Source organism: Cyprinodon tularosa, unplaced genomic scaffold (assembly GCF_016077235.1).
Source record: "Cyprinodon tularosa strain WSP-4 unplaced genomic scaffold, ASM1607723v1 ctg1384, whole genome shotgun sequence".
Lineage (NCBI taxonomy): Eukaryota > Metazoa > Chordata > Actinopteri > Cyprinodontiformes > Cyprinodontidae > Cyprinodon > Cyprinodon tularosa.
Window position 1 is genome coordinate 24,155 of NW_024038204.1, and position 72,089 is coordinate 96,243.

A 72,089-nucleotide genomic window follows, 5' to 3' on the forward strand; every position below is an offset into this window, starting at 1 on the left:
AATGGAAGCAGCTCCACCTTTCACGTACACTGTAATGGATTGCTTCGGCCCAATCGGCATTAAAGAAGGAAGAAAGGATCTCAAAAGATATGGACTCATACTTACCTGTCTATGTTCAAGATCCATTCACATAGAAGTAATCGACGATATGACAACCGACGCATTCATCAATGCACTCAGATCATTCATTGCCATCAGAGGAAACGTTCGCCAACTGAGATGTGACCAAAGGACTAATTTCGTTGGTGCAAGGAGAGAGTTGGCAGGACTCATGAAAGAAATGAATGAAGAGAGACTGAAGGCTCTAGGATGTGAGTTCCTCATGAATACTCCTGCGGCAAGTCACGTGGGCGGCATATGGGAGAGGCAGATAAGAACCATAAGGAGCATCTTGACTGCAGTTCTGGACCAGTCTAAACAAAGGCTCGACAGCACCTCTCTCTGGACTTACCTGTATGAAGTCATGTCCATCATCAACAGCCGGCCACTTACCGCTGAACATCTGAACGACCCATCTGGACCTGAACCACTAACCCCGAACCACATTCTGACTATGAAATCAACAATCATTCTTCCCCCACCTGGACAATTTGTCAAGCAAGATCTCTATCTACAAAAGAGGTGGCGCCGAGTCCAGTATTTGGCCAATGAGTTTTGGAACAGATGGAGGAAAGAATATCTTCTCAACCTGCAACCAAGACAGAAGTGGTGTAAAACCAGAAGGAACTCAAAGGTCAATGACATCGTCCTTCTCCATGACGAACAGACACCACGCAACAAATGGAAACTAGCAAGAGTCACTGAAGTCTACCTAGGGAAAGATGGTAGGGTCAGAAAGCTGAAGCTGCTAGTTAGCCACACCACATACGATAGCAAAGGGAAAGCTACAACGAGTAAGGTGTATTTAGAGAGACCTATAAACAAAGTTGTTACTTTGATAGAAGCAGATTAGATGCAATACGTGAGTTTATTTAGCTTACCTTTGAGAAATATCCTTTGATGATATGTTATGGTACCTGCTATAACTCTAAGAAATCCCAAAAACTGTTAGTTTGTGTAATTTAGTGGGAGTGTAAATGTATCCATGATTATGCAGACAGTTTATTGATATAATTCATTGATATTGATATATGTATATATAGTTATTTACATTTCATATTAATTATTGTAAATATGATTGTATCTTTATATTGTTTTACTGAGTGACACATGGTTTGATTTATTTATGATTATTCTCATAATTATATCTACAAGCTTGTTCTTGAGCTGTTTTGAGAAGATGTTATTTCACCAACGTCCGTCTTGGGTTACCATGGAAACAAACACCAACGCCCATCTTTCATGGAAATCAACGGAGGTTTTTCACATTACTCACAAACATTATAAGCTGAAGTTTGTTGAGTAAAAATCAAGGACAGCATCAAGGACAATCACCTTTTAATTCACGGATAATTCCCTCATTGTGGCATGCAGCCAACGAGGTACCGTATTTTCACGACCATAAGGCGCACCGTACTAAAAGGCGCAGTCTCAGTTATGTGTGCCATTTCTGTATTTAACACACACATAAGGCGCACCGGACTATAGGGCGCGTTTTTTATATACAGGTACATGTCCTCTACTACCTTTAAATAGCTCTACTGCGTATTTAAAAATACAGCGGGCCCAAAACTGAGTATGATTGTGCTTTATTCATGTATTTATTACAAAATATTAATCAAACCTGCGAGCTGGCCGTGAGACAGACACATCGCAGATGACACAGCGCTGTGGTCACTCCTAAATTAACTTAAAATCCTGAAACCTGCCGACGGAATATGTTCGCTTTTATTGCCGGTATCCTGGTGCCTGTTTAAATTATTTAGATGAAAAACACCTGCCAGCTGCCGCGGTGATGCTGCTGTTGAAAGGATTTCTACTGTCGGTGCACCGCTGGTATGTGGGGGTCTGAGCGCCTCCGACAGAAATAGATCATCTGGATGAACTGACTGCAATTAAGTTTTCAGGTGGCCTTTCTCACTTAAAAACATATTAAAACTACTTTATTCCCACTGATCACAGCAAATATAGCTGCAAGATTTAGATTATTTAGATGAAAAAACACCTGCCAGCCGCCGCGGTGAAGAGGAGGAGACCCGGCCCAGAGGCTGCTGTTGAATTAAGTTTTCAGGTAGAAAAATAGAGCGGGAGCAAAACTGAGTATGATTGTGCTTTATTCATGTATTTATTACAAAGTATTAATCAAACCCATCGAAGTCATCATCCTCTGTTTCTGAATTAAACAGCTGCGCTAAATCAGACATGCCAATTTCCCCTTCTTCGCTGTCAGAGTCACTTTCGGTGCAGCGCGGCTCCTCAGAAATAATGCCTGCTTTTGCGAAAGCTTGAACAACAGAGCCAGCAGACACGTTAGTCCAAGCATCTACAATCCATCCTCAAACTGTGGTGTAACTTGCCCGGCGCTGCCTTCCACTTATCCTGAAACTGTGGTCTCCGTCTGTCATCCATCGCTCCCACGCCGCTCGCAGCCTTACTTTGAACGGCCGCTTCACACCGATGTCGAGCGGTTGAAATTCCTTTGTCAGACCCCCCGGGATAACGGCGAGCACAGCGTTCATTTGATTCACCTTTTTTTTTTCACATCGGCTGTGAGATGGGCACGCAGCGATGGTGATGCGTGGAAAAAAGCACCTGGTCTCCTCACATACACCTGCCTTTCATCATCTCCTCATCCATCCAGCCTTTTTCATTTGCGTTAATGTCATCAGAGCGCTGTGTCTGTCTCGCTGTCAGCTCCCAGATCAGCTTCTCTGATTGGTTGATGAGGCGTGTCCAGCAGCAAAACTTCAATTTTTCCATCTCGAGCAGCAGCAGCGCGTTGGCGGTGCGTCAGATGCTTAAACGCTCCCGACGCAGCGCCTGCTGCTCAAAACGCGCTGCGGGACCTTTTGCTGCACCTATACGCGCGTCAACCATTGACTTTGCATGTAAACTCGCTGCTTCTGCTGCACCTGCTGGGTCCGGTTCACACCGATGTCGAGCGGTTGATCAGCGAGCACAGCGTTAATTTGTTTCCCCATGTTTTTCACATCAGCTGTGAGATGGGCACGCATGGAGTTACATATTAACAGCGATGGTGATGAGTGGAAAATAAAACACCTGGTCTCCTTACATTCAGCCACTCTTTCATCATCTCCTCAATGAGGTGGTCTCAAAAGTCGCAGTTACAACACACATAAGGCGCACCGCACCAAAGGGCGCACCGCACATTTTGAGGGGAAAAAAAAGACGTTTAAGTGCGCCTTATAGTCGTGAAAATACGGTATTTTATTATTTGTATATAACGTTACATTGTTTCATTCTGTTGTAAGCCAGCTACAATGTACACTGTGTGGTTTGATGGTAGCTAATTAGTTAATTGTATCAACTGTATTGTTCTGTACAGTTTTCACGGTGCTATTGAAGATTTGGAGGCTTCATTAAATCAGTTCAAGAAATCCATTTGTGCTCGTCGTGCCTGAGGGGATCTACAACTTGGATCAATCTGACACAAACTTTACATTCCCTTTATGATCTTTTCTATACTCTTCCCTGAACCCATCCTTTTTAATTATTTTACTCCCCTGACTCACTTTAGTTCTATTATTTTATCATTTAGTTCTTCTTATTTTATCTTGGAATAGAGGCGTCCCTCAAACCCATATTTTTTCCAAACTATATATTTAAGTGATTATTATTATTATTTTTTGTTAGATCCTGCACTTCTACAACTTCTAATCGTAGATTCTAAATTATCTCTAATTTATTTTGACCTTTTCCCATTTTAAAGAATTTAGTCCAGTACAAACACCTAGGGTATTCTATGCACTGGATGTTTATTTCAGCAGGACAGCACCCAAACACTGTTGTGGTAATTTCTGCTTCGACCTTTTCAGGTGAGAAATTCTTGCCTCTGCATCCACAAGAGTTGTACTGTATTAACCCCTGCTGTTTTAATATGAAACAACAGAACCTGAAAGGTTCGATTGTTTCCTGACACACTCCCACACAGTCACACACACCTATTCTAAGGCCTAAGATATTTTTTTTTATTTTAACCAACATAGACAAAAAAAAAACGTTTATCGTGTACACTTTGGAGTGTCCAACTCCAGGCCCTCGCACACACCGGATACCCAGATGCCGTATGTGCTATCCCTGCTGCGGCAGCTGCAAACCTTACGTAGCTGTGTTCTTATCTTAAAAGAACACAGAGGGTCCCAGACCCATACGCACAGAATACCGATCCCAGATCTATCACAACAAAACCCTGTTTGTCAAATATTCTTGCGACTACAACCAGTTATAGCTTGAACACGTGTACACTTTGGAGTCTCCAACTCCAGGCCTTCGCACTGCTGCGGCAGCTGCAAACCTTACTTAGCTGTGTTCTTATCTTAAAGGAACACAGAGGGTCCCAGACCCAAACATACAGAATACCGATCCCAGATCTCTCACAACAAACCCTGTTTGTCAAATATTCTAGCGACTACAACTAGTTATAGCTTTCACACAAAGGGTCCCAGACCCAAACGCACAGAATACCGATCCCAGATCTCTCACAACAAACCCTGTTTGTCAAATATTCTAGCGACTACAACTAGTTATAGCTTTCACATGGTCCCAGACCAACTTTTGATCAAAAGCTTTAGGCGTACCCTTTCTGTGCAGATCAGTCCTCAGCTTGAGTCGTCACCAGCATGTCCAGGGCAGGGCTGGACCAACCTATTGGCTCCGTCCGGCAAAGGGTGGACGGCTGTCGACAGTTTCTTGGCCTGTGTCCAGCACGGTCCTGGACAATTGGATCTTGACTCCCGGAGTTTCAGCACCAAACATGTTGGGTTTTAATCCAGAAAAATGTGAGTTTAAAAGATTAAAAGGAAATGATCAACACAGAGACAGGGTTTTGTGATGTCAGCCTCTGCAGAAGCGGAGAGAAGGCGTCGGCTCAGAAACCAGCACCTTCTCACACAGATCCCTTCATAGCAAAGCCTTTTATTAACAGTTTATGACATCAAACAGGCGGGCCTAAAACAGAAGAGCCAGTAATGATTGTCTGGGAGGATGCAGGTAACAAGATAGTGTGAATTGACCATCTGGCTGGATGGAAGTCACACAGCCGTGTGATTCTGACTGGAGGTCATAAAAGTTTATGACCCTTCTGGTTGATTCACAGCATAGAAATGTAGCATCCTCTTTCTTTCAATGTTTCATATGTCCACACAATAATTTTATAATTATCACTCTAACAGTTATCTAATTGAGATTTTAAAGTTGAAGCTGCTCCTCAGATGATAGAATTGATTTCCTACATAATTGTTGAAATAAATCAGTCGTGTTTTTTTTTTTTTTTTTTTTGCCTCAATTTTATAAACAAGTTTACTAATCCTGACTGCAACTTTCTTAGCACTGAATTTGAGCTATTCCTATTACCTCAAAGGTGAAAGTTCCATCAATGAAATATTCTTAATGAGGTTACTAATTTCTGTGCAGAAATCCCTATTATGCCAGAGGTTAGTTCAATTACCAAATAAAGGATGATGGTGATTTACATTTAGTCAAAGAGAGAATAAAAGTAACAGCAATGATCAGTTAAAGGGGATGGTGATATTTTACCACACTATATTATAAATCATGGAAGGAATCAACCAATAGTCTACTTGAGGAATTTAATCAGGTGTTTTGTCTCTGATTCCTTGATCTCCAACAATCAGATTAAAACTGGAGAATAAAAATATCCTCAATGAGAGGATGCTACCATTCAGTGGGAAAACGATCAGTGAGTCCATCTGGAGCTACAATAATCTCCCCTCCAATGATAACCTGTTCAGTTAAGTATTTAAGCTTCCACTGCTCTATTTCCTTTAGGTTGAATTTGTTATTTGTTAAACACAGTCCCTCGAAATATTAATAGGCTACAATATAATGATTATTTTTGAAATCTTACTCTTTATTTTATAAAATCCTTGTACATTTAAGATACTATAAAACAACAAAAAAACATAATTACCTATAAAAAAATCCCTGCTATATAGATCCTTTCTATAACAACCGTTATGCTTTATTAAGACTTAGACAAACATTAATGTCATTTTCTATGCAGAGTTTATACAAAATAAATTTGGGAAGTCCAGGCTCTGTATCACAGGTGGTTTGTGCGGTAAATGTGCTTGAACTCAAGCGGAGTTCATTCTTTACACCGCTCATTCTGGGCTATCATGGAAAAGTTTCACAAGTCTTATGATATCTATGAGAAAAACAGAACACATAACTGTTATGTTGTTCCTGCTTTTTACTTACTGTGATTGGGGTAAAAAAGTTGGATTTCTAACCCTGAATCAGAAGCATAGAAGTGGCTGCAGTACAGGGCCGTGCAGAGACCACTAAAGGGGCAGGTGCTCAAAAAAAAAAAAAGGGCACATTTTATCGCATTTTAGGACAGAATATTAACAAAGTCACATAGCTTTCAGAGTTTAATGAACAATGATAAATTACAAAATTGTGAGACATACAATCAAAGCTAAGGGAAATCTCTACATAGAACATAGAACTATGCATATGTACAATATTTTATTAGTAATTTCCTTCTGCAGGTCTATTTTCTTATAGGAAAGTATTACAATATTCAAACCTGCAATTTAGCCAAAGATGTAAATCAGAGCTGGACCACCAGACATATTTTGTCTTTACAGAATTAAACTGTTAAAAATGCATACAAGGGCACAATGCAACCTTTTAGTGTACTGTAATCTATAAAAAAGAATGTCTGCCTGGTTTGCTGTACTGACAGTGGAGATGGAGACGGTCCATTCAGAAAAGCAGAGCTGCTGCATCAAACTTTAACGTGGAACTGCAGAAAAAAACAAAAGCAAACATTTTATTAATGCATGTCACCATGAGAAAAGCCTACTCTGTTTGTGTCTTAGTGTATTTTGTAAGTACCTATATACATTTTCTTCAATCTTTCCTCTTCGTTTTTTCTTGTCAGTTTCTCTTTTCTTTTTTTTCTCATTGTCTCATCTTTTCTGTGTTGAGTGAAGGTCAATGCCTTATTTATTTCAGTCTCTTGCCTTTCTTTTTCCCCCAAACTAAATCCAAGATTATGATCCAAAAATTTATTTTCCGTCATGGTGATTGTACTCTTTAAAAACAAATTTCCAACTTTTAAGCATTTTTGCTATTTTTGTTCTCTTTTGTTCACAGCAGCAGTTTTCTGTTAGCCATGTCTTTAAAAATGTTAATAACCTCACTGTGAATGATTGGCACATCCTTCTCGATTGCCAACAAAAGAAGGTCTGACAACCGATCCTCCTTGCATAAGCTGCTCAGTTTTGTTTTCACCAGCTTCATACATTATATCTATCATATATCTATCATAGTAGTTCTGGATGAGTTCTCCTTCAAGATACATTTACCTAACGCTAGAATAAATGAAATGTACATCATGCAGCAAAGGAAATTAGAAAATCAGACATATATCCATTATGGAGATGATAAGTTTTTGACGGGCGATGTGTCCCTACTGCATAAGTAATACTGAAGAATGTCCTATTATCATTAACGACACAGGGAAGCTTTTTAGTTATCTTGCTTTGCTAGCAAAGTCATTAGCTAGCAGCTAGCTCATAACACAAGAACAACAGCCTAATGTCTGTATGATAAAAATACTGAATCGATAGATAAGAACAGCTTTTCCTCACCTGGCTGTCTCCTCCCGCTCAGTAGTTCTTCAGAGAAAGGCGCGCCGCGTCCTATACTTTCCTCCGTTTAAACCGCTACTCTTTGCTAAAGTAGAGAAATTATACAACGTTCAAAGTTTTCCATTGTCTGACAAGTAGCAAGCCTACTCCAGTATTTTCACCAAAAATTATGTTTTTTTAATTCACAAAAAAAACTGTTCTGTAATCATTACAGAACAGTTTTTTGTGAATGAAAAAACATAATTTTCAATGTAAAAGACTAGAAGCAAAGAGTAAACAGTGTTTTAGAACAAACAATACTGCATCATCCATTGGGCTCATTTGGTTTCACTTACATGTCTATTCAGGTTGACATTGGAGAGGCGGTGCAGACTGAAGACATAGCCATCCGTCCGATCATGGTTGATCTTGCTTAGGGCCAAATGAGCAGCGGCCACAGTGTAATGTGGAATATTCGCTACCTTTAGCTCCGCAGTTAGCCGCCTTATCTGACTGTGCGAGAGGCAAGTGCATCATCACCGGCAAAAGGTCAAAGGTAACAATGTGACCGGAGGGCTTATTGTATTGTTTTTCTTGCCAAAAAAAAGATAATAATAATAATTTCAGTAAATGTGTCAAATAAAAAAGAAAAAAAAAGGGCACATTGGGATCATGGAGCAAAAGGGGCAGGTGCTCAAGCCCCCTTAGCCCCCCCCCCCCCCCCCCCCCCCCCCCCCCTCTGCACGTGCCTGCTGCAGTACCCTGAGGCAATGCTCCCACTATAAAACCCCCTTAACTCTCCTCGCCTTCCTCGTCCCCAGAAACCTGCACCGGATGAAACGGTGGCGATACTCAGCTCTAAACTCTGAAAATAATTTTCCCCAGTCAAGAACACCTACAATTTCAATAGGTTTTAATGTATGTATATGATCCAAATCCTACCTCTCCTGAATAATCTGTATAAGCTTTGATACAGCTCTATAAGCTTTATCAAAAAGGAAAGTTTTAAGCCTAGCCTTAAAAGTAGACAGGGTGTCTGCCTCACGGACTAAAACTGGTAGTTGGTTCCACAGAAGAGGAGCCTGATAACTAAAAGATCTGCCTCCCATTCTATTTTTAGAAATTCTAGAAACCACTAGTAAACCTGCAGATTGAGAGCAAAGTGTTCTGTTAGGAACATAAGGAACAATCAGATCTCTGATATCAGATGGAGCTTGGCCATTTAAGGCTTTATATGTGAGAAGGAGGATTTTAAGTTCTATTCTGGATTTAACAGGAAGCCAATGAAGAGAAGCCAGGATAGGAGAGATATGATCTCTCTTTTTAATTTTCATCAGAACTTTGACTGCAGCATTTTTGATCAGCTGAAGGCTTTTAACTACAGTTTGTGGACTTCCTGATAGTAAAGAATTACAATAGTCCAGCCATGAAGTAACACATGCATGGACTAGTTTCTCAGCATCACCCCTGGACAGGAGATTTCTAATTTTTGCAATATTCCTCAGATGAAAGAAGGAAATGCTAGAAACCTCTTTGATATGGGATTTAAATGACAGGTCCTGTTCGAAAATAACACCAAGATTTTTTACTTTATTATCTGAAATCAGTTAAATACCATCCAAATGAAGTGACTGAATAATCAGCTTATTTTTCAAAGACTCTGGTCCAAAGACTATAACTTCTGTTTTGTCTGCATTCAGAAGGAGAAAGTTAAGAGTCATCCAGGTTTTTATGTCTTCAAGACATGCCTGTAATTTATGTAATGGGTTAGCTTCATCTGGATTTATAGACAGATATAGCTGGGTATCATCAGCATAACAGTGAAAATTAATCCCATGCTGTCTAATAACTCTACCAATTGGGAGCATGTATAAAGTAAAGAGAATTGGTCCTAGCACCGATCCCTGTGGTACTCCGCAGGTAACCTTTGAGCATGTTGAATTCGATCAGATAGATAAGATTTAAACCAGTCTAGTGCTGTTCCTTTAATTCCAACAAAATATTCAAGTCTTTCTAAAAGAAAATTATGGTCAACTGTATCAAATGCAGCACTGAGATCCAACAGGACGAGCACAGATACAAGTCCATTATCTGAGGCCATGAAAATATCATTGGTAACTTTCACCAGAGCTGTTTCAGTGCTATGATGAGCTCTAAAGCCAGACTGAAACTCTTCAAAAAGTTCATTATGGTATAAGTGATCGCAAACTTGTTTAGCAACTACTTTCTCAAGAATTTTAGATAAGGAAGGAAGATTGGATATAGGTCTATAATTGACCAAGTCATCTGGGTCAAGAGACGGTTTCTTAAGCAGAGGATTAATCACAGCAACCTTAAAAGCTTTAGGTACATATCCCGGTAACAGAGATAGATTAATCACATCTAAAATAGAGGAGGAGATCAAAGGGAATACCTCCTTAAATAACCTGGTTGGAACTGGATCTAACATACAAGTTGAAGGCTTAGATGAAGACAATAATTTTGCTAATTCAGAAAGTTCAATTGGATCAAAGCAGTCTAAACCCGGTTTAGATTCCATGACTACCTCAGGTACAATCGCGGATAGAGGAGTGCTTATGATCTTATTTTTAATAAGATCAATCTTATTTATAAAGAATCCCATAAAATCATTGCTGCTAAGAGCAGGTGGAATGGACGGTTCAACATGCCAGCTGTCATGGTTTTATATAAAGCTCGGACCCACATGCAGAGAAACCAATTCAGAGAGACCAGGGGAAAAGGTTTAACAGTTTTTATTGAAGAGATAAAGCATGGTGCAGTGTTGCTCTGAACTCTGCTCAGCCGGAACTGGAAGGTGAGAGGAAGACACAGTGATTAGTTCAGGCTCAGTGGGAAATTTCATTTGTGGATTTGGAGAAGAGGATCTGGTTGTTGACTCACATTTCCAGAGAAGTTGTAGAATCTTGACTCCAATCTCTGTGCCGAGAAGCAAAGACAAAAAAACAAAGTTTAAACTCAGGTTGACAAGAACTCAATCTTACTCAGCAAAAACTCAGCTTGTCTAGAGTACCCAAAACTGTGAGGAGGCGGACCAGAACCAGGCGCCTCCTGTTGGAGGAAGGGAGACAAGCACAAAAAAACAGACACACAGACTGGAGCCCTGCCACACTCAATCGGCATGCTGGCCAAGTCATTGCCTCTGATTCTATTTGCAGATGCAGACTGCCACCTACTGTGGCCGTAAGGTATTACATGGAGTTGCACACACACACATACACCCACACAGATACACACACATATTCATTCTGCCATCATAGTGATAGTGACCATATGTTGACTCCAATTGACTTTCATTGATTTTTAGTAATTTTCAACCCTTTCTATGCCATAACCCTAAAACTAACCATTACGAATGCATACATCACGTTAACCCTGACCAACTGACACCTTAGCCCTAAACCTAACCATTAGCAAAATAGCATGTGAGGACCGGCAAAATGTCCTCACTTTGCAACAATTGGGCCTCAATTTGATGGTGAAATTGTAAAAATCGTCCTCACTCTTAGGGCTAGACAGGTAAACACACACACACACACACAGATGCGTCCTCCTGTATGTGAGGATCATGTGTTGACTTCCATTGATTTTCCATTTTCAACCCTTTCTATGCCCTAACCCTAAAACTAAATGTAACCATTACTAATTCATACCTCACCCTAACCCTAACCAACTGACACCTTAGCCCTAAGCCTAACCATTGGCAAAATAGCATGTGAGGACCAGCAAAATGTCCTCACTTTGCAACAACTGGTCCTCACTCTGAGGGATTCTCTCCAAACCCACGGTTTGAGCCTTGATTCTGATGCTATTTAAACACTTGACAAGCATTGTGGAAACACCCAGTTTATTCGAGTTTTCCCAGCAGCTCAAAACAAGGTATGACGTAATGAACCCTTGTCACGTGAAGGGGGTAAGATTGGAACATTTCCAGAAAAACCTCTGCCTCAAAAAGATTAAAGCCTTTTCTAGCTGACCGGAACGAGCCTAACATCACTACTGTCATCTCATCAAGTGAGTCCAGTCCTAACATGATGACTTGATGAGATGAATGGAGTCTGGAGCCACACAACCCTTTCTGGAACCAGTTTGACACCCTTGGTGTAAACAGATTAAAGTGCCCACACTGTCATAAAAACGAGATCACACATAAAGTTGTAGTATTTCTCAGAAACCTCCAATACAACATATTTCTTTTAGCAATTGTAACGTCAGGAAAATGTGATTAGGATCAATCAGGGAGTATGAAAACATTTTAAAGCCACTGTTACTTCTTGGAGCATTTTAAATGGTGTGTTTGTGTAGATGTGCCTTTAAAGTAAAAAAAATATGTGAAAACATAGCAATATTTAATTACATTTTAAGATTTTCCTAAATGTTGTGTATTTAGCAACAAATAGTTATTTTAAAAACCAGAGGTTAAAACATTTAAGCAAACATAGTGTCCAACCAACAGAGCTCTGCTTTGTTCTGGAATGATTGGTGAGATGCAATGTCACGGAAATGCTTGCATGTGAGGGATGCTTTCCAAATGCTGTGACTCCTTCACCAAACACAACATGTAGCATTTTGGATACCTTAGGTTCTGATCAAATCTGATGAAAGATATTTTTTTTTAATGTTTTTAATGTTTGGGAATTAATTATTGTAAATCTTAAAATAAGAAGAAGGAGAGAGGAACTGAGAAGGGGGAGACGTTTTAGGAGATTGGCTCTTCTTTTCTTGGCCAGACATCGGGCAGTAAGTGTGTTAACCATCTGCTGGGTAAAGTTAAAACTTTTTTAAACTTATTTGATATTACCTAAATTATTTGACCTAAATCAAAAATATCACACAACTACATCCAAGTTTTTCGAGCTTCCTTTACCAATAATTTATTACCTCTTTTATTTCATGTTGGTAAAGCTTTATAGAATTTTTTCCATAAACCTTTTTGAATCACTGGCTTAAACACTGAGAGAATACAATAAAACAATTTAACAAAAATGTATTGAACATACAAAAAAAACTGTAATTATTAACAAAATAAGCACTTACACAGACTTTACACCTTTTTTTTTTTAGATGAACCACATCTTCTTTCTCCTATCGTGTTGTTTCCAGATCCTTTGATATTCCACCATCCACCATCTGCTACATTGTCCACAGGGTGGCAGAGGGAATTCTAGGCCTGAAAAACAGTGTGATCCTCTTCCCCCATGGAAACCAGCTGGCTGAGGTAGCAGCTGGCTTCCAGCAACTTTCTGGATCCACTGCCTGCAAAAATGTGGTGGGCAGCATGGATGGCATCCAGATCAAGCCGCCTAAAGAAAACACAGAATGTTATTTTAACCTCAAATTATGGCATTCAATTCAAATCCAAGCCATATGTGACCACACTACTAGATTTCTTGATATTCTTATTGGGTATCCATGATTCCACTGTTCTAAAAAATAGTCCTGTTTACACCCACTCCCTCTACCCACCAAACCAGTATGTGATGCTTGGCGATGGTGGTTATCCATGCCTGGAACAGCCAATCACGCTCCTCACACCATATAAGGAGAACCTGTGAGGAATCCAGTTGAAGCTCCATTTAACTGCCATCACTCTCCTGCAAGAGCTGTCATAGAAAGCTCCTTCAGAATCATGAAGGCAGGTGGAGAGCAATATTTCTAAAAGCACTGGAGGTAAAACCTACCTTTGCTGTAACTTCTGCCTCAGTCAGGGGGACATTATGGAGGTGCTGGAGGAGGAACCAGAGGCAGCAGAGGAAACCTTCCAAGGAGACGACCAGGAGCAGCAGAGTGGAGAGCCCCTGAGAGCAGGACTGGAGGCTGCAGTGTCAGCTCCAAGGATCAGAGCCCAGGCTCTGCAGGAGCAGGATTACATTTAGAAAGCTTTAAAACATTTCAATCTCAATAAATACATTGCTTTTTGTTCATGTAAATATTTCTTAAATGATTGAAAATATTGAAATTATGTAATTATTTCCTGTTTTTGTTCAATTATTAAATGTGTTTGAAGCAAGGGCGTAGGTTTGATTTGAACTTTGGTGGGGACACTATATGCGTGCCCTTTTTTATGCTCGATGTGAGCGTCCGTACTGATAAGACGTATTCATTGTTAAAAGAGAAAAGCAACATTTTGCTACATTAATAAAAATGTTATAAGCACTACACTCATTAGATGCTGTTTATCAATGTTTGAAGTATCACCGGCTCTGATCAATGTGGAATTAGGACTATTTTCCACTTTGAAAAGGGTTTCATTTGCATGACTAATAGAGAAGGTAAATACAGTATTTTCTTTTGAAGATATAGAATTGTGCAGAGGTAAACCCCACTCTTATATTTTACCCACTATGCTCTCTCTGTATCAAGCAAAATAATACATTCATTAAAATATTAACTTCACTATAAAAGTTGAACATCTGGGCTGTAGTTACTCTGTATAGCCCATTTCATCTATTTCATCTAGGGCTGAAAAAATTAATCGTATTAATTGATTATTTCAATAATCGCAACTGATTTAGTATGTGAATAATCATTAACCGGAGAATGGAGACTATAAAACATAATATAAATGTAAAATGTCCCTTTCCCCTACAGAGCAATCCACTTAGATCAGTAATTATACCAAAATTGTAAAATACAATATATATATATATATATATATATATATATATATATATATATATATATATATATATAATATATAAGATTAAAAAAAAATTTTTTGTCTGTCAATATTCTCCATCCATGTGGAAATATTTTAGTTTCACCTGGTTTATTTAGACATCACCTGAAGCACTGAAGGGCAGCTGCTTCACCTACAAGCTGCCCTGCATCATTATTACTGGATATCTGTGTTTCCTATAATCATATAATGTATAACTGTGTTTTTAATAGTAAAGGATTAAATGTAACACAACCTTTTATCATTGTCCTATATTGCTTACTGTCTGACTGTTTAAATAGCTCCTTACTGTATTTTCTTTTTTAGTGGCATCATCGACAAACACAACACTAAGAATGAGCCTAAGTGTATTCAAATATAAAATAATTTTTAACAATTATAAAAGACAATGTAACACTATCTTATCTGTAATTTAACATTATCCAAAATAAACAGCCAGATTCAAGCATTTTTACCAGACATTAATGTTTGTACTAATTTACTTATAGACTGTGTGGAAATCTATGTAAGATAAAATCAATGTTTATATTCTTCCTTTGTTTGTTCTTGTCTTTATCCTATTTCTAGAAGTATAAATAGTCAATAAAATAGAACTATTATTATGTGGAACCCTAATTATGCTTTTTAAACGAAAAACAGCAGATGTTTAGGCTCAATTTCTTGTTGTTGTACTCTATAAGAGAAATAACACCTGCTAATAATTATACCTGAACTCTCTTAAAGAGTCATCAAAAAATGAAAACAGTAATAGCAACTAAATATTGGTAAAAAGGAAACACTCACTTTTTCTTTTTTAGTTGGCTGTGGATAAGAATCAGAAATGTTGATGGCTTACAGCCTTTATTTGCCCATTTTGTGTCTTCAGAACTCCTGGCTGACTCAGAATATTTTGCTTTATAAAATAAAAAAAAGGTTTTTGTTTTTTAATGTACATGATATTCATTTTTTTTTAATTGGGACTAGTTTTGTAGCCTAATATTTATTGTAGTAACCGCAGCATTCTAGTGTGAATCAATTTTCAATTTTGTGCTCCAAGCACGGACGGACTAGAAAACAGCCAATCAGAGAGAGAGAAGGCGGAACCTAAGGCAGAACAACCAATGAGAGTGGAGTTAAACAACGCAGCACAGTTCCATGCGCTGCTGCGTGAAAGGGAGAGGAGAGACCAGGCAGAGGAGCTGCGAGAGGAAAAGAAGCCACTGCTGCAATAACTACTGCTGGAAATTATAAACATGTTGCTCACATCCAATTATTGGTAGGGACAATTAGGTCGGTTCAAAATTTTGGTAGGGACATGTCCCTATGGTCCCTATGCAAACCTACGCCCATGGTTTGAAGTTGTTGTCACATGTATATAGTTGTATATTGAATGTTTAATGTCTCTAAAATATTTCTTAACAGTTTAACTGGTTTTGATGAATGTTTAATGAATCTCTCCATCTTCTCTACAATCATTTTCATTCTCCTCCTCTTTCCTGGCCATCTCCAAAGTCTGGAAACGTTTCATGCTGCAGACCACAGCTCCTCCTCAGTCCTGAAGTTAGATTAATATTAGAATATCTGAAGCAGCTCCCGATGCTCCCCACAGGCAGGGAAACAGTTCCACTGTCAGTGGGGAGCATCCTGAGCTGCTTTAAATATTCAAAAAATGACTAAACTAAAGATGCTCACAAACCTTGAAGGTCTTTTTGAAATCTTCCCACTGTTTAGCTGCCCATGCTGGGCTGACCAACCTGGCAGCACTGCCTCCTTTAAGACTGTTCTACAAAAACACATCAAAAGAAGGAACAGATGTTGGTATTCTAATGAAATATTATACATCAAACCATAGAATGATTAATAAAAAAATGAAACTAATGTCTTTTTGGGGTTGGGGCTTAGTTGGGTCTATTTTACTCTCCTGCTTCTTCTTGTGTTTTGTGGCGGTTGGCAAACAACTTTCAGTTCATCGCCGCCACCAACTGAAATGCAGTGTGGATCAGGATTGAACTAATACAATGTCCTACTATTATTACTACAAAAGAAAACTAAAATCTAAATCCTCTTCATCAAATTAGTCGTTTGAAGATATCTCAATAATAAAGAATTGTTGGGAGCTGGAGAAATTCCACCTTTCTCAAGCAGAGTCCACCGTGGATCCTTCTGAGTGAGCCTCCTGCACAGCTGCAGCCCATCAAGATCATCAGAGGATCCACTATATAAGCTGTCTTCAGACCTTGCCTCAACGCCGCAGTGTTGATCCAGTTGGTCAGCACCTAAGCCTAGACTCTCAGTGTAACTTTTTGACTTTGAATCCAGCCTGGATTCTAACCGTTGTCTCTGTATTCCAGGAAACCAGTGGCTCCTCTGTGAAGCTCTTGAGGAGCTAACCTGCCGAGCCGACCCTCAGACCCAAACCCGAAGAACTATAGAGAACTTCCATGCAGCTCAGGACTAAGCGCTGGAAAACCCAAAGCCAAGGTCTGTTCATTATTAGACGTGAGACGCTGAAGCACCAAGCGGACTCTGCTGATCAACTCCTCTCCAGATCCAACAGTGACTCTCCCAAAGCTAACCTCAAGAACCCTCAAGGTACAATCAGTAATCATCAGAAACCAAGTCCCACCTTGCTAAGCTAACTGAACTGTCTCTCACGCAGACTCCGGTGAACCAGTGATCCAGGCCCGAACCAGAACCAGTATATTCTGTGTGCTTGTAGTAAAATAAACTTGTTAAACTTTTATTCCTGTGTCCGTCAGTGGTGTTCTGCATACTTGGGTCGCTCTTTGAGAACCCATCATGACAGAACACTGCGGCCAAACTCAAGGCCCAGCAGATCACCTCATCCGTCGATTGGAGGAACAGGCGGCCCAGATCCATGGACACGGCCTGGCGCTATGTGAGTTAAACACCCACATTGAAAGACAAAATCAAGCTATCCAAAGCTTTGCTAACTACATGAACAGCGCAAATGCTGCACCGAATCCTCAACCATTTTCGGGTCCTGTTCCACCTCCGAGGTCACCAGCGGTGACGTCATCCGAGTTCCGTCCAAGCCTCCCAGAAAGATTTTCTGGTAACATGAAAGATTGCAAGGGATTTTTATTTCAGTGTCGTTTGATTTTTCAAAACTCTCCAGGCAGCTTTTCCACGGATAATAAAAAGATAACCTTCATCCTTTCTCAGCTAACAGGAAGAGCCTTGGAGTGGGCTCAGGCCAGATTTGCCACAGACGATAGCCTTAATTGCCATTACTCTGACTTCATCTCCGAGTTTACCCAAGTATTCAATCAAGAAACTGATCAAACAATTGACTCTCGAGCTCTTTTCAATTTAAAGCAGGGAAATTCTTCTGTGGCCGAATTTTCCATCAATTTCCGGGTCAAAGCGGCAGCTTCCGGATGGAACCAAAGCGCTCTGAAGGGAGCTTATTTCATGGCTTTAAATGAGCATATTAAGGATGAGCTCGCAACTCTCGACGAACCAGCTACCCTCGAAGACTTAATTCGTCTTACGATCAAATTGGATAATCGAATCCGAGCCAGAAACAGTTCTAAAAAGCAGGGGACACTTTCTTCTGCCTCTCATAACGTGACTGTTTCTTCTTCCCCCACAGAGCAGCTGCCCATACAGAGACCTAAGGCTCAGTCTCTCCCTCTGCCTATTCAGGCCTCTTATTCGGGTGAAAGAGATGTCAAACCCATGCAGGTGGGACACACAAGGCTCACCCCAGAGGAGAGACAAAGACGTTTTCTAAGCAAATTATGCATTTACTGTGGTGAGAGTGGACACTTCATCGCTTCCTGCCCGGCTATATCAAAAGCCTGGGCCCGCCAGAGGATCTGAGGAGTCTGGCGGGCCAAGTTAACACTAAGAAATCTCCTCGATTGTTGCTTCCTGCCACGTTGTTTTGCTCTAATCAAAGCCTTTCCTTTTCTGCATTCATCGACTCAGGCTGTGAACGGAACTTAATCGATTCAAACCTCGTCCAACAACTCCAAATTGAAACCATTCCTCTGACTCAACCTCTTAGTGTTTCTGCTATTGACGGAAGAAGACTTCACCAAGTTACTCATCAAACCCAGCCCCTCAAGCTACTTCTGTCAGGTAACCACCGAGAGACAATAACATTTTTTGTTTTTCCTTCTGCATGTTCCCCTCTGGTGCTTGGTTTCGAGTGGTTGGAGAAGCATAATCCTCACATTAATTGGACTGAGCGTCACCTGGAATCATGGTCCACTTCATGCCACGAAACATGCCTTCGTTCGGCTGCCCCCTTGGTGGGGTCTCCTAGAGGTGGGGGGGAGATGGACTCTTCTGACCTTTCTTCTGTTCCTCCCGAGTACCATGACCTAGCTCCTGTTTTCAGTAAGGTCAGTGCGACGTCCCTACCTCCACACAGACCATATGACTGCGCCATTGAACTTTTACCTGGTGCACCACTACCTAGCAGCAGGTTGTACAACATTTCCAAGCCTGAAAGAGAAACCATGGAAAAATACATAAATGAATCATTAGCTGCAGGAATAATCCGCCCATCTTCTTCTCCTTTGGGGGCTGGGTTCTTCTTCGTTGGAAAGAAGGATGGCTCCCTGAGACCCTGTATTGATTATCGAGGTTTGAACCAGATCACAATAAAGAACAAATACCCACTTCCTCTACTCGCCTCTGCATTCAAACCTGTACAAGGAGCTACAGTTTTCTCTAAACTGGATTTAAGGAATGCTTATCATCTTCTTAGGATCCGCGAAGGAGATGAATGGAAAACAGCCTTCAAGACTCCATTGGGCCAATTTGAGTATTTGGTAATGCCTTTTGGTCTAACTAACGCTCCAGCCTGCTTCCAGGCCCTCGTGAACGACGTTCTCAGAGACTTTTTGAATGTGTTTGTCTTCGTTTATATTGATGACATACTCATTTACTCCAGGAACCTCGCTGAACATAAGAAACATGTCCGCCTTGTTTTACAGAGACTGCTGGAGAACAAGCTGTTCGTAAAGGCCGAGAAGTGCGAATTTCACCAGCCTTCAGTCACCTTTTTGGGGTTTGTGCTCGAGGGCGGCCAGGTAAAACCATCTGAGGACAAGATAAAGGCAGTGTTAGATTGGCCAGTTCCAGAGAACCGCAAACAGCTACAGAGATTTCTGGGTTTTGCAAATTTTTATCGTCGGTTCATCAGGAACTATAGCCAAACCGCCCTTCCATTAACTTCTCTGACCTCTGTCAAACGCACTTTTCAGTGGACACCTGAGGCGCAAGCTGAGTTTGATAAATTGAAATCTTTATTCTCCAGAGCACCAGTGCTAATGCAGCCTCACCCTGCTAAACAATTTATTCTCGAGGTGGACGCTTCAGATTCTGGAGTTGGAGCAGTCCTATCCCAGAGACTTGACACGGATCAGAAGATCCACCCTTGTGCATTTTTCTCCCGTAGACTTTCTTCCGCTGAGCAGAATTACGATGTGGGAGACCGAGAGCTGTTGGCCATCAAATTGGCGCTGGAGGAATGGAGACATTGGCTGGAGGGAGCTGAGCACCCGGTTCTAGTATGGACTGACCACAAGAACCTGGCTTACATCCAGTCAACCAAGCAAGCCAATCCTCGTCAATCCAGGTGGTCCATCTTTTTCTTACGGTTTAATCTCATCATCTCCTACAGACCCGGATCCAAGAATGTCAAACCCGATTCTCTCTCTCGTCTTTACTCCGTCGATCATCCCGAGACGCCTGAACCTGTCCTTCCGGCTTCCTGCACTGTGGGAGTGGTTAACTTGAAAATAACTGATCTTATCAACTCCACCCTGGCTACTGAACCTGACCCAGGTAACGGTCCCACTAACCGAACCTATGTGCCATCTTCCCTCAGGTCCCGTCTCATCCAATGGATGCATGCTGCAAAGTTTTCTGCTCATCCTGGATTCAGTAGAACAATAGCTTTGATCTCAAGACGCTTCTGGTGGCCCACCCTCCATAGAGACGTCAAGGAGTATGTGTTGGCTTGCTCCACATGTGCCCGTAATAAAGCCTCACATCAACCTCCTTCTGGCCTGCTTCAGCCGCTTCCGGTTCCCTCGCGCCCTTGGTCCCATATTGCTATTGACTTTGTCACCGGCCTCCCCGTCTCTCGAGGTATGTCCACCATTTTCACCATTGTTGACAGTTTTTCGAAGGCCTGCCATCTCATTCCCCTTAGGAAACTCCCAACGGCCTTCCAGACAGCCCAGCTCCTCGTCAAACACGTCTTCCGTTTACACGGCATTCCCCAAAAGATCCTCTCGGACCGGGGTCCTCAGTTCATATCCCAGGTTTGGAAAGCATTCTGTTCTTCTCTTGGCTGTAAACCCTCTCTGACCTCTGGTTACCATCCACAATCAAACGGACAAACAGAGAGGATGAACCAGCAGCTGGAATCAACCCTTCGTTGCCTCACCTCAAACAATCCCGTGGACTGGAGCCAGTTTCTCACATGGATCGAATACGCACACAACTCCCTCAAATCTGCTTCCACTGGTCAATCCCCTTTTCAGGTTAGTCTCGGTTATCAACCTCCACTCTTCCCCGCAGACGAGAGAGAGATTTCGGTCCAGTCAGTAAACCAACACATCCGACGCTGTCAGAAGATCTGGAAAGAAACCATCACCACCCTCAACCGATCTTCTGAAACCAACAAACACTTCGCTGACGCCAGGAGACGTCCCGCCCCCGAGTACACAGAAGGCCAAGAGGTATGGCTGTCCACTCGGGACATTCCCCTTAAGGGGATGTCTCGGAAACTCTCGCCCAAATTCATAGGTCCCTACAAGATCTCCCGAGTCATCAGTCCTTCAGCCGTCCGTCTCCAACTGCCTCAGTCTCTCCGGATTCACCCTACCTTCCACGTGTCCCAAGTCAAACCTGTCGTTTCGAGTTCTCTGTGCCCACCTTCCGACTCCCCACCACCCGCCCTGGAGGTCGATGGTCATCCAGCTTTCACCGTTCGACGCATCGTGGACTCCCGTCGACGAGGTCGCGGCTGGCAGTACCTCGTCGACTGGGAGGGCTACGGACCGGAGGATCGCCAGTGGGTTCCGGGCTTGTACATCCTCGATCCTGCCCTTATCGAGGAGTACGAGCGTTCCTGCCCTTCGACCGCTTCCGGACCGCCAAGGGGCGGTCGTTGAGGGGGGGGTACTGTTGGGAGCTGGAGAAATTCCACCTTTCTCAAGCAGAGTCCGCCGTGGATCCTTCTGAGTGAGCCTCCTGCACAGCTGCAGCCCATCAAGATCATCAGAGGATCCACTATATAAGCTGTCTTCAGACCTTGCCTCAACGCCGCAGTGTTGATCCAGTTGGTCAGCGCCTAAGCCTAGACTCTCAGTGTAACTTTGTGACTTTGAATCCAGCCTGGATTCTAACCGTTGTCTCTGTCTTCCAGGAAACCAGTGTCTCCTCTGTGAAGCTCTGGAGGAGCTAACCTGCCGAGCCGACCCTCAGAGCCAAACCCGAAGAAATATAGAGAACTTCCATGCAGCTCAGGACTAAGCGCTGGAAAACCCAAAGCCAAGGTCTGTTCATTATTAGACGTGAGACGCTGAAGCAGCAAGCGGACTCTGCTGATCAACTCCTCTCCAGATCCAACAGTGACTCTCCCAAAGCTAACCTCAAGAACCCTCAAGGTACAATCAGTAATCATCAGAAACCAAGTCCCACCTTGCTAAGCTAACTGAACTGTCTCTCACGCAGACTCCGGTGAACCAGTGATCCAGGCCCGAACAAGAACCAGTATATTCTGTGTGCTTGTAGTAAAATAAACTTGTTGAACTTTTATTCCTGTGTCCGTCAGTGGTGTTCTGCATACTTGGGTCGCTCTTTGAGAACCCATCATGACAAGAACAACCCTCTGATTTAGAGTCCATGTCTAAAAGGTCTTTTATGTTTAACTTTAATTTATTGGTTTGTAATCTATTGACCAATCCACTGTTTGTTCTTGAAAATAAAAAACACATTTCCCTGTAGCATGTTTCCCTATTTTCAATGAGATTCTATTTAAACCTGCATGGCCAAAGCATAACATTGATATCACCATTTCCTCCTTTCTATTCCTTCCTGTTTTCCTCATAATGCCAACTTTTCTTTGAATATTATTCCACCATATTCCAGTTCTTTCTTCCTCCCACTAATTCTGCCATATTGCTCTAATCATTGATATCATTTCACCTTTACTAAATGTTTCTATGATATCCATCTGACTGCTTTTAGTAGCTGGTTTTGCACATTACGTCAGGAAGTAATATGCCTGATAACCATGCTCCACTGGTCATCAACAGCTCAGCTGTAGAGGTGGTCAGCAGCACCAAATTCCTGGGGGTGCACATCACAGACACCCTCACCTGGAATGTAAACACCACCTCACTGGTCAAAAGGGCACAGAAGCGCATGTTCTTCCTGCAGAGGATGAGGAGAGCCCACCTGCCCCCACCCATCCTCCCCACCTTCTACAGAAGCACCATAGAGAGCGTTCTGAGCAGCTGTCTCACTGTGTGGTGTGGAGGCTGCAGCGCCTCAGACTGGAAGAAGGTGAGAACAGCAGAGAGGATCATGGGGGCTCCTCTTCCCTCCATTAAAGACATTTCATCCCAGCGCTGCGTGTCCCGTAACATTATGAATGACCCCTCACCCCCCCACCATGGACTGTTCTCCCTGCTGCCCTCTGGGAAGAGACTTCAAACCATCTGATGCAGGTCCAGCAGATTCCAGAAGAGTTTCTTCCCCACTGCCATTAGACTGTAGCCTGGGTGCCATTCCGAACTTAGTCCCGCCCACAAGGTTTGAGTTCGGGGAAGTTCGGTATGGCTCTGCTCCATAGTAGCGTGAGTATTATCGCCCACTGTCAGGCGATCCAATCAAATTGTCAGGGCGGGCTTTATACTATGATGGACAGATGATCAACAGTAACGTAATCAACCACGTGACCAATGCGCGCGTGGGTGACAACAACAATGGCTGCCGCCGGAGAGTTGAGGTGAGTAGATTCTGCTATTAGGTCTGTTGTAGAAGATATTGACAGCAATTTAATTTTAAAAGAGGAACAGAGAAACGCAATCAAGGCTCATCTTCTTATTCTAGGCGTCAAACTGCACGCTTTGATTTTTGTTGACAACAACTATGCGTCGCTTAACATACGTCACGCACTCCGTTGCTCTTATTGGTTGTACGTCTGTCCAATCTAGTGCAGAGGCATTTTTTTTCCTGGTTCGTTCGAAACACGCCCCATAATCACAGCTCTATGGAGCAGTATCAGACTCATATTCTGACTAGAATTGAGTAGGACTACGTCAGGCTAATTAGACTGCTGAATGTCGTATAAAATGGGTTATAGAAAAATATAAAAAACCCTGAATGTTGGAACTGTAACTGTACAGTTATATGTTTACATCACCTTTTTCCATCACAGTGTTTTTATCACTGCTGCTGACCTTATCAAGGCTGCATTTTAAAAAATGAGAAAGTCTAGAGAGCTGTAATTAACAAAATTTATTTTTCTATACATTTGTGTGTTCAAAATAAAATCTGTCTAAGTCACATTTATCAGCCATCCCATTCCCTTTGATTCCAAGAAGGAATCCATATAAAATAAACTATTAATCCCATAAATTCTGGAAAACTGATGAATTCCGAATTAGATATCAGGTCTGCTGTCTGAATGATTGTATTTAAATGAATATAACGATGAACTAGAATCAGGACAAACTAAACTTCTGACTGGATGGATTTCTACAATCTATTCTAACGTCAATATAATCACAAACATTTCTCCTCTGTTCACTAAAACTCCATCACTGATTCTTTGACCTGATATAAAATTAAATTCTGAAACTACAAACTAAACACTTTTCCTGTTATTGTTAATATACAGTATGTTAATCTTTTGAAGCATCAAATATCAATAATATACACATATACATAATAAAATGATATAAACATATATATAAATAAATATCCATAATATTTATTATCTGAATATTGCTGCAGCATAACTGAATCAGAAATATCCTCCTTGTTTTTCCGTTTAAACAGCAAAGTTAGATCCACATCTATAAGCAGATCCTCTGCTTTTTCAAAATAAAATCGAGGGTGACCCGGATGTAGATGTAGCTACGCATGCGCAATGAGCCGCTGGTAGGGATCGGGTAGCATTAGCAGCATTAGCTTAGCTTGTGTGTGGAGTCATTGTAGAGAGGCTGATAATCTGGGAGTGTTTGCAGTGAGAATGTCTTCAGTCCAGCTTCAAGGAGAGTTTATCACCGAGCAGTTAACTCCTGCTGAAGAAACATTCACGGAGTTTAAAGGGAGTTTGGTCAATTCGGAGGAAAAGATGGACGATCAACATCTACTGCTGGATTTCACCAGGATCCCCCAGATCATCTTACACCGGATAGGTAGGAAACACCTGATAGAAACGATTCCCTGATGATGCACACTGTGGATTTTAGCCTCATCTGACTGGAAAACTGCTTAGAGGAGATCAACATGCTAAGCTAAAGCTAACTTCTGGTTGATAGTGAGTTCACGTTGTTTGTGCTTAAAAATCTGTGGTGAATTTAGTTTTAAGTTGGATGTTCAGACATTTTCTCCCGTTAAGCCTCTTGTTTATTCCTCTGGTAAACTGCGATCGGAGAAAGCCGCTCCATTATTTCTAGTGCTCTCGTATTAGAGAATTTACAGTAAAAACACGGCGAGAGAAAACGGCTACGTCATGACTTCCTGTTTTGAAAATAAAAATGTAGGCCTAGATATTTATTTTTATTGATATTTAATTATCCTATATACAAAAAAGGATGTTTAGAAACTTCATATAAAACTAAAAGGCGTATCTCATGAAACCAGAGCAGCACCTTGATCCCTTATAGATGTTGTGTCACTTCATTACTAAACCTGGAAACTCACTCTATAAAGGCTATTAATAGACTTGAAATGCAAAAATATAAAAGGTGTTACTGAAGCCAATGGAGAACTATGATCCAACACTGATTTGTTTGTTTATTCATATAAAAATGCATAAAATTAGATATTAAAGATTTAAAATGCAAAACTTAAAGGTGTAAATTTTGAAGCGAATAGAGTGCTATGATCCAACACTGATTTTGAGTCAGTTGATCTCATGTCCTTGAAACCATTAAAGCTACAGTGTGTAATAATTACAGGGATATAAAGTCAGAAATTGAATATATTATACATAACAATGTTATTTATCATCACCTATGAGCTCAGCCTTTTAACCATAATATTTGCGTTGCCTTAGAATTCCTTATTTATAATTACATAGGAGCGGGTCTCGCAGCTATGGAGGCAGACATCTTTGCGCTACGGCAGCGCAGAGCCAACAAACTAGCGATTGCGAGATCATACATTACGCTCGAAAGTAACTACGGCAAGTTGAGAGAGATGAACTGAGACGGTACTGAACAATAGATGGCAGTATTATGCCTGAGAATACTATCTGTAAAATTATCTATGTAAACAAACCTCATCACTTGAGAAGGTAGGTGATGCGGACGTCGTGGAAGACATTTTGTCCCGTAACGCTCGCCGTACTGTTGGGGGGGAGAAGCGGTGGGGGGGGAGATGTTCATGTTGCTGCGGTCTGCAGTCTGGACGTTAGATGTCGCTAAAAATTACACACTGTAGCTTTAATCTAAATTATGTTAATGTTTCTATATAATAAACTTATTTAAAATAATTTAAGATTTAAATGGAGAAATAAAAGGTGTAAGTTTAGAAGTTTAGTAGTTAAGAAGATGGAGTATAAATATCCAGCACTGATTATTGAAGTCTCCTCCAACCTGAAGGGGATGTTTTGTATTTTTGAGATCTTTAACAGTCCAGGAGTCAAGATCTTGTAGAAAAAACGTGGGTCTACAAAAGATGAAAGGCGTTAAGGCAATATGCTTCTGTAAGCTTGTTTTTCTTATTGGGTGACGACATCTAGAAGGGTTGTAATATCAGATGTGTTAATTTAATCCCATTTTTGATTTGGTGTCATGTGCGTGCTTTAAGCATTAGACTCGCAGCCAAGATGTCTGGAAAAAACAGAGAAATAAGAGACCTCTTTAAAAGAGGTCTCTTAATCAAAGTGTGATTCAGAGAAGGTGGAGAAAACAAACAGAGAAAAACTACTAGAAAACACGCTGTCACACCTGTCCGCTCTGTTGTGTCTGAAGTACCGTATTTTCACGACCATAAGGCGCACCGGACTAAAAGGCGCAGTCTCAGTTATGTGTGCCATTTCTGTATTTAACACACACATAAGGCGCACCGGACTATAGGGCGCGTTTTTTATATACAGGTACATGTCCTCTCAGGTGGATTTTCCCACTTAAAAACATATTAAAACTACTTTATTCCCACTAATCACAGCAAATAAAGCTGCAAGGTGTATTTATTACAAAGTATTATTCAAACCTGGGAGCTGGCCATGAGAGACACATCGCTGATGACACAGGGCTGTGATTACTCCTCTGATACAGTTTATTGACGCATAAATTAACTTAAAACATAGGCAGGATAATAATCTGGATGAACTGACTGCAATGATTAAGTTTTCAGGTGGACTTTCTCACTTAAAAAGATTTAGATTATTTAAATGAAAAAACACCTGCCAGCTGCCGAGGTGAACCCGGATGCGCCGCGGCCCAGAGGCTGCTGTTGAATTAAGTTTTCAGGTAGAAAAATAGAGCGGGAGCAAAACTGAGTATGATTGTGCTTTATTCATGTATTTATTACAAAGTATTAATCAAACCCCTCAAAGTCCTCATCCTCTGTTTCTGAATTAAACAGCTGCGCTAAATTCGACATGCCAGTTTCCCCTTCTTCTTCGCTGTCAGAGTCACTTTCCGTGCCGGGCGGCTCCTTGGAAATGATGCCGGCTTTTTGCGAAAGCTCGGACAACAGTCCCAGCAGAAACGTTAGTCCAAGCATCTACAATCCATCCGCAAACGGTGGCGTAACTTGCCCGGCGCTGCCTTCAACTTTTAGTGAAACTGTGCTCTCCGTCTGTCATCCATCGCTCCCACGCCGCTCGCAGCCTTACTTTGAACGGCCGGTTCACACCGATGTCGAGCGGTTGAAGTTCCTTTGTCAGACCTCCCGGAATAACAGCAAGCACAGCGTTCATTTCTTTGACCTTTTTTTTCACATCGGCTGTGAGATGGGCACGCATGGAGTCACAAATTAACAGAGATGGTGATGTGTGGAAAAAACCACCTGGTCTCCTCACATACACCTCCCTCAGCCACGCTTTCATCATCTCCTCATCCATCCAGCCTTTTTCATTCGCCTTAATAACGACTCCAGCTGGAAAAGTCTCTTTAGGCAAAGTCTTTCTTTTAAAAATCACCATAGGCGGCAGTTTCTGTCCATTTGCGTGGCAGCCAAGCACAACAGTGAACGACGCCTTTTCATACCCCGTTGTGTGTATCGCTACAGTGCTGGTCCCCTTCTTCTCCACGGTGTGATTCACCGGGATGTCGAAAGTGAGCGGCACCTCGTCCATGTTGGTGATGTGGCTTGGCTGGATGACTTTGTCAGCGATGTGTTTGCTGCAGAAGGAGTGCAAGCTCGCCAGCTTTTCGTCATAATCCGCCGGACGTCGCTGAGCAACTGTAGTCCTGGTCCGGATGGAAAAATTGCACCGTTTCATAAAACGGAAGCACCACGATGGACCTCCTTGAAAATTTTCAATTTTCATTTCTTCCACCAGCTTTACTGCTTTTAGTCGAACAGTGACCGTTGAAACGCTGGCCCCACTCGTTCTTTGCTCCGCGATCCACCACTCGAGTTTTTCCTCCAACGCGGGCCACCTCGCCTTATGTCCGCGGAAACTCAGCTGCGTCTTCTTCACCAGTCGGAGTTGGATTGTGGTGTCCAACACCCAGCCAATCCCGTTACTATACTTGCCTACAATTGCAACTTGCTGCAATACTACAGAAAAATGAAAGCATAAACTCACAGATGCGTTAGCGTTAGCTTGTATGACCGCCTCTGTGATGCTGGTTTTCCTTCAGTATGAGCGCCAAAAACGTCCCGTCACGTGACTAAGAAACTGTAACGGGATTGGCTTGAAAATGGAACGGGAAGTGCTTGAAGTGAAAATAACAAATACAATTTCAAATATATAGATTTGGTGACAATGAATTGTTTCTTAGGTTCAAAATGTTTCCTGAATATATTTTAACACAGAAAGCATAAGTACAAACATACACATTTACATTTCAGTGACATTTTTAATTTAAATCCCAGCGGCACAGATTTACTTCCATACATGTGCTCTTATAGACATCCTTGTACTTGAAAATGGTGTTCATGACAGCAACCATATCTCATGGGAAAATGTACCCCCACTACGTTGGTCCACACAGAAAAACGTAGTGGAGGTACATTAATGGCCATTTTTTTGTGGTACTGTTACATTTCTTCTGCCTATACGTTTTCTATTGTTTTACGTCCTAGTCACGTGACTTTCAAGATTCCAGCTGGGAGAAGAAAAAAAATATATATATGGCCAACATTCGCTCATTTTTTTGTGGAAAGATTAATAACTTGAGTTTGTTTTTGCATTAAAATGAGTTTTGATTACATTTCTAGTGAGAAATGTATAGTTTGTTGCCAGAATATTTACTCAGGGAATGTACATATTCACTTGCTTGTTTGTTTCTTGCAAAGATTTTTCAAGATAATGTGAAACTGTAACGTTTTGGTATAAACATGGCTGAGATTTCTCTAACTTTTAGTGGGAAAATCAATCATTTCAATCAGTTTCTGCATTTAAATGGGTTTTGATTACATTTATAGCGAGAAGTGTAGGGTTTATTTACATAATATTTACTTAGTGAACATACATAATCACCCGCTTGCTAGTCTTTGCTACGTTTTTCGGATCTCGTCAGGATTATGTGAAATTGCAACGTTTAGGCTGCTACCCATCGCCTAGCATTTAGCTGCCGCCCCGATTCAACATTGAATTCTTTGTGATTTAACTCCATCTGACGGATCAAACCCTCGCCACTGCGTGCGTTGCGTCTGAGGTTGATTTTCAGATCAATGCATTACGTCGTGGCATACGGGAGAAACTAATTAAACTAGTTAAAAAAAGGATCATGGGTTAAGATCGGATGTGTTTTATTTGGAAATCTACCGAATCCTTTGTGCATTTAACTTCCTGTTTGGTGCGATCTCATTGATGGGTTTTGACCAGATTTTGACCAAAGAGGAATAAAAAATAAAAAAAAACAATTTAAATACACAACCAGCATATCAGGAATCAGTGACAGAGAGCGACTGGGACCAGAAGTTTATTAATTTCTCCCCATTGATTTCCATTCAAAATGTTTTCGATCCCACCGGGCTCTAGGGAAGGGGCGGGCATACCGCCACCTACTGTTCATGAGTGTGTAGCAACATTGTTTTACATCTATTAAATTCTATTTTTTAATTTTGTATTCTGAAGATAAATAAATAATGCTTTCCTTAATCTATAAATATCTTTTATATTTCCTTTATTTCCCAATAATCCTTTAAGACTCCATTCTTGGCCTGTCCTTTCAACTCTTTTCAATTTCTTCCTATCAGGTTCATATGTTTTGCAGTTCAAATACATCTGCATTTTCTATCACTCCACATCCTTCACATTTATCATTATTTTTCCTCCCTATTAAGTATAAATTGTCATTTAAACAAGTATGACCTACTCTTAATCTGATCATTATAATTTCTTCCCTCCGGTTTCTCTCATTAATATTTCTATTTAATACTGACTTTTGTACTTTATATAACCTTCTTCCTTTTTTATCTTCATTCCACATTTTTTGCCATTTTTCCATTTCTTTCCTCTTAATAAATGATTTTCCTTCCCCTTTCCCTAAAGGAATTGTAATTGTTATTGCCTCCTCTAAAGCCCTTTTTGCTAAATCAATGCCACTCCTGTATAATCTAAATAAACTGTGCTGAATTTCTAATACTAAATCTTTTCTATTATTTCCTTCTCCCTGAATACTTTCTAAAACTGCGTTGGAATCCGTGCATACCACCATACCCTGCTGCTCTGACCTCCTCAACCCATTGGAAACTCAGTATAACTGCCACCATCTCTGCTGTGAAAACAGACAGTTTATCTGAAATTCTTTTAGAAATGTGTATTTTGAACTCTGTTACATATATTCCTATTCCTACACACCCTTTTAAATTCTTTGAACCATCAGAATATATTTTAAGGTAATTATATTATGAGTTTGCTTGTTGGAATCATTAACTGCTTTAAAAAATATTATTATTATTACTATGCTTTTCAAAGAATTTAAAAGGGTGTGTGGGAATAGGAATATATGTACCAGAGTTCAAAATACACATTTCTAAAAGAATTTCAGATAAACTGTCTGTTTTCACAGCAGAGATGGTGGCAGTTATACTGAGTTTCCAATGGGTTGAGGAGGTCAGAGCAGCAGCACTGTAAAAAAAAAAAAAGCTGTCGTTTTTACAGGAAAACACTGGCAGCTGTGGTTACCAGAGAATTCCTGTAAAAAATACAGCAGTACAGTAGACAAATTAACAGCTCATGTATGTAAAATGATTTACAGTGAGTGAAATCACATCTGAATTCCACTAAAAAAAATGTTACATTAACAAAAAAAAAGTGTTAATTTTGCATAATTGTGCTGTACATAAATAGCCTATTTCCTGTTTTGTTTATGACTAATAATTGCTTATTATATATTAATAAATTGTTAAATTAACAGGAAAATACTAAACAAATAATAATTTAAACTATGCATTTCAAAAGGAAATCTCTGTATTTTACACATAAAATCTACGCATAACATACTGTATATTTATGTTTTCATAATAAAGTTATATTGTAAAATTTACTTGTAAACCTGCAAAATAACCTACACCAAAACATGCAAAAATTTATCTTCAGAGAAAAAAAAAATAGGAAAGACATCGCTCTTTGGAAGATTTATTGAACAGCCAGCATCAAAAGTTAACAAGTGATGCATTTTTAGTTGACATCAACATACATGTTAAAAGTAGACATGTTTATGACACTTTAAAGTTTTTGTTGCATAAAACTAGAATTGAAATCTGTGGTGAAATCCTTCACTTCTAACTGAAGAAAAGCAAGATAGTTTTACAGGAACCTGTGGAACATTCCTGCAGGAGGATTATCTTCAAGAAAAAAGTTGGTAATAGACCCTCTACCAGAAAGCTGCATAATGCACATTTAGACCTCAAAACAGAACAAGGATACAGTGCCTTAGTTGACATAGTGCAAACTGGAAAACGACAAAATCAGTTTCATTAAAGAACTGGTAACATTTGAAATTTTGTCATTGAAAAACAAAAGTTACTTAGCGCACTTACAAAACACCAAGAAAACCCCAAACATATTGTGCTGTCATTACCATGACAAAAATTGTGTGTTTAACACTAAACTTTGGATAACCCCCCCCCCCCCAAAAAAAAAAAACAACAACAAACAAACAAAAAAAACCCAAAACAAACAAACTTTGTGCTGTCATTACCATGACAAGCATTGTGCTTTCAACAGAGTGGAAATATACAGTACCTCTTTTCATACAAACAGTCCCTGGCCTGAATATGTCCATGTTTAGGTTTCACACCACTCGTGATCGGCGAGTTCCTGTATCAAGGTAAGGACTCGGGGGTTAACGCTGAGATGGCGCTTTGAGTTTTTGTTCTCCACTTTGGTTCCTTTTTCCGGGTTTATCGAGAAGAAACACCTGCAGAACAGAAGCATATAAAACCATTTAATTGATCAGTTAACACCAGTTAACACTTTTTTGGTTCCCACAATTTATCTACTATCTCCCGAAGGAATTTCAGTGTCCCTATCTCACATCAGATATGGCACACATGCAGCCAACCTGAATTTGATTGAGGAGGATATGTGTGATGAAGGAGGAAGAGTGTGATAAAGGAGGAAGAGTGTGACAGAAGGGAGTCTGATAAAGGAGGAAAAGTGATAGAGTGTGATAAAGAAGGAAGAGTGTGATAGAAGAGAGTGTGATGAAGGAGGAAGAGTGTGATAGAAGAGAGTGTGATGAAGGAGGACGAGTGTGATAGAAGAGAGTGTGATGAAGGAGGACGAGTGTGATAGAAGAGAGTGTGATGAAGGAGGACGAGTGTGATAGAAGAGAGTGTGATGAAGGAGGACGAGTGTGATAGAAGAGAGTGTGATGAAGGAGGACGAGTGTGATAGAAGAGAGTGTGATGAAGGAGGACGAGTGTGATAGAAGAGAGTGATAAAGAAGGAAGAGTGTGATAGAAGAGAGTCTGATAAAGGAGGAAAAGTGATAGAGTGTGATAAAGAAGGAAGAGTGTGATAGAAGAGTGTGATAAAGGAGGAAGAGTGTGAGACTTATTTACTCACCTTTGAAGAAACTCAAGGGTGGAAGCCAGCTCAGATGGGTAGTGGATGTTAAAACAGTAGTAGCTCCCAAACATGAGGCACAATGCAGAGATGAAGGATGAAATGTTTGTGTTGATGAGGTTCCGGTCCAGACTCAGCATGTATCTTCTTGATGAAAAGCAGGACTGTCCTGTGAATAGATCATTTAAAAAAAGGTTGTGTTAATAAATGCTGCACTCAAGACAAATTCTATAAGCAGTGCTACAAAAAAGAAAGAAAAAAAGATGAGACTTACCACAGACAATAATGGTGGGTGTCAGAGGCACTTGCTCCAGTTGCACCTCCTCTGCCAGACATGTATCCTCCACGCAGAAGAACATGGACTCCTCCTTCTCATCAAAGTAGCTGAACAGAAGCAGGATCATCTCTTTCAGGTCATCCGAGCAGCCACTCTGCGGTCCCCGCATCCTCTGAAGTCTTGTGTAAGTCTGAAGGAACTTCTTGCTCTTGTTGACACAAACCGTGGTCATATAGTTCAGAAGCCTTTGCCATTTCAAATCCAAATTTCGTGTGAATGTCTCTTTGAGGTCAATCCCAGTCAGTTCCTTGAAATGAACTGACATGCCAAGTTCATCAAAACAAAACGGCCACTCCTTTCTAAGCCACTTGATGCTTTTTCCCTGGTTGACATGTCGGCGCTGTGTGTAAAAAGTGGACTTCACTAGACTTTTTACCTCCTCTGGATTGTCATCAGAGTGTTGGAACATCACTTTGAGTTTTTCCATCTTTAGCTGCTGGCTCTCTTCAGTTTCTTCACGGGGCAGAAATTTTACATTCCATTTGATGCACCCGTACGTATCTTGCATTGCTGCTCTTTCTTGTAATGGGATCTCATCTGTGTCGTCTGACTCTTCAGTCTGATGTTTTCTTTTTCTAATTTTGGGTGTTGAAGTGCGCCTAACATTCTCAATTCTGTTCTGCAACTGTTTGACAAGGGAATGGTAGCCTGCCCCAACAATATCCCCATCTATCACATCTTGCAGGGAACTGGGATATTTTGCAACCATTTTTTTGGCTACATCAGTGGAGTGCTTTATACCTACATGAGGGCATTTTTCCATCATGTCCGCCACGATAATCCGGACCATTTGCCTCCTCAGTTTCGAGCCACGCCTTTTCCCCCTCTCCAAAGCATGCATCACCTCTTCAGGAAATTTCCTCCATGGAATTTCAAAGTTGTCGTTCCACTGTGTGTCAAGTTCTCGGCTGCTTGCAGATGATGTACTTCCGGGTGAAACCGAGAGCGATGATAGTGATTGGGTAGGTAAGGCGTCTACAGATGAGGGTGAGCTGTTCTCAGGAGTTTGGTCTATAAAAGAGAAAAAATATATACATATTTTATGATGCAAACTGAACTATATTACACAATGTTAATGTCTGCTTTTGAATACTAAATATTTTTATGTGTTGAAACATATTGTGCAGAGTTTCAACTTACATTTCATTTTCCAAGCAGAAAGAAGCTTTCTAGCTTGAACAGGTCTTAATGCTGTCATCAAATCAGCCTCTGTTACGAAGCGTAAATCATCATACATCTGAACTCCGATGGCCTGCAAGTGCTCCACCAGGATGTTTTTGTTTACTGCTGGAAGTTCTGGTAGGACCTCCATGATTGCGACATCTAGGAAGGTTTGCTCTGAGTCACTCATATTTGTCATGAAGAAATGGCACCTTCAAACAGAATGTATGATACCAAAGGATAGAAATCGGGCAAGTCATTAATGTTAACACAGTGCACAGAATACAGGTGGTATTCTGAGAGGAAGATGCCTTTGTGGATATCCATCAGCACATACACAGATGTGTCATTTTGAATCAAGATAAGTAGAAGTTCACCAAACTCCATGTACTCATCATGACTGTACACAAGAAACTGTCCTTTTTTATATGCAGTGCCTTTGTACTGAATTTCTGTTGCAACCGTGGTATCCCTTTCTGAAAAAGCCCATCCCTTGACTGCATGTTTTATAGCGTCACTGTAGAGGTTGGGATAAAACACACAGCTGTCCTTCACTTGCAGGAGTTTACTGTATTCTCGCCCAGCTAAAAGATATGCCTGATACATCTGATGACGCTCTGACAAAGTTTGACAAAGGTTTTTGAAGTTTTTCGAGTTTCTTGCACATCTTTTAAAATAACTGTGTTTACTTTCAAACCTAAGCGTCCACAATCTCATCAATGGGCCAAATTTCAACAACAGTGCTGAGTAATGGCGCAAAAAGTGGTGCTTTGGTTTTAGTTGATTTTCAGGGAACAACATCTTTCTCAACTCCAAATATTCTTGGATCAAGATGTCAAGATATGCTATCTGGGACAAGGATATTTTTTGAGCACAAACAATATCAACAATGTCTTTTAGGTGAAGAGCCAACTGCCACACTTCATCCTCATGGTTTTGCACTTTGTCACCAATCAAAACTGGTAGCAACCTCAAAAGGTTCCAGTTTTGAATGGCTTGCCCTGATAACTTGGCTCCATCAGGGTTGACAGCACATGGTTTTGTGAGTGCTTCAGATCCTTTATACCGAAACTGTTTGATGCGCCTGTTTAAGAGTGAGTATGTGAACCATTTTTTCTTTTTAATGAGGTTCTTCGGGTACAGTGCTAGATCATATGACAAGACTCCTTCAAAGAGGTCATGGCCTAGACAAGGTGGGAGACCAGGCTGAGATACATGAAAAGACTCAAGGGTATTAAAAATAGAGTTTACCTTTATTCCTCGAACACTTTGGATGCTATCAGCCTGGAGATCAGCAACAGCCGCGTCATATGCCTCTGTGGTGCGTGGAGGACCACAGGCATTCGGATCAGCCTCAAACTTACTTCTTGTGACTTCACAGTACCTGCAAAAATATTGAGAGCAGCTGAAGTTCTCTGTAAACCCACCTATGAAATGAGAACCCAAGTTGTCCCCAGCAATGCAGTAAAGGCCTCCTTTGACTGTTTCTCCATCTACGTTTATTCCATCTGTCTCCAAGGATTTCAGATCTGCCAACAACTCTGAGAAAACTTTGGCCATTCCAAAACTCTTAAGGTCACTCTCATGACACAGCAAGACTAAAAACATATTATCAGTATTTGAACGCAGATGAATGGGAAAATTTGCCAATGAAAGATATACAGCAAGAACTTTGTGTGTCTTTTTTGCAGAACCCAGGGGATTCACAACTTCAAAGGAATCTTGGTACAAAATCAGTTTAAGGCTTTCAGGGTTTTCCTTAAAAAACTGATGACATTTGAAAGTCTGTCCATCATATAGATCCATAAAAACCTCTTCATCAGGATCTCCAAACTCTTGTGACCGTGTATCAGAGATGGGGACTCGAGTTTGTGACTCGTACTCGAGTCGCACTTAAGTCGCATATTTAATGACTTCAGACTCGACTTAGACTTGCATTTAAAGGACTTCAGACTCGACTGAGACTCGTGATTTCCGACTTGTGAACAATATTTTATTCCAGTGTAAAAACACTTATTCAAGTGTTTTTTGTTTTACTAACTTGACTGATCGCCGCTCGCCTTACTCGCACACAGAAGAAAACTCAAAAACCCAAACCGTGAAGCACTCAAGTTCAAGTGTTTTATTTATACAAAAAGCCACAGCAAAAGTGGCATAATAAAACAGTCCTTTTCTTCTCCTGATAAAACCTAAAATTCAAGAGTTTTCCTTAAAAATCAGAGGCTGGAAGTTGGGCTCCGCTTGTTCTGCTGCTTCTGGTGCGCGAGTGATCAGCCTGCAGCACTCACTGGCTGATCCACAGACTCTGCGGCGCTCCAGCACTGTTCCACTCCCTGGCGTGCCAAACCCCTTTCCAGACCGATCCAGCTAAAAAGAGAAGCAAGGAGAACGCCAGCATCCACGCGCCAAAACCCTGTCGGAAGATATATTCCTGTTTATGCTTTAAGCGAGGGGGAGCGCTGCTTACAGGCGAGGTTCCTCCTCTGCCCTAATACTCCTTACTGCGCCATCAGTGCGCACGGATCCCGCCTGCATCTTCCCCAGCAGCGCGTCCGTCTCTGTCACCTGCAGATTCCGTTCTCTTTCTCCTTTCCTTCAGACTCCTTTTATGTCGGCTTTAATCAGCCCTTGCTCACACCTGAGCGCAGCATTACGCAGCGCAATTAATGCACTCCGCCTCCTCAGACAACTACTTCAGTCCAGTGCGCATGGATTGTCACAAGGGAAAAACAAACCAAAACAACCCAACATGCAGGAAAAATTCAAAAGTCTAAAATAAAGGAAAACAATCATATACCGTATTTTCACGACCATAAGGCGCACCGTACTAAAAGGCGCACTCTCAGTTATGTGTCCCATTTCTGTATTTAACACACACATAAGGCGCACCGGACTATAGGGCGCGTTTTTTATATACAGGTACAAGTCCTCTACTACCTTTAAATACCTCTACTGCGTATTTAAAAATACAGCGGGGGCAAAACTGAGTATGACTGTGCTTTATTCATGTATTTATTACAAAGTATTAATCAAACCTGGCAGCTGGCCGTGAGACAGAGACATCGCAGATGACACAGCGCTGTGGTCACTCCTAAATTAACTTAAAATCCTGAAACCTGCTGACGGAATATGTTCGCTTTTATTGCCGGTATCCTGGTGCCTGCAGCTAAAATTATTTAGATGAAAAACACCTGCCAGCAGCCGCGGTGAACCCCAGGCTGCCCAGCCTAGAGGCTGCTGATGAAGAGATTTCTGCTGTCAGCGCACCGCTGGTATGTGGGGGTCTGAGCGCCTCCGACAGAAATAGATAATCTGGATGAACTGACTGCAATTATTAAGTTTTCAGGTGGACTTTCTCACTTAAAAACATATTAAAACTACTTTATTCCCACTGATCACAGCAAATATAGCTGCAAGATTTAGATTATTTAGATGAAAAACACCTGCCAGCAGCCGCGGTGAACGAAAGGATTTCTCCTGTCGGCGCACCGCTGGTATGTGGGGGTCTGAGCGCCTCCGACAGAAATAGATAATCTGGATGAACTGACTGCAATTATTAAGTTTTCAGGTGGACTTTCTCACTTAAAAACATATTAAAACTACTTTATTCCCACTGATCACAGCAAATATAGCTGCAAGATTTAGATTATTTAAAAACACCTGCCAGCCACCGCGATGAAGAGGAGGAGACGCGCCGGGGATGCTGTTGAATTAAGTTTTCAGGGAGAAAAATACAGCGGGAGCAAAACTGAGTATGATTGTGCTTTATTCATGTATTTATTACAAAGTATTAATCAAACCCATCAAAGTCATCATCCTCTGTTTCTGAATAAAACAGCTGCGCTAAATCAGACATGCCAGTTTCCCCTTCTTCGCTGTCAGTCACTTTCCGTGCAGCGCAGCTCCTCAGAAATAATGCCGGCTTTTGCGAAAGCTTGAACAACAGAGCCAGCAGACACTTTAGTCCAAGCATCTACAATCCATCCGCTAACGGTGGCGTAATCTGCCCGGCGCTGCCTTCTTATCCTGAAACTGTGGTCTCCGTCGGTCATCCATCGCTCCCACGCCCCTCGCAGCCTTACTTCGAACGGCTGCTTCACACCGATGTCGAGCGGTTGAAGCTCCTTTGTCAGACCCCCGGGATAACGGCGAGCACAGCGTTCATTTGATTCACCTTTTTTTCACATCGGCTGTGAGATGGGCACGCAGCGATGGTGATGCGTGGAAAAAACCACCTAGTCTTCTCACATACACCTGCCTCAGCCATGCATCCATCCAGCCTTTTCCATTTGCGTTAATATCATATGTCATCAGAGCGCTGTCTGTCTCGCTGGCAGCTCCCAGATCAGCTTCTCTGATTGGTTGATGCGGCGCGTCCAGCAGCAAAACTTCAATTTTTCCATCTCGAGCAGCAGAAGCGCGGCGCTTCAGATGCTTAAACGCTCCCGACGTGCTGCACCAAAATGCGCTGCGGGACCTTTTGCTGCACCTATATGCGCGTCAACCATTGACTTTGCATGTAAACACGCTGCTTCTGCTGCACCTGCTGGGTCCGGTTCACACCGATGTCGAGCAGCGTTAATTTGTTTCCCCATGTTTTTCACATCAGCTGTGAGATGGGCACGCATGGAGTTACATATTAACAGCGATGGTGAGGGGTGGAAAAAAAACACCTGGTCTCCTTACATTCAGCCACTCTTTCATCATCTCCTCAATGAGGTGGTCTCAAAAGTCGCAGTTACAACACACATAGGGCGCACCGCACCATAGGGCGCACCGCACATTTTGGGAAAAAAAAAAGACGTTTAAGTGCGCCTTATAGTCGTGAAAATACGGTAAAAAAGAAACATCAAAACATGCAAAGCTCAAGAAGAAAATACAAAGAAAAACAAATCATATCTTCCTCTCCAAACATGCAAAGCATAAAACTAACATTAAAATGAAAGAAAACCATAAATCATATTTTTCCCTGTGCAACACACTGACGTCACTGATGCGACATCACGTGGACGGCAGGATTGTGATTGTTTTTTTTTCCACAGTCCTCATTTTCAATAAAAGAACAGACATTTACTGCTAAAACTAGAAAAAGTTGTAACCACAAATGTCAGGAAATACTGTAAGAAAATGTTAAATTTATCTGGAAAAAATTTTTGTGTGTGCTTTTTTTAATTGTATTTTTCATTTAGCAGTTCAAGATAATGATAATTCCATAGATATAATAGCGACCTTTAAGCTATACCGTCTCCGTGATAGAGATGAAAACACAAGGAGAAACAAGCAAGCACAAAAATTATTGCACTTTTTAAAATTAATCAAGTGATTAGAATTTTTTGTGCGATTAATTGATTATTGCGACTTGAGACTTGACTTGGACTTGAGCTCTCAAGACTTGAGACTTGACTTGGACTTGAGCTCTCAAGACTTGAGACTTGACTTGGACTTGCAAAAAATGACTTGTGAACATGTCTGCCGTGTATTCTTCCATAAATTTGACTGTAAAACGTTCCTCAAAGTTTCTGCCACTGGTATGTAGTAAGCAGATTTTTGTGTCATGTTTCCATCCATTCCCAACGTCACTTTTTGTGGTTCTGTGTATTTCAACATTTTTGCAAATGTCTGATTTCTTGAGTAAGTTGTTCTTAATTGTCCCTGATGACAAGCATAGAACAAATCTGAATCTTTAATGCAGTCACAGATTTTAGTGACTGCTTCGTCTGATAGGTTCATATCCTTTTTCAACAAAGTACTTACTTTACTTATTGTATAGGCCCGACCTAACTCGTGCACATTTTGAATTTCCTCAACAATAGTCTGTATAGTAGAGGCAGGGATAAGCAGCTGTCCTTGCAGTTTAAGGTAAAAGAGACACAAGTTTTTAAGATAAGACTGACCAGCGTCCTCTGGCAAATCAGTGGCTGGACTAGCTGTTTGCATAGCTTCATGGAAGTTTTCTGAATCTTCTGTACTGCCAGTGACATTTGAGGGCTGGGGGCAAGTTTCTCTGTACATGTCATCAATACTATCTGGGGAGCATGCTTTATGTTTTCTACACATGTGAGAAGTAAACGATGACTTTTTGGTGAACACATGCTTGCAACCACGGACTGGACATGACACAGACCTGCCCTCTCCGATGTGATCACTTAAGTGAGACATGAGTTCTTTCACTGTGTGAAAATGGCGGGCACATAACGAAACTGCACATTTTAAATCGGCAACAACAGCTTTTGCAGCAGCCTGCGGTGCAGGGACATTGTGCAGACGATAAAAATGGCCCTTGAAAGCTGAGTAAGTCGTAAAAGTTTGACTACAGTTAGCACCAACACATTTAAATAAACAACGAGGCTCATTTCTATGCACTCTGCAGTGTAGTACATAACCCCTCAACGTGTCCAATTTCTTCTTGCAGAAGACACAGGTGATCATTTTATGATTCTGAGTGTTTGTGGTGCTGAAAAGCACAGGCTAAGTTATCACAAAATAATCTGGACTAAAATATCAACTACTAGCATATACCTTGTGTTTATCTGTAGAGATTTTCGCTTGCTCAAAAAAGGAAGAAAGAAAAAGAAGGACGTTTGAATCTTACCGTGTAAACTCTTGATTTTCTGGTTGAAATGAACAGCCAAAGATCCTCAAAATATATGTTTAATCGTAAAATATTCCTCTTTAAACGGCCAAAATGATCCAAAGTTTGCTTCGCTCCTGTAGTCTCTGCTCCGAAGACCGCGTAGCTCTGGCCAGCTGGTTAACGAGGCCAACAGCTTCACCTGCTATCCAATCAGGGATGAGCATTTCGAACTTCAAAATGGTCTCTGCTGCGTCCAAAAATAAAGCTAAAAAAGAGGAATCCTCCTGCCCAAAGACCGTCGACCGCCCAAATATCCCGCCAGAACCCGCTTAAATCAACTGACAAGGTTGAACTGTTTGATCAGGTGTCGGTGCGTTCAGGGAGTGTCGGCTTTCTGCAATAACTGAATTTTTTCAGAACTTAAACTAAAATCTTTAATGTCAGATTTACAAATATTTTTTTCAGAGGACATTTTTATTACATCTGTGGCAAACATAATTTTTCCTTAAGAAGAAAGTATATACATCATAATATTCTGGACTATAAGACACTTTTTTCATAGTTTGGCTGGTCCTACAACTTATTACTCTGCTGCAACTTATACCTCAAAATATACTTCAACCTGAATTTAAACATTAATTCATAAGGCCTGACATGAACCAAGAAATAAAGATGATCATCTCCAAACACAGAAGGTGCTGTAGGTTTTGATAACTAAATGCTGCTCTGAGAGGAAAATCCAAAAATGGATGTCCACAAGGATAGTTCTTTTTGGGCATCTGGCTACACTGCCTGTGCAGTGCAATAAATCCTCAAAAACATGTTTATACTTCTTATTTACAAAGTTTATAATTATTTATAGGCATTAATTTTGTGAAATAAATTTTCAAATAAATATAACGTACTTCAGAACTATATCCTGGAAAATATGGGAAGGTGGAATTACATGAAATACCAAGCAAGCATGAGCTCAGTCATTAAAATCATTAAAAATACAACTTATTACAAAAGTCTTTTAAAACATGTGAATTAGTTTGAAAAATATTTGTGTAAATGTAACTGGTCATTATAGAGCTCTATGTAATAATGGCATGAAACAACATTTTTACAACATTTGCATGTAAAATTAACAAAATTGTTTTGACATGAGTATTACACTATTTCTTTGTTTAAATTATCAACATTTTTAGCTTTAACAAATAAATTTGATTATTATCACACAAAGTTGCTGTAAATATCACAAAAATCTTCTGTTTAATAGTTTACAAAGGTTCACTGTGATTTAAACAAAAAATATGTGTTTTGGGGTTTACAAACCTATTCTGTCGGTATTTACATAGCTTTTATGTAAATTTCACGGTCTTTTTTTACAGTGAGGGTATGGTGGTATGCACGGATTCCAACGCAGTTTTAGAAAGTATTCAGGGAGAAGGAAATAATAGGAAAGATTTAGTATTAGAACTTCAGCACAGTTTATTTAGATTATACAGGAGTGGCATTAATATTTGGTTTTGTTGGGTTCCAGCACATGAAGGGGTAAAAGGAAAGGAAAAGGCAGACAAATTAGCAAAAAGGGCCTTAGAGGAGGCAATAACAATTACAATTCCTTTAGGGAAAGTGGAAGGAAAATCATTTATTAAGAGGAAAGAAATTGAAAAATGGCAAAAAAATGTGGAATGAAGATAAAAAAAGGAAGAAGGTTATATAAAGTACAAAAGTCAGTATTAAATAGAAATATTAATGAGAGAAACCGAAGGGAAGAAATGATCAGATTATCAGTAGGTCATACTTATTTAAATGACATTTTATACTTAATAGTGAGGAAAAATAATGATAAATGTGAAGGATGTGGAGAGATAGAAAATGCAGATGTATTAATGAACTGCAAAACATATGAACCTGAAAGGAAGAAATTGAAAAGAGTTGAAAGGACAGGCCAAGAATGGAGTTTTAAAGGATTATTGGGAAATAAAGGAAATATAATAGATATTTATAGATTAAGGAAAGCATTATTTATTTATCTTCAGAATACAAAATTAAAAAATAGAATTTGATAGATGTAAAACAATGTTGCTACACACTCATGAACAGTAGGTGGCGGTATGCACGCCCCTTCCCTAGAGCCCGGTGGGATCGAAAACATTTTGAATGGAAATCAGTGGGGAGAAATTAATAAACCTTTGGTCCCAGTCGCTCTCTGTCACTGATTCCTGATATGCTGGTTGTGTATTTAAATTTATTTATTTTTTTTTTTAGTTCCTCTTTGGATAAAATCTGGTCAAAACCCATCAATGAGATCTCACCAAACAGGAAGTTAAATGCACAAAGGATCCGGTAGATTTCCAAATAAAACACATCCGATCTTAGCCCATTATCCTTTTTTTAACTAGTTTAATTAGTTTCTCCCGTATGCCACCACATAATGTGTTGATCTGAAAATCAACCTCAGACGCAACGCACGCAGTGGCGAGGGTTTGATCCGTCAGATGGAGTTAAATCACAATGAATTCAATGTTGAATCGGGGCGGCAGCTAAATGCTAGGCGATGGGTAGCAGCCAAAACGTTGCAATTTCACATAATCCTGACGAGATCCGAAAAACCGTAGCAAAAACTAGCAAGCGGGTGATTATGTATGTTCACTAAGTAAATATTATGTAAATAAACCCTACACTTCTCGCTATAAATGTAATCAAAACCCATTTAAATGCAGAAACTGATTGAAATGATTGATTTTCCCACTAAAAGTTAGAGAAATCTCAGCCATGTTTATACCAAAATGTTACAGTTTCACATTATCTTGAAAAATCTTTGCAAGAAACGAACAAGCAAGTGAATATGTACATTCCCTGAGTAAATATTCTGGCAACAAACTATACATTTATCACTAGAAATGTAATCAAAACTCATTTTAATGCAAAAACAAACTCAAGTCATTAATCTTTCCACAAAAAAATGAGCGAATGTCGGACATATATATTTTTTTTTTCTTCTCCCAGCTGGAATCTTGAAAGTCAAGTGACTAGGACGTAAAACAATAGAAAGCGTATAGGCAGAAGAAATTTAACAGTACCACAAAAAAATGGCCATTAATGTACCTCCACTACGTTTTGCAGTGTGGACCAACGTAGTGGGGGTAAATTTTCCCATGAGAGCGTTTAGGCAGAAGAAATGTAACAGTACCACAAAAAAATGGCCATTAATGTACCTCCACTACGTTTTGCAGTGTGGACCAACGTAGTGGGGGTACATTTTCCCATGAGACTGGGTTGATGACAGACATTCTGTGCTTTTTTAACTACCGTATTTTCACGACTATAAGGCGCACCTAAACGTCTTTTTTTTCCCCTCAAAATGTGGGGTGCGCCCTATGGTGCGGTGCGCCCTATCTGCGGACGTTGTTGAGACCACCATGAGTATGTGAGAACGTTAAAGGGAGAAGTGTGGGCGTGGCTTGTGTATAAAAGAACAGGTATGTGCTTTATGCAGAACATTGTTGTCTTAACAACCCTGGAAATGGCAAAGAGACACGCCTATGAAGCCCAGTTTAAACTGCAGGCTATCAGCTACGCAGAGGAACATGGAAATCGAGCAGCTGCGAGAGATTTCAATATAAATGAATTGATGGTTCGCAAGTGGTGGAAGCTGGAAAACGAACTCCGACTGGTGAAGAAGACGCAGCTGAGTTTCCGCGGACATAAGGCGAGGTGGCCCAGAGATTCCACGAGGATCTAACTTATGAGGAGCACCTGAGTGTCGATCATTTTTAGGAACTAAATAGAAATATTTCAAACTCATTATTTACACAGCAGCATTTTGATCAGGTGGGATTGTGTTGGGTTTTAACCCAGAAAAATGTGAGTTTAAAAGATTATAAGGAAATGATCAACACAGAGACAGGGTTTTGTGACGTCAGCGTCTGCAGGGTGGAGAGAAGCTGCTGGCTCGGAAAACCATCACCTTCTCACACTGATCCCTTCATAGCAAAGCCTTTTATTAACAGTTTACAACATCAAACAGGCGGGCCTAAAACAGAAGACCCAGTAATGATTGTCTGGGAGGATGCAGGTAACAAGATAGTTTGAATTGACCAACTGGCTGGATGGAAGTCACACAACCGTGTGATTCTGACTGGAGATCATAAAAGTTTATGACCCTTCTGGTTGACAAAGCATAGAAATGTAGCATCCTCTTTCTTTCAATGTTTCATATGTCCACACAATAATTTTATAATTATCACTAACATTTCCCTTGTCTTATACATAAAAACATCAGCATATAGCACTTCTAAAAAGATTTTCACTACATACATCATGAATGCTTTGCAGATAGGGAATTCAGTAATCAAAGTTTAATATGCAAAACACAACAATATTAAAAGGAAAATTCAAGCAAAAAGGTAAAAAAGAATGTAAAAACTTTCAAAATAATCTGTCCCTTGAGTAGGCAAAAACTCTCCAATAGAGAAAAATTCCTGCTCGACCCCTCCCAAGGCGATCATTATCCCTGTAAAAGATTACACAGCTTCATCATCATCATTATCTTAATCAGCATCTCGGCGGAGTTGAGCATAAGTGATAGCTGAATATTGGATTAGAGTGGTTCCTATCATTTTCTGAATCATTGATTGCAGGCATGGTATTAAGCAACAAATAAAAAGGAAAAATATGATTAACAATCCTATAAATGGTAAAGCTATCTTCATCAGTTCTTCCAATGAAACACCCATTAACTAGGACTCTAAAGGACTGGGTTAGGTTGTTTCCTTCACCAGCGTTGAGACGAGTGGTCCTAAAAAAAGCAAAACCCCTTTGAAGCTGGACTTCACCACAGATCCCTCACCTTAGTTATGGGGTTCCTGTGAAGGTAATTGGGCTTCTTGCTGTGGAAAGTTTTTAATCAGTTTACAACGACTCTGGTGGATCCAAGTGTCTCTCTCCTGGATTTTCCGAACAGTTTTGTCGCTGAAAAGCTTCAGCATCCACTTAGTTAGCGGGTCAATGTCATCTTGTTCTTTTTCTACCCATGGCTGTCCTTCCCATATAGGTAGAACAAAAGGTCTCCCATTCACTATCTCAAAAGGGGTCAAACCATCAGATGTTGGAATGATTCTCATGAGTAATTTTACCAAGTGCAAACACTCTGGCCATGGCTTTCCTGTTTCTGCCATGAATTTTCTCAATCTCACTGGGTTCTGTCTGGCTGGAGGTAAACCTTGACAGGCAGTCTGCATCTCTGCATCTGTCCATGGCCTATACACAAGAATAGTGGGTCTATGATCTAGGGGGTCATTATCTTGGGGTCCCGTGCGTTGACCATAATGAGGGTTGGCCACCTCTAACATTGGAAAAACACATGTCCCACCCCCAGGATCTTGGTCCTGTTCTTGTTTTTTTTCAATTCAGCCAATCTTGGATAAATAGGGGCAGATGGGCCTTTTTTACAAGCCTCTATTTGATAATCATTATTGTAATACTTTGAATTAAGCTTCACATCCCTTTTTGATTTTCTTAATTCATGCTCACAAGAGTCAGAGGCACTGAGTTCCATACCACCCGTAGAGGACGATATGGACAGGGGGCTTGCTCCTGCTCTTTCAATATCATTATACGATGGTCGGGCCACTGGAGGAGGAACAGTGGCATGTCTGTGTTCATATTTACCGTGATGGGGTTTATGTCCACCTTCCTGCGCAGCTGATGCCACTGCTTTAACCCCATCACCCCCTTGAATTTGATTAGGATCAGGATATTGAGGAAGCATACGGGATACAACAGTTTCTTCATCAGCTTTAACTTTTACAGCAGCAATTGTAGCTTTCTTTCTATCCTTCTTCTGTTGTATTTGGCTTTCCCTATTTTTTGCTTGCATAATCCACTTCTTTAACTCTTCTAATTATTTTCTGTATTTAGCTTGTTCTCTTTGTGATTTATACACCAACTTCATCTCCACCTTCTGCTGGATCTTTGTCAGCGGCTCAACTCTCAACTTTCCATCCCAGTCCTCCTTCTCAATCCACTTTCTGGCAAACTCTGGGTCACCACCACAACACGCCACCATCCATCTAACATCACCTGGCATTTCCTTCTTACTACTACCTTGTCCCATTTTTAAAGAATTTAGTCCAGTACAAACACCTAGGGTATTCTACGCACTAGATGTTTATTCAGCAGGACAGCATCCAAACACTGTTGTGGTAATTTCTGCTTTCTCCTTTTCAGGTGAGAGATTCTTGCCTCTGCATCCACAAGAGTTATACTGTATTAATTCCTGCTGTTTTAGTATGAAACAACAGAACACAGCGGTTCGATTGTTTCCTCACACACTTTCACACAGTCACACACAACTATTCTAAGGCCTAATATTTTTTTTTTTTTTACAACACAGAGTCCCAGACTCTTCATAGAATACCCAGATCCCGGACAGTCCTGGACAATTGGATCTTGACTCCCGGAGTTTCAGCACCAAAAATGTTGGGGTATAATCCAGAAAAATGTGAGTTTAAAAGATTAAAAGGAAATGATCAACACAGAGACAGGGTTTTGTGACGTCAGCGTCTGCAGGGTGGAGGGAAGATGCTGGCTCGGAAAACCATCACCTTCTCACACTGATCCCTTCATAGCAAAGCCTTTTATTAACATTTTACAACATCAAACTGGTGGGCCTAAAACAGAAGACCCAGTAATGATTGTCAGGTAACAAGATAGTGTGAATTGACCAACTGGCTGGATGGAAGTCACACAACCGTGTGATTCTTACTGGAGGTCATAAAAGTTTATGACCCTTCTGGTTGATTCACAGCATAGAAATGTAGCATCCTCTTTCTTTCAATGTTTCATATGTCCACACAATAATTTATAATTATCACTCTAACAGATTGTTTCCCAGTTTTTTCTTAACTCTATTCAACAAGCAGTCTAATCAATAGAACTCATCACTTACACTCACCGGCCACTTTATTAGGTACCCCATGCTAGTAATGGGTTGGACCCCCTTTTGCCTTCAGAACTGCCTCAATTCTTCGTGGCATAGATGCAACAAGGTGCTGGAAGCATTTCTCAGGGAGTTTGGTCCATATTGACATGATGGCATCACACAGTTGCCGCAGATTTGTCGGCTGAAAATCCATAATGCGAATCTCCCGTTCCACCACATCCCAAAGATGCTCTATTGGATTGAGATCTGGTGACTGTGGAGGCCATTTGAGTACAGTGAACTCATTGTCATGTTCAAGAAACCAGTCTGAGATGATTCCAGCTTTATGACATGGTGCATTATCCTGCTGAAAGTAGCCATCAGAAGTTGGGTACATTGTGGTCATAAAGGGATGGACATGGTCAGCAACAATACTCAGGTAGGCTGTGGTGTTGCAACGATTCTCAATTGGTACCAAGGGGCCCAAAGAGTGCCAAGAAAATATTCCCCACACCATGACACCACCACCACCACCAGCCTGAACCGTTGATACAAGGCAGGATGGATCCATGCTTTCATGTTGTAGACGCCAAATTCTGACCCTACCATCCGAATGTTGCAGCAGAAATCGAGACTCATCAGACCAGGCAACTTTTTTCCAATCTTCTATTGTCCAATTTCGATGAGCTTGTGCAAATTGTAGCCTCAGTTTCCTGTTCTTAGCTGAAAGGAGGGGCACCCGGTGTGGTCTTCTGCTGCTGTAGCCCATCTGCCTCAAATTTCGACGTACTGTGCGTTCAGAGATGCTCTTCTGCCCACCTTGGTTGTAACAGGTGGTTATTTGAGTCACTGTTGCCCTTCTATCAGCTCGAACCAGTCTGGCCATTCTCCTCTGAACTCTGGCATCAACAAGGCATTTCCGCCCACAGAACTGCCGCTCATTGGATGTTTTTTATTTTTCGGACCATTCTCTGTAAACCCTAGAGATGGTTGTGCGTGAAAATCCCAGTAGATCAGCAGTTTCTGAAATACTCAGACCAGCCCTTCTGGTACCAACAATCATGCCATGTTCAAAGTCACTCAAATCACCTTTCTTCCCCATACTGATGCTCGGTTTGAACTGCAGGAGATTGTCTTGACCATGTCTACATGCCTAAATGCACTGAGTTGCCGCCATGTGATTGGCTGCTTAGAAATGAAGTGTTAACGAGCAGTTGGACAGGTGTACCTAATAAAGTGGCCAGTGAGTGTATATCAGATGGATCCTGGTTAATTAGAGCTTTATATGTGATATGGAGCATTTTAAATTCTTAACAGAAAGTTAATGAAGAGAAGCTAGAATAGGAGGGATATGGTGTCTGTTTTTAATTTTCATCAGGACTCTGACTGCAGCATTTTGGATCAGCTAAAGACTTTTGGCTACAGTTTGTGGACTTCCTGACTAGGGGTGGAATGGTTCACAAAATCAACGGTTTGGTTCCGTTCACAGTTTCGTGGTCACGGTTTTCGGTTCGGTATATGTTTATTGTTGCACCGAAAAAAATGTTTTTAATAAAAATTATAAAAATGTATGATTTTTTTTAAATGAAATTAATGAAAAAACAAAAAATAAAATAATGAATTGTAATTATTTTTAATGATCCGCGGAAACCATGGATCATTTCCGCATGTTTTGCTGCTTTGAATGTAATCATCTCGCGCATGCCCTCAACGATCTCCAAGGAACTCGGAGCGGAGCGGACGGGAGCCACAGTGGAGGCTGTAGGCTTTGGTTAGTGCAGCCGGTCTGGAGCACAGCGGGGCTTAGCGCTGGCGGAGTATGTGGGATTTTGGGGTTAGCATGACATGTTGGTCATGTTGCTGTTAGCATAAACAAAACGTGTTGTACAATGCTTCCACACTGTTGCACTTTTATCCACAACTTTCTTTCCGCCGTCATTGTAGGTCACTCTAAATGCAAAGTGGTCCCATACAGCAGACCTATAAAGTGCTGCTGGCGCGTCGTCCAACTCCTGTTCTTTCCCACTCGTCATACCCACACAATTCTCCACAACAACTGATTTTTTTCTGCTACACCCGGCTACGCTGCTTCGCTTCTTCTTCTTGCTTACTACTGGTGGATGGTTTTGGTCGCAGTACCGCCACCTTCTGCTCTGGAGTGTAAATGCTTCGCCTATGAGAAAAAGGAGCAGCACATGAACCGAACGAAACACACGCGAATCCAACCGAGACAGTCGAACCGAACGGTTCGGACGGTTTTCAAAAAGAATTACAATAGTCCATCATTGAAGTAACAATTGCATGGACTAGTTTCTCAGCATCACCCCTGGACAGGATATTTCTCTGAAGATAAAAGAAGGAAATTCTAGAAACCTCTATGATATGGGATTAAAATGGCAGCTCCTGCTAAACTTCTGACACATTGAGCTGGGGTATGTCTCTTCCAGACAGAGGTGTACAGGAAGCACTGCTGAGTTTAGGGTGCCTCATTACTTCCTCATTTGCCAGACAGTCACTGTGGTGTTGGATGTAAATGCTTTACTTTCCTTAATAATTGTTTGTGGGGAAATAAATTTAGGCCAGAATAAACTTCATATCTCCAGTCTGCTTGATAGGATCCACTTTCTCCTCAACCTCAAGGAGAGAGTTTGGTGCTTTTATGTGAGGTGTCCTTTATTTAACCACCAATAGAACGCCTTTTTGCTGTGTTTGTCTTTCCAGACCGCCTGCAGGATTATGTTCAAAAAGAGGAGGATTTCTCTGACCAGCAGCTCTGTGGACAGGAGAGGAAATTCAGTTTGGACCAAGAGGAGTCGGAACATCCGCAGATAAAAGAAGAGCATCAAAAGCCAGAACATCCCTGGATAAAAGAGGAAACCATGGAGCTCCCCATAAGTGAGCAGAAAGAACAGCTTGTTAAAGATACAAGAGAGAAACCTTTCCCATGTTTGACATGTGGAGAAAACTTTCTTAAAAAAGAGCATTTAATGGTTCACATGAGAACTCACACAGATCAGAAGTTTTTTTGTCTCTCCTGTGGAAAATTTTTCACAAAGAAATCTAGACTTGATAAACATATGATGATTCACAAAGTTGAGAAGCCTTTTGAATGTCTGTCCTGTGGAAAAAGTTTCACTAACAAATCTAATCTTGATAAACACATCAGAATTCACACTGGTGAGAAGCCTTTTTCGTGTACCATTTGTAACAATAAATTTACTCAAAAGAGTCATTTGACTACTCACATGGCAATTCACATAGGTGAGAAGCCTTTTGAATGTCCGTCCTGTGGAAAAAACTTCACTTACAAATCTAATCTTGATAAACACATCAGAATTCACACTGGTGAGAAGCCTTTTTCGTGTACCATTTGTAACAATAAATTTACTCAAAAGAGTCATTTGACTACTCACATGATAATTCACATAGGTGAGAAGCGTTTTGAATGTCCGTCCTGTGGAAAAAGCTTCACTCAGAAAGCTCATCTTGATACACATATCAGAATTCACACTGGTGAGAAGCCTTTTGAATGTCTGTCCTGTGGAAAACGCTTCACTAACAAATCTGATCTTGATAAACACATGAGAATTCACACTGGTGAGAAGCCTTTTTCCTGTACCATTTGTAACAATAAATTTACTCAAAAGGGTAATTTGACTTCTCACATGAGAATTCACACTGGTGAGAAGCCTTTTTCCTGTACCATTTGTAACAATAAATTTACTCAAAAGGGTAATTTGACTTGTCACATGAGAATTCATACTCGTGTGAAGCCTTTTGAATAAGTCACAGCAGTTAGATGCCACAGGAATGAACAGTAGAGGTGTTTACCATGTTTGGCTGGTGATATATGTCCATCTAGAAATTCCTTCACCTCATTAGGTGAGAAACTCCAAGTCTTTTTTTTTTAGGCAAGTTTTGAGATTAATTAACAGCTCTGTTTACATAGAAACTAGAATAGATAAGGTGTTATATAGTAAATCAGGTAAATACTCAGGTCCCGGGTGAATATTTGGAAGTGAACATTTGAAAGTTAATTATTTTGGACCTGAGTAAATTAGATTTAAATGGCCACTACATGTTTAAATTTATGATTTCTTATTTTTTCTGTAATGAGGGGAATAAACATAATAAAGTGCAACAACAACATATTAGTTACAGATGAAGCAAGTTTGCTGTCCATAGAACAAGCAATTGATAAGTTTAAATTGTAAATAAAAAAATCAAGGCAGACCCATACTGAGCAACTTTGGCATGGTGTTGCACATCTTTTTCTGAATGAATTTATTAAGAAATAAAACTTAATTTTTTACTCTAAGAAACTTTTAGTTGAAAAGATAAGCTACGGCTGGATATATTCCAAAAAGACTTTTTTTTTTTTTTTTAGGGGAAAATATCCTCAGATGAAAAATTTTAAAAGCAAAAATAGGACAGTTTTAAAGTGCTTTGCTCTTTTTTTTGCTGATGTTTTTGGGGATTTTTTAAGAGATCAGTACAAAGTAGAGTTTAGTAATTTTAGTGTCTTGTTGGCTTTCATTAGCAATCAAATCGCCCTGCTACGTTGGTTTTTGAAACCAGGCCCCCACCAAAACTCCAAAAAGTTTTTTGGGACAGTGTTAGAGCTTGGTAATGGATATTGATGAAGTAGATTTATCTATAGAGGAGTCTAGATGAAGATTTGGGAATATGAAGTGTGTGTCAGGGTTTAGAGTTAGTCAGCTACAAGCAATTAATGTTGCCAAAATGCTCCAGCCACCTTGAAAGGGGGTCTGGGATTTTGGGTGTGAGGGGGCCTGGTAAAAAGGAGACGTTGTTGTGCTACTCCGCCAGCGGCTGTTGTTAGCCGGTGAAAACCTCCACGTACTCGTTGAAAAGAACGTTTGCGAACATTTATTTAGTTCCACGGGCTGTTCCGTTCAGGGTGATCCAAGGTTTTTAATTCACGGTAGAAAACAAACCTTAGTCGGCTGTTTAAAGCCTTTTAAACTTATAAAAAAAAAGGCTACAGCTACGGTACAAAAATGTTGCCCCCGGGGCTATTCTTTCTTCCGGGCCCCGACCCCGGGAAAAACAAAAACTGCCGAAAAACCCGTGAGGACGAACGCGGGGCCTATTAAAAAAGGGCAGAAAAAAAAAAATAATATACTAAAACAAGTCTAATAAAACCTTTCTTTATACTTTATTATAAAATATCGAATAAAACAGCAAAAAATAATTGTCCTTTTACTGAAATCAGGCTCTCGGCTGAATAAAACTGAACATATAAAACAATAAAAGTAAATATGAGCCTCTTACAAATAAAAAAATATTCAGTCCCTTTGGCTCCTATTCCGGCCCCTAATTTCTCTTCTAAATAGAGACATTACAAAATTCACACACAAGGAGCCAACTAAACCCAAAAATTCAAGTCAATAGAAAATGTCTCTTATTTGGGGAAATTTTTGCCCGGCGCCCGAGGTTTTCCAGGGACATGGCGCCCGTAAGGGGGGGACGGTCTTTTCCCCCGCCTATGGAGTTCTTGGAGAACAGCCTTAGTGTGGTCTTCTAGGATAGTGTCTTCGTTTTCCTGACCGAACTCGACGAACCAGCCCAGCCTTGTCAGGGAAACCCCTCGATGTCCCGCCCCGGACCCCGGAATTCCGGGGGGGGGAATCATCAACGATAAAGGGCAACTCCCTTCTCGGTTGCGAGACCCAAACCCGTCCCCTTCTGTGCTTTGGCGAGGTAGTATTCTCTTGCCATCGTTTCCAGAAAATGTCTGCCATTACTGGACCCTTTTTCCACCTTTACGGGAGTAGAGTCGTCCTTTCCGAAGAAGGGGTGGAGGAAGTGAAAGGGTTGTCTTGAGGAGCAAGAGTGGTTGGGGGTTAACGCTTCCAGGTCCGACGGGTCGTTCGAACTTGGTTTTAGGTCGATGTTTATAATGGCTTTGCCCCCACAGGAGGGGGTGCGGGCCCTTTTTCGTCCAGGGGCTGGAGCTTTAAGTGGGCTGAGGTTTCCTGATGGACCGGATCACCCTTCCCCAAAACCCCCCCGTGATGAGAACCGGTAGGGGGATTGGGAAAAACCATTTGGGCTCCCCGCTGAGTAGGCTGCTTTCAATTTGGAGCTATTCCCCTGATCAATAGCTCTCCTTTAATCCTTCCCCGCACCAACGAAAATTGGACCGTTGTCCGAGCGTAGGTCTTCACCTGGCCCCCTCCTTTCTGGAAGGCCGGAAAACATGGATGAAAGAGTCTTGTCCAAAATGATGCCCCCTCGATTTTGTGGACGACGGTGGTAAACAGGTGAAAATAACACCCCACCCCTTTCACAACACTTCGGCCCCCCCTTAACCCCGAATGCCGAAGTAGTCAACCCCGGTGTTTTGGTGAAAGGGGGTTCATCCCCGGGGCACTCTGTCCGGGGCAAGTCCCCCATTGCTTTTGCCCTGCCCCCGGTGCCATGCGAGCGTCGACAAGTGACACATTAGAGAGGACTTTATATGGCTGTAAGCGCCAGGGATCCAGTATTAGTTCGCCCCTTCGGATAGACAGGTTGCGCCCGCTATGACCCACCCCCTCAAAGAATATCCCCGAGAAAAAGTTCTGTTACAGGAGAGTCCTTGGTGGTGGGGAGGATTTTCATGGCCTTTTGGCATCGCCGATCTGCTGGCCTTCCTCCTACCCTGAGGCTCCACCTGAGCAAGGTTTGGGGTCTGCAGATGTGATGCTCAAACCCCTTAAAACCTCTCCCTTCTGAAGACGGATATTTTTCGTCACAGTTTTTTTTTTTGCCGCTGACAGAAGCGAACGATTCCATCTCACTTCTTTCACATTTTCCCCCCGAAAATTGGTTTTGGTAGATTTGCCTGAAGGTTTCATCTCCCTCTGAACTTGAGTTTGGGGCGAGTGTGGCACTCAACTCCTTTTTTTTGGGGGCACGAATTTGCCCGCTTTTTTTTTCAGCTTTAGATCCAAATTTTACCGCTTTCTAGCGTCCCAAGTTTGGGGGTACCCGGGTGTGAAATGTGTCCAGTTTTTTTTTGGCTATTTTAGGTGACCCCCGCCCTTTTTTACTTTGGGTCCTCAATATTAGATCCCCAGAGTTTAGGGGTTTTGTGGCCATTCTCCTTCAGGTTTTTGGTAAGGGGAAATCCGGCCCCTGTATCCATGTCCTGCAAGCAGGAAAGACTCCTGCTTAGTCCTCTAGATGCAAAGTCAGGGATTCTGCGCGTATTAAAATTTTCGCCCTTGCCTTTCTTCCGCGCTCCAGGATGGCTCAAATCTTTGGCGCGAAGGTACGAAACCCGTAGTTCTGTTTCTAATGTTTTGAGCACTGGGTGCGTCAGACCAAAAACACAGAATCCTGTGATGAAGCTCTATCTTTTGATCTCAAGGAAGGTTATAGTGCGCTGGGGGGCCCTGCAAGCTCCATGCGCGGGATGGTGAGGGGCTTTTACGGCGCCCTCTGGCTTTGCCATAACGAAGGGGAACATGCAGCCTGTCGTTTTTCTTCAGTAGCAGATAGCTCACTGTTCCCAAAGCCCTCCTGGCTAGCATTGCGAAAGATGCAGTGACTGAATGTAGCATCGCCAAAAACCCTAGGTTGAAAAATTTTAGCCACTCCGAAATCCTCCAGCAGGGGAAGGTCCTCCATCCAAATGTCCCCCTGTTGAGCAAAAGGGGTTTAGGGGGTGCTGTAACCCACCCCCCCCCCCCCCCCCCCGCTTGGGCGACAGAGCTCTTGGAGGTCCCTTTTTTTGCTTCAAGACCCCCCTGGAGCTGGTGCCCCGTGGATCTGATCGGCCAAAAACGGAAGAAGGGGTCCCTTTTGGTGGGTGGTCTTGCTTGAAAAACAATTTGAAAATTTAAGCTGTCGCCTCTCCATTTCACCAACGGACTCCAAGGCTCGCCGACGGGAGCTTATCGGGGGGAGATTCAGGTCCTTGCTCCTCGGCTCTTTCCCCCACCCCGGGAAAAGCAGACGCACACGGGGGATTGTAATCCCCTTTGGAGCCCAATCCTTTCCCAAGGGGGCCGGATTTCCCCCTACTCGTTACAAGGGAAATGCTTTCTTCTTAAAAAGCGAATGATTTTAGGAGTCGTCGACGTAGAAGTTGCGCAGCCCCGGTGTTGACCCGCGGAGCTGTCTGTTTCTGGGGGTTTGTGCACACTTCTGCCGAGCGAAAGTGGCACAACTCGGCGAGGAGGTTGCGCCGAATATGTGCCCCCTCATTTTTTTCCCTGCGAAGGTCCTGGTCAATGTCACCTGGGGCCCCCAAGGAAAAAAGAAAGGGGGTCAGCATCCCGTCCGGAACCCTGATTTTGGGGGAAAATGGGCCCCCACGTCCGCGGGCAGCTCCTCCCCTTTCCTGAATCTTGTGTGACCCAATTAGAGAAACTTGTGGATAAGGTCCTGCAGCGTGGGTTTGTTCAAAGTTGGTTCCTTGGTCGATGCCCACGTCGAACACCCACGGATCTTTTTTCTTCCTGGCGTGATAAACGCCATGAGGGGCAGGTACCCAAATCTTACCATCACTGCGGGGCGAGGGCCTCTTTAGGGAAACCCGACAGCACAGTCCTTTTTCAATCCAATTTTCCCCCGAATGCAGAGTAATCTGCTGGAAAATGAGGGTTCTTTTTGAACTTCTTCTTTAAGGTGAGAGCACCTGTTCAGCAACCTTTCTGTTGTTCGGCATTCTGAGGTGCGTTTCCCCAGTGGCAAACCCCATGCTGTAGTGCCCTCTGTAAGTTAGGACTGAGAAACCATCTCCAGAAACTGGATTCCCCCCTAACATCGCCAGTCTCTCATCTTGGCATTGGGAAGTGTTCCTAAACTGCTGACTCCACAGTCATCCCGGGTGCCCCTGTTGTGGGGGGGGAGGTGACCCGTATAGTCCGGGTTTTAGTTTCCCCGCCCCTTTTTCTCGGAGGGGCCCGTTAACGATCCAGCCCGTCGTGTTTTCACCCCTTGGCCCATCTTCCACGTGGGTATCCTGCCATGGTCCATAGCCTTTGGGGAATCCGTTTCCGATGAGGAGGCCCTTCTGCGTGGATCTTTGGAATCTTTACTTGCTGAGGAGGCCATTATTCACCTCCTCTTGGAGTGGGAAAGTTTGTTATGGCGGGTCCCTTCTGGGGGTGACTTGGGGGAGTCCAGTATTCATCATTATCCATGCAGTGATTTCCCAAACCGGGCACCACCCGGCTGGGGGATCTGCTCACCTCCCCCTAGTTTTCAGCAGGATATGGCCTTTCTGCCGGTGATGTTCAGCGGGGCCTAGTCTTTCAGTGCAGAAGGTAAAGTTGTACCTGGGTAGGAAGCATAAGTAGCAATAAAAATTGTTACCTTTCTTGGCCTTTAAGTGGATGGGACGATTGGTAGAATGCCATTCGTATTGCCGGCCCCAGGATCTGCAGGTTAGTTTCTGCCTGATAATCCCCTGACTATGAAATGACCTCTTCTGTAGCCTCAACCTTGAGATGGGGTTTTTTAGTTGCATCATGAGATGATCTTTTTGGCTTTACTTCACAGTGTTTTTGTGATCTTTTTCTTTCTATGCAGAACTGTTGGGTGAAAGAGCTTGATATTTGACAGCACCTTTATTGCGGCCTTGCCATTGTCCCGTTTCAGACAACAAAACATAGTCCATGCTTTTCCCAGAAAGTCTATTTTTCAATGTGAAGGGACCCTTTTCTTCTCTTACAGTTCTCCCTGGGTGTGCTGTTTCCTTGGCAGAAGGGGCAGGGGGTTTGGTTGAAAGCGCTGAAGAGCTCCCCTTAGCCCGGGTTTAGTCTCTGCTAGGTTTGTAATCCTGAAAATGCGTATTTTAAAGCTTTTTCGAACCCAACCTTCTAATAGACCTCTCATCCTTGGGGAGCCCTTTTCTTGGGGCCCCATTTCCTCAGTGATGTGGCCAAAAAAAAAAGGGTGGGAGGGGTTTTTTTGGCTTGCAGGTTAAAAAAAAAGTTACAAGGTCGTGAACTTGGGCTCTGCACGTTCTTTTTCTAGAAGAGGTGGCTTTGCTCCTCCATCTTTTCTTTGCTTTTTTGGAAGTTGGCAGCAATAGCTCGCATGTTGGACACCTGTCGGCTCTTCCATTACTCCAATCATCCTTGTTGAGGCATCCTGGGGAAGAGGCCAAAAGAGTGAAGCCCCTTTTTCATCTCCGGTTTATGGCCGGCCAGTTCAGTGCCTTTCAATGTAAGCCCTAGAAAAACCTTTTTATCCATTTCCCTAATGCTCCTTTTTAAAATTCTTCGCTTTGCCCGGTAACCAGTGTTGGTTCCATGTGGAGCAACTTCTTTTGCTCTCTGGGCTGTCCATCTGTTTTACTGCTCAAGTACAGCCGATCTTTGCATTATCGTCTTTCCTCCATCCATGTTGAAGGCTCTGTAAAATACCTGTACTCCCCGAGGGTCCCTCGGGGGAAAATTAGGAAAATTATTTTGAGGAGGTGTGTAGTGAGGTTCTGTTGTTTCACTAGAAAGTCCGATGGCTTTTTTGTCGGTTCTCGTTTTCGGAGTCTCTGTTCTCTTTTTAATGACGAGAGGGTCGGTAGGTGATTTGTAGGGGGTCTGTTTTAAAACCGCAGCAGGAAGAGTAGGCTGTGTTTCTTTAAATTTGAGGTTCATTCCATCTTCCCGGCTCACTCTAGAGAAGTTCGCAGACCCTTAGCTCATTGTATCGAATTGGCATTTGAGGCAGCTAAAGCGTTGGATTTGTAGCTTTCTCTTCTGCCCCTTTTAGTTTGCCTCTTGTTCATCTAAAAGTCTTTTTTTGTTTTAAAGCGAGCTGGGCTTGTAGCTCGGGTCTCTCTAATTTGCTTTCGTCGAGCTGATGATGCTGATGCGGAAATCTGGAAAGGGATTGAGGTGGTGTTTTTAACTTTTATTTATCTTTACAGAGTGACAGATGCACTGTCTTCAGGGCAACTTTTTCGTTGGCTCTTTAAACCTCAGCAACGCTGTTGCAATTCACTTCAGTCTCGTCTTAAGGTGAAGTTGTTTTTAAAAAATGTCTGCCTTGGGTGGGAAAACCTCCATCCCGATCAGCCTTTAACCGATAACCCCATGTCTCACTCAAAGAGCTAACTGAGTGTTTAGCTCACAAAATTCTCCCAGAAATTGTTGAATTCAGCCATGAGTTTTTGAAAACTGACAAATTGCTGTCATCTCCTCATCCCTTAGCTGAATAAAAATTGTATTTTGCTTGTCGCTGGCTTAGCTTGTTTCTTTTATTTTGGAGCCCGAAAATTTTTTTCTTTAGGGCCCCTTTCCTGTCATATTAAATGTCTGGTTCAGTAAAAATTTCCCGCGTGTTTGTTTTTTTTGTTTGGCTCATTTTTAAAATTGATGTGGTAATAAAAACAGTCAGAAAGCCCTTGCTGGCCTAATAATGGCCACAATACAGAAAAATCGACTGATCCTTCACAGCTTCACAGTAAATCACAAAAGCCAAGCTGTAGTAGCGCTAGCTTTAGCGCCGTCTACAGTTAGCAGTTTTTAGACAGGAAACCGGCAGCCTTACCACAGCTGTAACGGCCCTTTCGTCCGCTAGTTTATTTTGTTTCTCACAAATGGTTTTCTTTCTTCCAGTAGTCCGTTTTTGGTCCGTTTTAGAACCTTTTGAAGCTTGTTTTTTGTAAATAATGTGAGGGCGAAGGTAAAGGAGACGTTTTGATGTACTGCGCCGTAGCGGTGTTGTTAGCCGTGAATAAATCCACAGTATCCGTTGTAAAGAAGTTAGCGAACATTTTTTAGTTCCACAGGGCTGTTCCGTTACAGGGGTGATCCAAGGTTTAAATTTACGGTAAAAACAATCCTTGTCGGTGTAAAGCCTTAATAAAATTTTAAAAAGGCTACAGTCGGTACAAAAAATGTTAGCCTCCCTGGCTATTCTTTACTTCCCGGGGCACTGACCGGGAAAAAAACAAACGCTGCCGAAAAAACCTGTGAGGACAGAACGCAGGCCTATTAAAAAAGGCAGAAAAAACAATAATATACTAATACAAGTCTAAATAAAACCTTTCCTTATACTTATATTATAATATATCGAATAAAACAGCAAAAAATAATTGTACCTTTTACTGAAATCAGGCTCTCGGCTGAATAAAACTGAACATATAAACACAATAAAAGTAAATATGAGCCTCTTACAAATAAAAATATCATTCAGTCCACTTTGGCTCCTATAATGGGGTTAAACTACGGGACATCAAAGAACTCAGTTTAGAGGCTGGAGTCTGTAGTTCAGGTAAATTGAAGTCCTAAAATGATGAAACATGTTTGTTTAAAAAGATAAACAGGATTGATGATGTTGATGTTATTTTTACAGATCAGTTTGAACCTGCTTTAACTTGGTAAAAAGCCTTTGTCTTAATAATTTATTGAAGAAATCTGACTCTCCTCTAGAAGTGTAAAGTTTCTGCTTTTTAAAGATTTTGTGAAAGTATAATTTTCCTTTGAACTAATTCTAATAGTTTTGTTCTTGATTCTGTAGATGTTCTATTTACCTGCTATGACTGAAAGTAACTATCACCTATTTTATACAACTGATTTTATGGATTATATTCTGCTGTGGATGTTTTTAATTATTGTCATTGCTTCTAAATTGATGAACGAGCAGCAATAAAAAACCTCATGGATTGTAAAAATGTGTTTCTTTATATGGTTTCATATAAATTAGAAACAATCTTTTTCCTTGTTTTCTCTGATATTTTCAGACAAACTAAGCTGTAAAATAAATAGTTTAATGGCATTCACCTTCTATGGCTATGTTCACAATGCAGCCTGAAAGGAACTGTTAGGGTTTATTATTTAGACATCATGTGCACTGTTAATTTGTTTGTCAGATTAGACAGAGCAGAAGGCCTTCCTTCACATTGTGGATATCACGGTGTGTACGGAGGTCATCTAATCAAGACAGCCTTTGTGTCTCTAAGAGTACAAAGGATATGGGCACATCTTGGAGCCGGTCTGATAGGAGAGCTGCTGTATCTGTAACCCTGAGACAGAGAGGCAACCTGCATGGAGTTCAAGACATGGATGGCGTGTCAGTTTCTGATACGGACAGCTAAGCATCCACATGATGCGACACAGACTCAGAAGGTATAAGAAGCAGGTGATGACGTTGTTCGGGGCTCAAACTTTGCCGGACGCTTGCGGACGTGATTTTTGAGACCACAGCTGTGCATAGCTCTAAGTATTTTTCTCTGTCCTGTAACGACCTGATCTAGAATAAACTCTGTTACTTTTTTACTCCTGTTTTTATAGTCCTTTTTTATATGGTTTTAACGAGTTTGAGTTAAGAGTAGTTAAAATTTAAACTTGCTCCCAGGAAAAAAAACCGTGTGAGGGGGCCCCCGGGGCATTACACCCTTTACTTTGAAGGGGTCAAATCCTTCTCCCCTTTAAAAAATTTTGGTGTTTCGCCCGTGCCCTGGAAGCAGGCCCAAACAAAAGCCACCCGAGGAAAAGCTCCACAGCCTGCGGCCGAAAAAAAACTGAAAAAGGTGAGGAGATTCCTTAAAAAAAAAAAATTTTCTCCAGTTTTTTATTTTTAAAACACTTTGGCGTGTTGTGTTTTTTCGAAGTGAGTGAAGCTTTTTATGAAAAAGAGGACAGAAAAAATTGCTCAGAGTGATTTTAGTTTTTTTTTTTTGGGGTTTTTGTTTTTTTTGTATTTTTTGGTTTTTTAATTTTTTTTTTTCATTGCGAAGTGTAAACACATAAAAAAAAAAAAAAAGAAAAAAAAAAAAAAAAAAGGAGAGAGAGAAAAGAAAAAAAAGTCGTGGGGTTTCTGCTGTGGGGTAAGGGGTTAAAAGTCCGACTGAAGGCGAACTGCGAAAAAGGTCTTCAAAAACAAACTATTCACTGGGGATAAGTTGGTTGGGGGCCCCCAACGGTTTTTTGCATGCAAAAAGGGGAAAGGGTTGGATTTTTTTTGGTTCCCTTGAGCCCGGGAAAGATGACTTTGAAAACAGACCCCACAGACAAAAAACCCAAAAAGTCCCCTTAGCGGCAGGGGTTTGCCGTATCCCCCCCCAATAAGGACATTTAGAAAAACCGAAAAAACTGGAAATAACCCGAGCGGATAAAGGTTTGAATGACCTTTGAGGTATTTTTTCTTTTCCCTTCTCTTCTCTTAAAAAAGGAAAAAGAGAGGGATGATAAAAGGGGATATTCCCCCATAAAAACTAGAGAAAAAACGGGATGCCGGATTAGGTAACTTGTTTGTTTTAAATCCTCAAATTTTGGGGAAAGTGAATGGGGGAAAAATATCTAAATTTTTTTTTTTTCTTAAATTTCCTTTTTTTTTTTCCTTTTCACTGAGGAGCTTTTTTTGACGGACACATTTTCCTTGACGGACAAGTTGTTGAGGGAAACGGTTTCCCCTTAGCGAAGAGGGCTCATAAAGGGTTGTGGGGAAAAAGGGTTTTTAAAGCCCAGGGGAAAACTCAGAAAGGACGCAAAAAGTCTGATCTTATAATGGGGTGAGGAAAGGTTTTGAAGATGGTTGCATGTGGATAAAAATTTTGAACCCAAAGAAACCCCTCGTTAAAAGCGATTGGGGATAAAGGGGGGATGTATGATCTGGCGAGTTATCCTTTGAAGGATGCAAAAAACCAATTAAAAAATTTTGATGAAGGGGTTTTGAAAAAAATGAGAAAAGATGGGTGTTTGGGGAATTAGAGGGGGCCCCTCCAAACATTTTCACAACTTTGGTTTTTTTTTGGTAACTAAAAATTTTTTGGGTACAAGTGTAAAAAAAGGGTGGTGCTGGTGTGTTCGGAGAAAACAAACACCGGGAAGGAAGAAAAAAAAACCCTTTTGGATTTGATTAGAAAAACCCAAGTTAAAATTTTGTAACTTTTTTTCTGAAAAAGGCCCCCTGAACAGGAAAACAGGGGGGAGCAAAAGGGGGCCAGGGAGGTGAGCAGGCACTGGGGACACTCGAGGGTAAAAAAAATTTCTTTAAAGTACATTTTAATATTGCAGAAACGAGCCTATTTTTTGGCCCCCAGCCCACCCAAAGGTGTCAGAGAAATGTTTCGTAAGGTGGGGGAGGGCAATGATTCCATCAAACCCTGTGTGAGATGCTGTTTTTGGAGGTGCTTGAGGTATTTTTTGGAAAAAATTTCCAGCGGGCAGTGATATTTATTTTGATTGAGGGCGGGAAATTTTCCTTTACGTTGATACGGGGGCCCAGATACAGCACCTGAATCTTACTTTGCCCCCTCCCAAAAAAATTACACAGGAAAGGTTTTTTCAGGAGAAAAACAAAAAAACCCATTTTTTTTCGGGAACCCCTTAGGGGTTGTTTCCTATTTAAAAAATTCAAACATGTTTTTTGGGGACTTTTTAAAATTTAAAAAACCCTTTGGGTTTTGAAAAATTTTTTTGGTGTCTAACGTGAGCAAAAAAAATTTTTTAGGTTTCCATAAATGGGGAAACATATAGTTTAAACAAGGACCCAAAAAAGGGAGGTGAAAAGCCCCGGTCCCAGAGGCCCTTAAGAGGGCCCAAATTTAAAAAGATTATGATTTTTGTTTAAATTGGGAAAAAATCCTTAAGAAGTTTAAATCTAAATTGATACTGTTGGATTAAAAAAAACTTTTTTTGGGGCCAATGTCTGTCTTTTGTCCTAAATGTGGAATGCATGTGAGGTAGAAATGTGTTGGTGAAGTTGGAATGATTAAAATATTTTTTGTTTTGTAAAATTTAAACTTTTTTGCATTTTTACAGGATTGAGAAGGGGGCTCGGGGAACAAAACAGAAGGGTAATCGTATAAAAAACATGTTGCTGGGGGCCCCAAAACCCTTGGGAAAGGGGCCCTTTGGACAAGCCAGAGCGGTTGCTGTTTTGTAAGGGGGGGAGGTAAATTTTTGGGTGTGGAGTGCAGGGGAGATATTTGTAGTTTAATTTGTTTATACAGTAGATTAGAAAAAAAATTTAAAAATTTTTAAGTAATTTTTCCGAAAAAAGCAGAATGGGTTTTTTTTAAACTTTTTTGGGGAAAACAAAAATTTCTCAACGGGGGATTACAGGGATTTTAATTTTAAAGGGGGGTTTCATTTTCAATCATTAGAATTCCCTTAGAGATTGATTGTTTCACTTTTTCTTCTTAGGATTTTATTGTGATTGATTGGGGAAAGGGAAAAAATCACACTTCGAGCGGGAAACGGGGAACCGCAAAGGGCCCAAAAAGATCCCCGCGGGAAAGCCCCAGCGGGATTAGCGGGTAAAACTTTTAAAACAAGGCTGGGGGATTTTAAGAAAAAATTTTCCGTGTAAACACCCGGGGTTTTTTTCACCCTTAGTTTTTATCCTTTTTTTATTTTTATCTGTGTAAAAATTCCCTTTTGGGAAAAATGTAAGAAAAAAACTTTTTTAAATTTGCATCTCTAATCATTACAAAATATTTTAAATGTTCATCTGGGCCTTCCCTTTTTTTCCCGACTTGTTAAATTCTGCTAACTTTCCCAAATTTTCTGTGAATGAAGGGGATTAACTATTGCCCAAAATTTGATGTATTTTTTGTTTGCTTTTTCCTGGTAACAAACCCAGAGGGGTAATTTATTTTTTCCCTGCTTGTAGGGAGTGACAGTGGGGCTGTCGGGAGAGGATGATTATTCAGGGCCTTTTTTTAAGGGGAGGATCGGGAGATCGTTTTTTTTAAAACATTTTCCCTTTTTTTTCTTTTTCAGGCTGTGTTCGTAGCAACCCTTTAAAATTTTAAAAAATTTTTTTTTCCAGGACAGGCTGAAAAAAGTCTCACCCTTCCCCCCTTTTTGTGTTTTTGGTTTAAGTGTGCTTTAAACCCCTTTTTTCCCCCAAAACACCCCAAAAAGTTCTGGCATGTAAAATTTGGAAAAAACTTGGCTGAGAGGGGACTGGCAAGAGAGGGGGGGGGTTTCAGATATTTGAAAATTTTTATAGGAGGATTTAAAATGGGGTTTGATGATTTGGATGACTTGGTTAGTAATGGACTGGAAGGGAAAAACCATGGATAGGACATTAGGGGAGGGTGTGAAAACGCAGCATCCCAAAAGAGACGGGGTTGTAGGATTGTGGCTGAAAAGTTTTTTCCGGTAAAGGCCTTCTGATGAGCTTGGGGTTGTTTTAATTCCTCTTGGTTCTGATATGACCTTGAGGTAGAGATGATGTGGTGGTTTGAAATCACAAAACCTTTTGTTGGGGTGGAAAATTAAGAGCATTTCATGCTGACAGAAAATTTAAAAAATGAAAAAGTTTGAACCCAAAAATTTTTTTGGAAAAGTCGGGGGGAAACCCAGGGGGGGGTTTTTGTTGTCTTACATGTTTGTCGTTGTTTTGGTTGCGTTTGTTTTTTTTTTTTTTCTGTTTGTTTACTAAATCTAGCCTTTTTGAAAAAAAAAAAAAAAAAAAAAGACGTTTGGGACGCATGTAAAATTTTTTGAATAGTTTTTTTTACACTTAAAGGATGGAAAGTTTCAAAATTTAAAAAAGGATCTTTTTTTGTTTGGAGAAAAACTTGGACACTTTCTTTTTTGGTCACAGGAAAGGTTTTAAACCCACAAGGGGGACAGAGACTAAATTTGCTCCTAAAAATACAGAAGGGAAGGGGGGGTGTGCAGCCCGCCTTTAGATGCGAACATTAAGGAAATGGCTGGATGGGCCCCCTGCTTTGGATGAGAAAAAAGGGCCACCGGCAGTGGTGGGTGATGGAAGGGGGCATGGGATCATGGACAAGAAGGATGAAAAAAAAAAAAAAAGTGAACTGACCCCACCCGATTTTTTTTATTCACAAAGAAAAATTATGGGGGATTATTTTAAAACCCGTTTAGTAATCAGATCTTTGAATATGAATAAAATTTTTTCTTTACGGGGGGTCAACAGGGGAGTGTAATATCTTTTGGGAAAAAAGGGGGCAAATTTGTTTGGGGATTTTTTTTTACTATTATTGCTTTTTTTATTTTTTTTTTAAAAAGAAATATCAGAAACGATGGCAACAAATAAATATAAATTGTAGGAGTAACTTTACCCCACAGATTTTAAATTTTTTGCTAAAATTTTTTTTATATCATCAGGGGGGGGGGGGTGTTTAAAAATTTTTTCATAGAGGATTAAAAAAAAGGATTTAGAGGGTTTTTTTACTAAGTGATAAAATTGACTGGGGTTTTTTTATAAAAAGTTTGGTCCCCGTTTTTTAATTGGGATAAAATTTTTTAAAGGGGGGAAAAAGTTGAAAATTTAACTTTTTTTGGGGTGGTAAAGTTTCTCAAAAAAAATGCAATTTAGGGGAAATTATAACATTTTAAGAGCAAATTTTTTAAAGCAAATTTTTGGTTTCTTTCAATTTTAAGCAATTTGGATGAAGGAAAATTTAAAAAAAAGTGTTAATGAGATTATGGAATTTAAAATCAGGCCCCGGGGCTAAAAATTCACCATTTATTTTATTTTTTATTTTATTTTTTTGTTTTTATTAAAATTTTTTTTGTTTTTTTTTGTTTTGTTTTTTTTTCTGCGAGCAGAGTTATAAATAGATTTGAGGGCTTTATACAATTTGGGGGGTTTGGGGAACCATACTTTTATGCATGAAGCAATAAGAAAAACCTGACTTTCTTCAAATAGAGCGCAATTTAAAACTTTTGAGGGGGTGACACTTTAGTGTTTAGTTTTTTGAGATAAAAAAACCCTAAAAAAGAAGAAAATTATTTTTTCCCGCAAAATTTTTTGGATTTGGGGCAGGGGGGCCCGTTTTGACAAATATTGGGGCTGGTTCTGGGGATGTTTTGGAAAAAAATTTTTTTTGTTTTTTTTTTATTTTGTTTTTGTTTTTTTTTTGTTTTTTTTTTCTCATCGGAGCCCTGCTTTTTTGGGGTTTTTTTTAAATGGGAACCCCTTTGCTGGACACTTTTTCATTGAAGGGGGGGGTGCAGTTTGAATTTTAAAAAAATTTTGGAATGTTTTACTGCTGAGTTTTGGGAACGCAAACAGCGAGGTTTTAGAGTACAATCCTGTGCTCTGAGCAAAATGAACAATTTATTTTGACTTTCCTCTTTTAAGGGGGGAAACCTTTGAGCACCCGTTTCCCTTTTTACCCCTAAAGTGATACTGTGATGGGCACAGGTAAAAAGGGTTATTTCCCTTTAGGGGGGGGTGGGGAAACCCTGGCCCCAAGACTCTTTTTGGGTTCAAAGGGTGCTGTGGGAAATGAGGGAAAATGATGGACTTGTCCGCACATGAAATTTTTGCATGTTGGAGAGGATCACTGCTCCAAAAAACACTTTTTCTTCCCAAAAAAGTAGCGGGTGGCTCCCGACCAGTTTCCCCCGGATGATCCAATCACATAGAAACAAAAACACATCATGTCAGTTAAAAAACCCCCCCAACCCCCACGGTTAACGACTGGAAGAAAAACCCAAAGGGTCCACATGGGAATGAGGGTTTTTTTTCATGCATAAAAATTCAAGGAAAACAAGGGTTTGGTGGGGGAAATTTTTAATAGGGGGAAAACTGCGCCCAAGCTGGGTTTTTTCCTTTTTAGATTTAAAAAACTTTTAATAAATTTTTGGGGGGGGTTTTTAGCAGTAAATAAAATGCAGTTACAAGTTTGACCCAAAAAAAAACTTAATATGCTATGATGTAGAAATGGTTTTAAAATTCATTTAAATTTTAAACCAATGAAAAGAGTGTTTCCAAATTGGGGTAAAAAGGGTTTTAAAAGTTTTCTAAAAAAATTTTCAGGTTCCCGGGGGTTTGGGTTTTATTAGTTGCAGTGATTTTGAGGGTTTTATGAGGGTTTTTTGGGGGTTTCTTTTTATTCCCTTTTTATTTTTTTTTTTTTTTGAATTTGCCCCTGAAATAATTGCTGAAAAAACACAGAATCCCGGAAAATTAATTTAAATGTTTGGTTTAATTTGGGGGATTTTAAGGGTTAAAGGGAAAGTAATTGTGGTTTGAAATATTGGGGTGATGCACTTAAAATTTTGAGTGGAAAAAAGTTTTTCCCATTAAAAGGGCATGCTTATCCCGAATTTTTTTAAAAAACTGACTGCCTCTCTGTGTGTCAAAGGATCCGGAAAGGATTGATGAACTGGATGAGAACAGCCCATGAGAAACCCACACATGGTTTAGCATCTATCGGCCCCTGGAATGCCCTGGAGCCAAAGTGGCTGTTGGGAAGGGGGCCCTACGGACTCTGATTGATTAATTTGATTGATGGGGTGAAAAGGGGACACCCGAAAAAAAATCCCAAACTCAAGTGTATTTTATTTGTTTTTAACTGGACCAGGATAAAGCTTGAAATTTTAAACCCAATTGGTGTATATGTTTTGATTTTTTTTGATTTGGGGTTTTTATGAAAATAAAGGAGAAATTTTTTCTCCCGACCCCCCAAGATTTTAGTTTTTTTGCCACTTTTTTCTTTGATGTAGGAAAACTCCCGAAACCCTTTCAGGTTCTTTTTTAAATAGTTTGGTTTAAAGGTAATTTTTCAGATTCCAAAAAAGGGGTTTTTTGCTCAGATTGGCCGAGAGTGGGGTTTCCCCGGGGTCACCCCCGGGTTTTTTTTTTCCTTTTAGAAAAGGGGGGTTTTTGGTGGAAAAACGGGCCCCCCTGTTTCCCGTGATGTCCCCCTCTTTTTTACTGAATGATTGGTAAAGTTGGATAGATGGTTTGTCCATGAGGGGGCGGTCACCCTTTAGGGGCCTCCCGGTGGGAGTGAGGGGGTAGATGAATTTTTGGGCCCTTTTAGGTTATAGGCTTAGGGTTTTCTTTTGTCTAAGGTAACTTAAATTAAAAATGGCATAGGAAACTAAAACAGCTTTCCTTTTAAATTTGATGCACCCAAATTGTAGTTAAATGCTGAAAAATGTGGTCTGAGTGAGAAAGGGTTTGGTTTGAAACTTTGATTTTTGATTTCTTTTGTTTTTAATTTAAAGGGTACTTGGGTAATTATAGATGCCCCTTGGGTTTACCCGGGTTTCCCTTTGAAGATTTTGCCGTTCCCGTGTTTTTTTTAAATTTTCCCGTTTTAAAAAAGGAAATTACAAGGGGGGGAGTTGTTAGGGTTTTTTATTTAGAAATCATGTGCACTGTTAATTTGTTTGTTTAGAATTAGACAGGCAGAAGGGGCCCTTTCCCTTTACATTGTGGTATCACGGTTTTTGTCGGGGGGTAAATTTTAAACAAGACAGCTTTGGTCTTAAGAGTACAAAGGGGTATGGGAAAACTTGGAGCCGGTCTGATGGGGGAGTGCTGTATCTGGGAACCCTGAGACAGAGAGGAAACCCCGCATGGAGTTCAAAAACATGGATTTGGGGTGTCAGTTTCTGGGTAGGAAAGCTAAGCATCCCCCATGATGTGACACAGACTCAGAAGGGTATAAGAAGCAGGTGATGACCCTTTTTGGGGGGGTTTTAACTTTTTCCCGGGGTTGCGGACGTGATTTTTTAGGGCCACAGCCCGTGCCCTAGCTTAAACCCTTTTTTTTCTGTCCTGTAAAAGAAATGATTTAGAATTTAAACTCTGTTACTTTTTATCCTGTTTTTATGTCCTTTTTTTTTATGGTTTTAACGAAATTTGGGGTTTTAAAAGTAGTAAATAACTTGGGTCCCCGGGAAAAAAAACCGGTTTTTGAGGGGCCCCCGGGGGTTACAGCCTTTTTTCTTTGAAGGGGGGGCAAATCCTTCTTTACTGTAACAGAAATAAACTGATTTAATTTTTTTTTTGCCATTATGTAATCAATAATGATATTTTTTTAGACAGTCTGAAAAAATAAAAATCAGATTTTTTTAAAATAGTTGAGGACGATTTATAGAAAAAGTGACAATGTTAGAGGTTTTTGATGAACAACTTGTACAATTTGTGTAGTTGTACACAAAATGAAAAATAAATACTTGTTTTTTTCTATTATTCTACAATTCCAAACATATAACTCTCAATGCAACTTCAAATTCACCTTCAAAGCAAGAGTCCTCACGCTGCAGCTTTTTCCTGACAGCGTGAGCAGGTTAATATCTGTCTGCATACAGCGCCGTAATTATTACCAATCACATGTGGTCCCTAGGAGGTAAAACTAAAATGCAAGTCTAAAGAAACCTCATTATTAAGCCTCAATTTTTATTTATTGTCCCCTCAAACCTTTGCCCTTGACCATGCCAGGATCTCTTTTATTTTACGGCTTTTTTCGGGCCGAGCCCTTAAATGGGCTGAATCTCGTTTCCCTGATTGTCAGCGTTTCGGCTGTACGTTTAATGAATTTATTTTTGAGTTTAAGATGGTTTTTGCTGCTGAGTCTGATGAGGCTCAGGACTCTATGCGGCTTCTCTCCTTACGACAGCGGGGCAGACGGGTAGCTGACTACGCTATCGAGTTTCGTACGGTGGCGGCTGGCTGGGAACAGCGAGCTTTAAGATCTGTTTTCCTGCAGTCTTTAGATGAGTCCCTTAAAGGAAAATTCCGGTTTTTAACACTTTTAGCCCATTTTCTGTAGTGTCCAGGATGAAATTGAATGATCGACACCAAAATTTGGACAATTGGTCCTGTCACTGCTATTTCAACCCAGTCGACGTAATGCATTGATCTGAAAATCAACCTCAGACGCAACGCACGCAGTGGTGAGGGTTTGATCCGTCAGATGGAGTTAAATCACAAAGAATTCAATGTTGAATCGGGGCTGCAGCTAAATGCTAGGAGATGTGTAGCAGCCTAAACGTTGCAATTTCACATAATCCTGACGAGATCCGAAAAACGTAGCAAAAACTAGCAAGCGGTCGATTATGTATGTTCACTAAGTAAATATTATGTAAATAAACCCTACACTTCTCGCTATAAATGTAATCAAAACCCATTTAAATGCAGAAACTGATTGAAATTATTGATTTTCCCACTAAAAGTTAGAGAAATCTCAGCCATGTTTATACCAAAATGTTACAGTTTCACATTATCTTGAAAAATCTTTGCAAGAAACGAACAAGCAAGTGAATATGTACATTCCATGAGTAAATATTCTGGCAACAAACTATACATTTCTCACTAGAAATGTAATCAAAACTCATTTTAATGCAAAAACAAACTCAAGTTATTAATCTTTCCACAAAAAAATGAGCGAATGTCGGCCATATATATATTTTTTTCTTCTCCCAGCTGGAATCTTGAAAGTCACGTGACTAGGACGTAAAACAATAGAAAACGTATAGGCAGAAGAAACGTAACAGTACCACAAAAAAATGGCCATTAATGTACCTCCACTACGTTTTGCAGTGTGGACCAACGTAGTGGGGGTACATTTTCCCATGAGACTGGGTTGGCTATTTGGCTCATGCAGAATCCCCCCCTGGCTGCTTCAGAATGGCTTCCATAGTGCATGTCCGATAATGTCCTTAAAACAACCTTAAACGTTCTTTTTTTTTAAATATCCTACTCACCGGGTCGTCAGCGCTGTTCAATGACGTTCCAAAAAAAGTTTTGTAAAGAAAAAACATTCCTGTAGTGTTTTATTTAGCATTTTGTAAATCCCATTGAGTTCTGTTGGAATAGTCAATATCCCTCCGCCACCGGAAACGGAAATGGGGCCTGTTTACGCATAGTTGTAGTCTTTTCGCTTCACTCTGTGTACTCCGACGTCGAGGTGCTAACGTCTCTGTTAAACACTTTAAAAAAACTCTGAAAATGGAATACGAAAGGTGGATTCTTGAGGAGGACATATTGGACTTTGAGTTTGACGGTAGAGGATACCGTTTTGAACCGGAATATACTGAGGAGGAGTATATAGAGACATTGTGGCCAACTAGTGGTCTGGAGTGTGCAACGCTTCAGATTCGAACGGGAAGCGGAAGTTTATAAGCGGTTGTGATGTATCGGAAAAAATAGTTCTGGGATTTACAAAATGCTAAATAAAACAAGACCGGAACGGTTTTTCTTCACGAAACTTTTTTTGGAACGTCATTGAACAGCGCTGACGACCCGGTGAGTAGCATATTTTAAAAAAAGAACATTTAAGGTTGTTTTAAGGACATTATCGGACATGCACTATGGAAGCCATTCTGAAGCAGCTAGGGGGGGATTCTGCATGAGCCAAATAGCAGAGACAGGACCAATTGTCAAAATTTTGGTGTCGATCATTCGATTTCATCCTGGACACTACAGAAAATGGGCTAAAAGTGTTAAAAACCGGAATTTTCCTTTAAGGACGAACTGGCTCGCCTTGAACAGCCGGTCACGCTAGATGAACTCATCGCGCCAGCTGTGCGCTTAGATAACCGCTTACAGGTGCAGGGTAAGAGTCGCTCCGATAGGCCACCTGTTTTTCGGCCAG

The 72,089-nt window shown here is 40.9% G+C and overlaps 1 protein-coding gene and 1 long non-coding RNA gene across 3 annotated transcripts; both read left to right on the forward strand.

The window, feature by feature from the left end:
- Nucleotides 1–24,753: 24,753 nt before the first annotated feature.
- LOC119778760 lies at nucleotides 24,754–50,572 on the forward strand. Of its 2 annotated transcripts, none has more exons than XR_005280123.1 (3): nucleotides 24,754–24,812; nucleotides 47,276–47,383; nucleotides 50,525–50,572. It is a non-coding gene; the product is annotated as an uncharacterized LOC119778760 (long non-coding RNA). The 2 variants fall into 2 exon arrangements; XR_005280124.1 differs by lacking the exon at nucleotides 24,754–24,812 and adding an exon at nucleotides 47,068–47,192.
- LOC119778759 (gastrula zinc finger protein XlCGF8.2DB-like) lies at nucleotides 50,570–52,057 on the forward strand. Its single transcript, XM_038278123.1, has one exon. The coding sequence runs from the start codon at nucleotides 50,683–50,685 to the stop codon at nucleotides 51,586–51,588; it is 906 nt and encodes a 301-aa protein (XP_038134051.1). The 5' UTR covers nucleotides 50,570–50,682; the 3' UTR covers nucleotides 51,589–52,057.
- Nucleotides 52,058–72,089: the final 20,032 nt, after the last annotated feature.

Excerpts from the sequence above, each read along its gene's own strand:
- LOC119778759 (XM_038278123.1), top strand. The coding sequence starts at position 50,683 with ATGGAGCTCCCCATAAGTGAGCAGAAAGAACAGCTTGTTAAAGATACA.